This window comes from Orcinus orca, chromosome 6 (assembly GCF_937001465.1).
Source record: "Orcinus orca chromosome 6, mOrcOrc1.1, whole genome shotgun sequence".
Classification (NCBI taxonomy): Eukaryota; Metazoa; Chordata; class Mammalia; order Artiodactyla; family Delphinidae; genus Orcinus; species Orcinus orca.
The window spans coordinates 48,206,738-48,278,826 of record NC_064564.1 but is presented as its reverse complement, the minus strand read 5'-3'; the positions used below and the strand labels follow the sequence as shown (position 1 = coordinate 48,278,826).

The window sequence follows — 72,089 nt, the reverse complement described above, 5'->3', positions numbered from 1 at the left end:
GCCTACAGTTCGGTGGGGAGGAACAGATATTAATAAAATGACATAAAAATACAAACTACAAACTGTGAAAATTGTTGAAAAGTAAATGTGCAGCCTCTGTGAGAGCATAGAGGGATCAGATACCGTCTGGGAGTTGCCAAACAAAGCCTCGTTATGTTGAAATTTTACCTAAGGTAACATATAATTTCTGTCATTACCCTGAATAATCAGCAAGGAATGATTTTCAGTTGGAACTGGAGTTACAGCTTTTTTTCTGAATGTAGCACAAAGTTTCTAATCATCACAAGATCATCACATTAATAAATTCCAGTGTGTAGGAGGTATCCCACAAGCCTATATAACGTGTGGATAGGATGTCCTTTATTTTAAGAATTACTCTATTTAATGGCATAGGTGGGTGGCGTAGGGATAGAGAAGAAGAGAGTTCTTTGTTATATACTACTAAGTAAAATTAGATATTCAGTGCATTATTTTAAAATTTCGTTTATGCTCCAAGTTGGTGCTGATAGATGGAAAGAAGGATGTACTAATATTTTTTCAGGGCAAATCACATTTACTCCTGGTCCTTGAGCATAAACTTCCACGCATATGCAAAAATGATGAAAGTTGACTACCTCGGAAGAGAATACCTGCCGAACACTATTGTCACTTGAAATGCCGCTGATTTCTTGCAGCTTTGCCAAGGGAACACTATGAGCAAAGGAATGGAGACATGAATGTGTGTAGTGTTCTCAGGGAATGGCAAGCACAACCAGGGAGTGCAAGAGAAAGGCAGAATGGAGTGGAAAAAATAGATTGTACCAGATTATGGGTTGAGGGTTATCTTGCTAAGAATTGGTAGGTAGTGGGGGAGCCACTGAAATGGTTTTGTGTGTGTGTCAGGGAAAATATCTGTTATTTGGTAAAATTGCTCTGAGAAACCTGAGATAGTAGATTGAAAGAGGAAAGCTCTGGACTGTGAGAGTGGTGGAAGCCATCATAAGTCTGATAAGGGGTGATGCTCAAGTGTTTCAGAAATATAAGCTATGATTAAAAATAATCTCTTTGTTTTTTGCTTTTGGAGGAAGTCCAACAACAGGGGAATTTTAATGAATCTGATAAGATTGAGAGAAACTGATTTTTAAAAAACCCTCACTTTTTGGAGAATTGATCTGTATTGAATAATTTAGGGTTCTTTAGGTGATTTTCACATTACTTAAAGCATTCTATGTTTGGACCTTTTGCTTTTTGACTCCCTCAAACCATGCCGCCCCAAAATTTAAGAATACATTAATGTAAATATATAAGGAAATCCTCATCTTTATCATTTGCTACTGAGCCCTAGACAGTTCTGATGTAAATCATTTTAGAAGCTTCCCTAATTAAAATGGAAACCCATAGTGTCAGTTTGTCTGACAGTACAGCACATTTGAATGTTTGTTTGAATATAGCTTTTAGCCTATTGACAGAAATTTGAGACTGAGGCCAAGCTTAGCAGCGTGGGCCCAGAGAAAGACCAAAGCCAGGCATGAATATTTACTGACAGGCGGTTAAGCAAAACAGCCACTCTGCTGTTTGTCTTTTCACTGTCCTGGATATTTGCTTCTTATTAATCTTTTAGATGTATGCTTCTTTTGCTGAATCCATTATTAAACAGAGAACAGACTGTGTTCGCATTGTTTGTTCTTGCTCAGGTTGATGGAGAAAAAATGTGTTAGATATAGTTAGAAGAAGTTGTATTACTTTTCTAATTACGTGCATTTACAAATAGAACAAGGTTTCTGTAAGACACTGTATTTTTGGTTGTTTTAGGTGAGAAAAATGTATATCTTAACACTAGATTATGAAGAATGATCTCACAAATTCTCTAAAATTTTTCCCCTGTTCCCTGCGAATTTTAATAGACTTATAAAAGCAATTATGCTGATAGGTTTTTGTGATATACAAAATACACTGGATTTTGTGTTTCACAGGCCGACTGAGGATTGTTATTTAGGATGATTTTGCCATATTTATCTGCAGTTTTAATTATTGCCTTATAATAATGAAAAGTAATATTATATTGTTTTATTAATATTATAGATCTATGTATCTACAATTCTCTTTCTTTTAACAACCTTGCAATTTAGAGATAAAGTGACTGAGGCCCAGAGAGTTTAAGTAACTTGCCTGATATCAACTAACTATAAATAAAGACATTGATATTCAAATTTAAGTCTGTCTCCAAAGAGCCTGTTTTTTTCTAATACACCCTGCTGCTTTTTTATAGAGATGAATGTCACACCAAATTATTTTTCTTCTACTCAGGGGAGTAGGATGAGGCATGGGGGAGTTGTGCCTTGACAACATGAAGCAGTAAGACCTCATTGTAATAAAAAATGGCAGCCAGTCTTCTGGTGGCCTGCTTATTAGTGTCTCAAAATAAAGAATTCAGTTCTGGTGATGGCAAATTTTTGGCAACTAACAGAAAGAAGCAAAATACAAACACTTTGAACTAGGCTTCTAGAACTGTTACTTCTATGTGAGGGAATTATACTTTTGTCTTTTTATTTTCCCGAAGTGTTAGTTTCAGGAAAACCGAATCTCTACTTCAGTTTGACCTGAATGGGATGTGTCAAGCCTTATAACTTACTGCCTGATGGATGATGTCATGGTGAGTGGCATGTACAAGGAGGGAGTCAGTGATCCCAGACTTTCCAAAACTTGATTTGTATTTTAAGAATGTGTATGTCTAGCCGAAAGGAAAGATAACGTTCAGTGGTGAGGAAGCAGATGTTGGTATTTTAAAAGTCCATATTGTTAAATTGTGCAATTGGAATTTTATCAGGGATTAACAAACTACAGCCCTTAGGACCAAATCTCCATCATCTGAGATCTGTTTTTGTATGGTCCCCCCAAATTAAGAATGGTTTTTATATTTTTAAAGGGTTGTAAATAAAACAAACAAACAAAAAAACCCAAAAGCAAAGAAGAATATGTGAGAGACCTTACGCGGCCCTCAAAGCCCCCAAATGTTTGCTATCTGCCTGTTTACAGAAAGTTTGTCTTTTCCTGAACTAAGCAATGGAGGTTAAGATATCTAAACATATACCAGTTCTATTCCATGCAGCTTGCCTTAGAGAAACAATAGATTTGTGCTTGAATCCTATTTACTGCTTGTGTGAACTTGGGCAGAGTACACAATGTTCTTGAGGAACCCTTAGTCATCCTTGAAATAGGTATAATATTACCTATGGCATAGTATAGTCAGGAGGATTCTATATGTAAAGAGAGTTTTAAGTGCGAAAAGCAGATTGCAAAGTAGAAAATAATCTCATCTTTGTAAAAATATGTTTGTTTTTATGATTGTAATCACATGAAAAATGCCTGGGAACATAGCCACTGGATTGTTAACAGTGGCAAATCCTGGAGAATGAGAATAAAATAAAAGACGTTTACTCTTTATTTTATATAGTTCTGTATGAAAACTTTTATAAGGCACTGCTTTGTTAATTGTCAACTAAAAGTAATTTAAAAGTTTTTGGCGTACAATAGGGACAGGCTAAGTATTGATCCCTCCTTGCTCCTTAAAGAAGGGAGAAAGATCCTCCCGATAGCTGATTCTAATTTGTGGATTGGCTTAAGTTTAAATTGTGGAAAGTTTAAATTAAAGTTTAAATTGTGGAAAGGCTTAAGTTTAAACCTGGGAGAACAGAGCACAGACTTTTTAGGAGAATAAACATGCCGTCTTTTAAAATGTATTTTATAGTTAACAATTTTTAACATCTTGACTTCTAAAAGGGAGAGCAGATTCACTACTTCATTTCAGGTTTAGCTTCTAACTATGTGGCAGGATGGGGTGTCCTCACAATAGGATGCCATTTTCTCCATGTCTCACGTGGGGAAGATTCCACCACTTGTATGTCCTTTGTCCCTGAAGTCAAATTCATGGATAGCTCAGCCTAACCTCAGTGGACCCAACACTTCTGTTATTATAGGCAATTTCTGTAATTAATAAGAAATTACAGAAATAATTAGTCACCTACTCCTTACATTATAGATCAACTGGGGCTTCACGGGTCTGTAAAAATTTAGGATTCCCTTAGATCAGTAGGCAGGGTTGTCATGGTTTGGCTGTGGATAAGCTTCATCCAGATATATAATGTAACTTGAAAGAGCCCAGTTTCACTTGAAGTTGAGGAAACAGGTCCATTAGTATTATTTCTAAATTTCATGACTTCTTACTAACGCTGCTGTAACTGCTGGAGTCCCAAGACTTTCAAAATCCCCTCATTAAATATCTCAAAATAACCCAGACTTCCTCTAGGCCCCGCAAGCCGTAGGATCCTCAGTAAGGTCGCTTGAGCAGCTTCTCACCAGGACTGATGGCTACTCTTGTTCTCTGTCATTGCAATGCTCTTTTGTCCTTTGCACAGACCCTGTATATCGTTTCCCATAACTCCCACTCTCTGGGATCAGATTGCCTGCCTCAGATTCCTTTCACACCCGAGATCCTGACTCGCCCTCAAACTCTGTCTTCCTGAGGTGTGTGTCATCCATTTTCACCATCATTTTTGCCTGGCACTCTCTCCACTGTCCCTAGAATCACCATTATTCATCTATCCTTTTGACCTTTATGGAAAAGACTTTCTCTTCCTGGAAATATTTCTTTTATGGGATGTAAGACAATTGATTTAATTTTATTATTCAGCTCTCTTGAATAGGATTATATCAATGGAGTGATTCTCTCCTGTCAAAGGTACATAAGCAGTGTGGAGATGGGGAGGGGAGATAGGTTGGTTATGTAAGTTCAAGTTCAATTTTACTTTGCTTCCATCTAAACCCCCGGTAAGGCCTGGTGAATCTCATTTCTCACCTCTCAGTGATTATCCCTTAGAGTGCTGTCTTGCCTCCCTGAATCTGACTGAGCACCATTGCTGTCCTTTCTCAGCCAGGCCTTCAGCCATGTCTCCATTTGGTCTGCAGTTGTGAACAGGGCTTGGGTCTTTCCTGTAGGAACTGTTTCTCAGGAAAACATTGGGAGATATCTAGTATCTCCCTGTATTCTGTGATTCCTTTTTGTTTTTATTTTTTTATTTTAGAGTAGTTTGAAATTTATTGAAAGTTGCAAAAGATGGTACAGAGTTCTCATATACACCTCACCCAGTTTTCTCTATTGTTAACTTCTTACATCACTATAGTACATTTGTCACAGCTAAGGAACCAGTGTGGGTATGTTACTATTAACAAAATTCAATACTTAGATTTCAATAGTTCTGTGATTCTTAAAGAGATATTTTTGTCAAGAGCACAATGGATATATGGGAGAGTGTTGTCTATTATATTTTGCACTCTCTATTTCTTTGCAGACAACTTGTCACAATTAGTTACTTGGTTGACAATTAATTACACTATTTTGTAGGTGTGTCCTGATCAAATGATTTGAAAGGGTGCCATTAGGGACAAACATTGTTTTTTCATATATCAGCTCTTTGCTTTTTTTTTTTTTGCGATACGCGGGCCTCTCACTGCTGTGGCCTCTCCCGCTGTGGAGCACAGGCTCCAGATGCGCAGGCTCAACGGCCATGGCTCACGGGCCCAGCCGCTCCGGGGCATGTGGTACCTTCCCAGACTGGGGCGCGAACCCGTGTCACCTGCATCGGCAGGCGGACTCTCAACCACTGCGCCACCAGGGAAGCCCTCTTTGCATTTTTGAAACTCCATAGTAAGAGGACAAATTAGGGTAGACAAAACTAAAAAACTGGGCAGTAGAGGTTTAGGTGAGTCTTTCAAATAGGAAAGAAATAAAAATCTTTTTGGATAAGGCAGAATGAAATAAAACAACAAAGATCAACTTAAAAACATGAAAAACCATTAATGTGCCCAAAGAAATTTGGGTTGGTGGTCATAAAGTCTTACATATATACTGTACCTTCTTAAAATATAAAATTCATCTTTATAAATGTTTTGAAGGTGCCGTGTGTGTGTGTGTGTGTGTGTGTGTGTGTGTGTGTTTGAGCTGACAGGATGACATTCATTAAGCAAATAAATAGTGAGCATCTACCTAGGGACCAGACACTGTGTTAATTACTGGGGATACTGAATAAAGAAGACCATGTTCTTGCCTCTAAGAAGCTTATGGCCTGGGTGGTGATGATCTTACATATGTGTAATCCAGCCAGTTTTTCTTAACTGTTTCTCTTCCTCCAATTTATACAGTATTTTATCTGGCATGGCAGGAGATGTCCAGCTATGGGCAATATGACCATCATCATAAATTTGTCATTATCTGCTAAGAAAGAGACACAGACACAAAGTAACTATCACCTTCATTAACAAATATTTAAGTACTTGCTCTCTGTAGCACATTCGCCGGCCATTAGGCAAAGAAAAACAATATAAGACACTACCCCTTTGAAAGCGTGTTATTCAGGGTATTTTCCTGAAAAGAAAAACAATGATACAAGGTAGTCTCTTAGTTCTAAAGAATATTGCAGATCTAAATTCTCTAGGAGATTAGAAACAGAGGCAATCACTCCTAGCTGGGACTGGCAGGTGAGGAGGCTTCATGGAGGAAAGCTTCTGGTTATGCCCAGAAATAAAACCCTACATGTGCACAGCGTTTTCAAGGGTTGAACTAGGCCAGCCACGTTTATTAAATTGCCTTCCCCTCCTTTTTTTGGTGCTGGTCTTTTTCTCTTACTTCTTGCCTTCTGTGTATCAAGGTGACTGCATTGTGGTGACCCATTGTTCATTTCTTGTTAGCTGAATTAGGAGAAATGGTTAAGATGGATTAAGATGGGCAGCAGCAGCAATCATGCCACCCTGAGAATAATTAAATGTAACAGAGCAAGTATGGTAATTATCCTGGTTGCTTCACTTCCCTGAGTTCCAATTCAGGCCTTGGAATCCCCCTATGCCAGTGATTAACTAACTGGTTATTTGGATGTTGTGCCACAATGTAGACTTTTGGCCTGGAGTCCTAGTTCATGGTAGAAACGAACGCTCATTCTGTACTTTGCCTTGATGTCTTCAAATGGTGTTTTACCCATAGGATATAATTGGAGAATTTCTGTCATTCTGTCATAATATTCCAAGTTCAGTTTTCTAATAGTCTTTGTCACATGCATTTTTATTTTAAAAATATAAATGGCACATGGTAAAATAGATAGCTAGTGGGAAGCAGCCACATAGCACAGGTAGATCAGCTCGGTGCTTTGTGACCACCTGGAGGGGTGGGATAGGGAGGGTGGGATAGGGAGAGTGGGAGGGAGACGCAAGAGGGAAGAGATATGGGGATGTACGCATATGTATAGCTGATTCACTTTGTTATAAAGCAGAAACTAACACACCATTGTAAAGCAATTATACGCCAATAAAGATGTTTAAGAAAAAAAACAACTCTAAAAAGCTATTAAAAAAAATGGCACATGGTTTATTGTGCTACGGTCATATGTATGTGTGTGTATATATGTGTGTGTGTGTGTGTGTGTATATGTGAATTCTTTAAAGGAAATGAAAATAAAAATTTCATAGGGTGTAGGGCAGAGCAAATGCTCATCACAGACTTATCTGACAAGTCTCTTTAAAGAACCTGTCCACAGATTGAAGATTCACTCTTTGCTCAATTTGCATCCTTGGCCCAATAAATGTTTTATGACCTCCCTGTATGAGCACTCACAGCCAGAAGGAGGTAATGCAAAATTGATCTGTATATTAAAACTGCTGAGCCAAGCGGGCTTGCTCCTGGAATTACACTGATTATGTCTATGTGTGATCAACAGGCCCTACTGAAACACCATAGTATTTGAAAAGACACCCATCAGCTGCATTTTTTATACATACAGTTTCCTCTTTCCCTTCTCCTCTTAACCGTATGGTCCAACTCCCCTTTGGGCTCATGAATAGAAATAAATGTTTTCAGAAAAGAAGATGCTTCACCATTATGCTCCACAGTCTATTATTTCTAGAATACAAAGAAAGACATGGACCTTGGAATCAAACACACAGGGGTTGGAATCCCAGCTTCACCATTTATTTGCTATGTGGATTTGGGCCAATAGTTATATCTTTCTGGACCTCAGATTGCTGTTTTAAAATGGAGATAATAGCATCCACCTGCTCAAATTATTGCAAGTATAACCAGTATAGTTAGGCTTTCACTGTCTATGAATATAAAATAAGGTCCATTTCCTTTACTATCCTTGTTACAATGGTGTGAGTTAATACTAGCCTAATGCATCTCCTTAAAACATGCCCTAATTATTTCTGGTTCTCTCTTACATGGGTTAAGAACAGGTTCATTCAGGTTCTTCATTCTGGTGGCTTAAAAAAAATTTTTTTTTGATGCACTGCCAAGATATTCATTTATATGACAGTTGTTTTTTATTGAGTTCGTATTTTGTGCCAGGAACTTCTCTAGCCCATGGGTTATGTCATGAACAGGACAGACAAGATCCCTGATTTCATGAAACTTATAGATTATGGCAGTTAGGGGGTGAGGAAATTAGACAAGATAGATAAATAGTTATAGATAAAGACAAATACTCTGAAGTAAATAAAGCAGCTACTCTGTAGAAATTGAGTGGAAATGTGGGATAAGGGAGCAACATTAGAGATGGTGGTCAGGAAAGTTCTTCTCTGATGAACTGACGTTTGACCTAAAACCTTGATGGTGAGATGGATCTCACTACCTGAAGATCAGAGGTGAATGGAGAACATTCTAGACTGAAGGAGCAAAGAGAAAGAACCACCAAAATAGAGCAAGTGAGGGAAGGGGGCTAAGATTCTGGTCACCTATTCCAATGTGTGTTTTGTCCCCACGCCATCAAACAATTCTCCAACACTAGCTGGGTGTTCTACAACAACTCAGTTCGGACACTGTCTACCCAGAGAAAGCATCAGATTCCACAGGTTAAGGGCTTAGTCCCACAAGACTGTTCCCCACTTCAGATGCCAATAGATTGTTACCTGTGCTTCTGACCCACTGGCTGTAAATCAGAGGTTCCTATTACCCTGTCTTTGCATTTGATTAATTTGCTAGAGGGTCTCACAGAACTCAGGAAACTAGTTTATTCGCTAGATTGCCAGTTTATTACAAAGAATATCAAAGGATACATAGGGCAAGTTACAGGGAAAGGATGCAGAGCTTCTATATCTTCTCTGAGCATGTCACTTTCCACAAATCTCCAAGTGTTCACCAACCCAGGAGCTCTCCAAATCCTGTCCTTTTGGGTTTTTATAGAGACTTCATTACATAAGCAAAATTAATTAAATCATCAGCCATTGGCAATTGATTCAGCCTCCAGCCCCTCTTCCCTCCCAGGAGGTCAGGGGAGTGGGACTGAAAGTTACAACCCTCTAATCCTCTGGTTCCTCTGGTGACCAGCCTTTATCCTTAGGTGACCTAGGGACTTTCCAAAAGTCACCTCATTAACATAACAAATGACAGGTTTTATTGCTCTTATTAATTAGGAAATTCCAAGGTTTTTAAGAGCTCTGTGCCAGAAAAAGAAAGGAAGACCAAATATATGTGTTTTATATTATAAATTACAATATCACAGGGAGAAAAAGTGAGAAAGAGGTCTGGTGGTACAAGATGAGCCTGAGAGTTGTGCAGGGACCTGATCATGCATGACAATAGGCAGTTAGAAAGACTGGAAGATATTGACATGTTTTAAGCAGATAAGCCACATGATCTGATTTACTTTTTTAAAAGATAATTCTGGCTCCTGGGTGAGTGAGAATATGGGTACAGTAGTGGAAATAAGGAAAATGTTTGGCTATCATTGTAGTGCAGGTAAGAGAAGATGGTAGCTGGGTTTTTTTAAGGAGGTAGAAGTGGGGAAAGAGAGAGGCAGAGAAGTGAAGGATTTCATATTGTCAGGGAGGAAGAAATTTCCCTCTACTCTTCTAGGTTCTTCTAGCTGGTTTAAGGATTACATTGACATGAGGCAGATTAACAGGAGAAAATCAAGCAGAAGTTTAACGACATGTGTTCATGCAGAGGCCTAGGATAACTGAGTAACCCACTAAAATGGCTGAAACCTTCACCTTAAATACCGTCTTCAGCTAAAGACAAAAGGGATGTTGGGTGTGGTAGTTTAGGACTTCACAGGGGGAGCAAGGCAATTCACATGGAGATTAAAAAGCAAATGTTTGGAAAAAAAAAAGTTTTCTGGGCCATGCAGAGGCAGTGGGACATAGAGTGGACACTGATGCCCCACCACACCTAGCCCATATTCTTTGCAGATATCTCTCTGAGGAACAGGCCCTTCCTCTAAATTTTTTTAGGCAGTTAGGGGAAGGTCTAAGTGTCTTTCCAAGTCTTGTGGGCCTTGATTATTTTTAGCTCAAAATAATCCACATACCAGAGCCATTTTGGGGTGTCAAATTTTGTGCCCCTCCAATACCTACTTCGATATAGAGCCCACGAGACTCGTGGGCTGATTGGATAGAGGATTCAGACGTGATGCCTAGGTTTAGTTATTTAGCAGTATTTACTGACGTGGGGTAAGGATAAAATTTCTTTTTTTTTCTTTTGGTGGTTGGGTGGTACAGTACAGAGCGTGAGTTCTGTTTTTTTATATGCTGTGCTTACACTTACTGTTGAAGATGACAGCTAAACATTGTCACTCACCATCTGCCTCTACAAGGATTAGGTCACTAGCCACTGCAGTCGCTGTCCTCCAGCACACCCTGGAAGTAGCTCAGGGTTGAGATCAGGAATGAGGCACTCTGTGCTCTGGGAAAAACTGGCAGAACATGCCTTTAAATAGTTAGATATTTTCAGGAGAAGATTTTATAAAACCACTTTCTTGAATCTTCTCATAACTAGAAAAGCACTAACATGATAAATGGAGACATCTACTCCTTGTGGCTAGAAGCAACCTTCTGCCAAAATGTGTGCTTGATTGCATGTTTCGCCCTTCACCAAAATCACATATATACTGACCTCCCCCCCTTACCTCTTCAGAGAGTTCCTCAGAGCTATCTGAGAAACTGTCTCCTGGGCTACAGTCCTCATTTTGCCCCAAATAAAACTTACCTCACAGCTCTCATGTTATGCTTTTTTTTCTTTGTTCCAGTCAACAAAGATGTCAAGAGGTTAGATATGCAGTCTGAAATTCAGAGTCAAGAGAGGGGTGGGAGATTTAAATTTAAGAGTTATGAATATATATGGCATTTAAAATGATGTTTTTGGATGAATCATTGGGGAGTATGAATGGGAAATAAAAGAAGAGTTTATAGAATCAATCTTTAGGATAACTCTGTTATTTAGAAGTTGTCTAAAGAGGAGGAGAAAGTAAACATTGAGAGAGAGAGAGGGAATCAATGAAGTTGGGAAAAAAGTGAGAGTGCTTGATGTTCTGGAATTTAAGGAAAAAACCTGTTTCAGAAAGTCAAGAGTGTTTGACTATATAACATACTACTGAGAAGTGAGCAGGAAGAGACGGAAAAGGGATTATAAAATTTGGCACATGGAGGTCATTGACAGGATTTTGACAAATGCTGTTTCATTGGAGTATAGAGAATGTGAAAACCCAATTGAAGTGATTTGAAGATAGGATAGGAGTTACAGAAATGAATTTTGAGAGCTATTTTGAGACATTTGACTGTTGAGGAAAGTAAAGATAGGAGACACTCTTTGGAAGGGCATGACAGGTCCAGGAGGTTGTTTATTTATTTTCCAAATGACAGATATAGAGTCTGTGTATTTGCCAATGTTGATAACACTGGAGAAGAATAAATTCGTGGCTCTGGAGAGAGAAGGAGTCATTGCCAGAGTGAAAAATTTTGAGAGGGCAAGAGATGATGTCTATAAAACACAAGTGCTTTGCATGGAATTTGATGGATAGGGACTTGTCTTCCACTGTAGAAGAAGAGAAAGCAGCGGGTGTAGGTTTGTTTTGGGGGGAAACTGAGGACAGTTCTGTCTGCTTACTTCCATTATCTCAGTGGAGTACAAGGTAAGGTTATTTAAGAGTGAGCAGGGAGGAAGAGGGGTTTTGGAGGGTTTGTGAAATATTGACTGAGGGGAGAGGGAATGTCACCTTATAAGGAAATGTACGAGTCTTGCCAGACAGGCTTGAGTACCCTCTAAGCAGGAAATGAATTTAAAGTGAGGCCTGTTAGTAAGGAGGGGTGCCTCTGCCTCTGTGTCTTGCTCAGTGGCTTGAATGAAGTAATAATATCAGTGCCTTTGGATTATTCTCTCTAAATGACATCATGTGTAGATGGTGTGGTCCGTTTCAGTCACATACTTTTAAAGTCAACTTAACAGTACTTGAGAGGAAAACCATATCTGTATGTCCTTTCTATAGTTCTCTCCATCTCAGCTCCTCTCATCCTATTTCAGTTGCTCAAGAACACACACAATTCCAATGAACGGTAGTATTTTCTTTATCTACACACTGTCCAGGAATACACTTTGCGGAAACACAATTTATGTTGCCAAATAGATCATAGCAGTGAATATTTTACATGTTTCCCTAAAGAAAGTATGTGTGTCCTGGTTTTACACTTGCAGAATTATAGCTCATTCAAGAGGTTGTCCCCCACCCCCCAAACAAATGGTTTCCATCCCTTTCCACAAAGGAGAACTGAGATCTCTTTTCTACAATGACGGATAACCATTGTGACTTTTAAATAGCAGTTTTCATAGGTATCAAAAAAAGTTTAGGGTTGGGTTACAGTCTAAGGACCTTGCTAAATGAATTTTAAAGATTGCATATTTAATGTGCCTGGAACATACCTGCAAAATAATAGAGGCCCAAACTTGTTGATTTTAAATTTATTTCCAAGGAGATCTAGGCTTTCTTTAATAAGTTAATCATATAGTGATATGATATCTAGATCATAACTAGGAACATGTAGATTCTTCTACCTGTGATAATCATTATTATTTTCAAAATACAAAATAAATTACATAATGTATATTACTATTAGTACAAGAGCCTAAATTTGCATTAGACACTGCATTTCTGCTACTCTATTGGCTACTCTTCAGAAGCTTATTACCCCAATTTATTAAAAAAAATTGGCATTTGGTATAAGATGGACTCATCTTGAAACTTTCCCAGTGGATTTATTTATCAAGTTGGCTTGATTTGGCTTCTGGCACGTGTTCAAAATAATTGTAACAGTACATTTTTAATATGCCTCTTTATTAAAAATATATTGTTTGCCACAATGAGAATCTAATTTAATTAAATATTTACAATGTGGGGTGATTACAGTAGAGCCAGGGAAAGAGAGAGTGAGAAAAAAAGAGAAGGAAAGAGATTTACAATAAATGGCAGAAAATAAAATACTAGAGTATGGTCATTTGGGCTAGTGACTATAATCATAGAAATAAAAAAAAGAAGATGTTTTAATGATTGGAAACAAGAAGTACTTGTAAATAATGCACTAAAACTCAAGGCTGCAGTGTAAAGAATGTTGACCATGAAACAGAAAATGTTGGGCTGTTGTAAGAACCATCAGTCTTTTTGATATTCATTTATTCTTCCTTTATTCATTCGTTTAATCATTTATCCATCAATCTTTTCATCATACTTGAATAGTAATTACAACTAATTCTATCACCTTAAAAAAGATGAGGCTTGTAAAACTATAAAACTTCAAGAAGATAACAGAAGAAAATCTAGATCCCTTTTTAGATAAAACACCAAAGACCTAATCCATGAAAGAAATATTCGATAAGTTATATTTCATTGAAATTAAAACTTCTCCTCTGCAAAAGACAATACCAAGATATTTAGAAAACTAGCCACAGATTGGGAGAAAATATTTGCAAAAAGTATCTGATAAAGGACTGTTATCCAAAATACACAAAGAACTTTTAGAATTCAACAATAAGAAACAAACAACACAAATAAAAATGGGCCAAAGACCTTAACAGACACCTCACCAAAGAAGATACACAGATGGCAAATAAGCATATGAAAAGATGCTCAATATCATCTGTCATCAGGGAAATGCAAATTAAAACAACAATGAGATACCACACCTGTTGGAGTGGTCATAATGCAGAACACTGGCAATATCAAACGCTGTTGAGGGTGTGGAGCAACAGGAACTCTCGTTCGTTGTTGGTAATCCAAAATATACAGACACTTTAGAAGACGGTTTGGTGGTTTCTTACAAAGGTAAACATACTCTTAACATAGGGTACAGCAATCACACTCCTTGGTATTTACCCAAAGGAGTTGAGAACTTATGTTTACATATAAACCTGTACACAGGTGTTTATGGCAGTTTTATTTGTAATTGCAAGTCTCAGAAGCAACCAAGATGTCCCTCAGTAAGTCAATGAATGAACTATGGTACATCCAAACAATGGAATATTATTTTAGTGCTAAAAAGCACTGAGCTATCAAGGTATGAAAAGACATAGAGGAAACTTATATACATATTATTAAGCGAAAGAAGCCAATCTGAAAAGGCTACACACTGTATGATTCCAGCTATATGACATGTTGGAAAAGGTGAAACTAAGAAGACAATGAAAAGATCATTGGTTGCCAGGGGTTTGGGGTGGGGGTGGGGGGAAGGGATGAATAGGCAGAGCACAGAGGATTTTCAGGGCAGGGAAAATACTCTATATGATAGTATAGGGATGGATATACGTTGTTATATTTTGTCCAAACTCACAGAATATACAAAGAGAGTGAACCCTAAGGTAAATGGAATTTGGGTGAGTATGATGTGTCAGTGGTTCATCCTTGTTAAAAAATGTTCCATTGAGTGATATTGATAATGGGGTAGGCTATGCATGTTTAGGGGCGGGGTTAATGAGCAGTCTCTATACCTTCCTTTCAATTTTGTTGTAAACCTAAAACTGCTCTAAAAAACAAAGTTAAAAAATAATCAAGCCCTTGACACTTTGTTCTACTTGATATGTTGTTGATAGGCTACTGTGAAATTGAGATGTGCTGACTCTAAGTGAAAAACACATACTGGATTTGAAGTCAATAATAAAATAAAACTATTAAATATCTCATTAACAATTTTTTGCTGATTATATGTTGAAATGGTATTATTTTAGTTATTTGGGGTTAAATAAAATACATTATTAAGTACAATTTCACTGGTTTCTTTTGCTTTCTTTTGATGTAGCTACTAGAAATTTAAAATTACAAATGCAACTTAAATTATATCTCTATTGGACAGTACTGCTCTAGGCCACTCTGCCCCCAAATAAGGATAATCGTTTGAAATAATATAGGAAATATTGATATTAGTGATATAGAAAAAACACACATACATAGCTATTTAAGAGAGATTATATGACTTAAAGGGCAATCCATACGTCTTAGATTAGGTGAATTTATAGATTTATTCTGATTCTGACTTAGAATCTTGTTTCTTACAAATGTTTTCATACTGTTTGTGTTGACATTTTCTTCTCTTTCCTAGTAAACGATTGAGTTTATAGACTTTTTCTTTGATTTTCAGTACATTTCTTCTTCCTTTCATTTTATTATCTACCTCTCTGACCAGTTTCAAGGCTTTGAGAATGACCCATCTATGACACTTCACATGGTAAATTCTGAGGATCCATTGAGAAGCTATCATTCTAGAGTTGGATCTCTATTTCTCCCTGCTGACGTATTTATAGCTTTCCATTCATAGCCATCCCCTGGGCATTGCAATTCTGTCTCTCTCACCACCCACCTCCTCTCCCTCCCTCCCTTCACCCTCTATGTTGTGTGTGCATGTGTGCTTTGGATTCTGAGAATGTATGCTGTTTAAGAATGGAAACTAATCTAATATAAAACTTTAATAAGGAAGAAATTATCAGACAAATACTAGAAGATTTTGTTGAATATCAGTCAGGAACCCTGTTATATTTGAAGTGAAGTAGCATCTAGCACTATTGACATGAATGAAGCTGACATTCAGATACAGAAAATTCATTGAATATAAATTTAAATATTAAAGAATAATGAGGTTATATGTGTCTGAAAAATTGCTTTTGCCCACGCCCAGTAGAAATTTGCATAAGCTTGGAATTATGCAGCTGTTTCTATGTCTCTGAAACCATTACAAAAGTTTAATTAAAAGTTGTATAATTGAGTGGACATTTTTTTTTTTTTGTGGTACGCGGGCCTCTTACTGCTGTGGCCTCTCCCGTTGCGGAGCACAGGCTCCGGACGCGCAGGCTCAGCGGCCATGGCTCACGGGCCCAGCCGCTCCGCGGCATGTGGGATCCTCCCGGACCGGGGCACGAACCCACGTCCCGTGCATCGGCAGGCGGACTCTCAACCACTGCGCCACCAGGGAAGCCCTTGAGTGGACATTTTTTGATGGTTTGTATACTTCTTCTATAGCTTGCAGTCTTACTACAAAATATTTTATATATTTATACAAAAACATACAAAATGAAAATAACCCAATAATTGTAAGATATTAGTTAATGTATGAATGTGGAGGGGTCCTTTAAATGTCCCAGAATGGTAAGATTCTTACTTTCTACTTATGTTCTTTAGACAAAAATATAGTCACAATTTATAATCACTTATATTTAGACGTCTTATCTATATATTATATTTGCTTCTATATGTATATAATGGTCCATAAACTAAATGGCAACATGTTATGTCATTACTGTCAGATCTTCTACATCTTTTTATTATGAAAATAGAAGTTAATTTTGAGGTTTAATGGATGAAATATTTACCTGAAGGTTTACTACATAGGCTTCCCATTTATTAGTGTTCCTGTTTAAGTGAACAACTCTTTGTGAGGTATTATTTTACAGTTGTTATTAGTATAATCACTCATTATACCTAAGCTTGGGGATGGATATATTTACATTTTACCTATTTTTGTTCAGATGAAATTTGGAAATATGAACTGAATGTTTACTGTGTGCGGGTGCTTCTTTCCATTTGCCTAATGTAGCCACTGGTTTTGATGGTTGTATCGTGGTTATGTATAAAAACATTCCTGTTTTAAAGTATTTGGGTGTGGTGGGACATCAGGTCAACAACTCTCAAATCATTCAGGAAGGAAACAGTTCTTTGTACTGTATGTATAATTTTTCAGTAAATTTGAAATTTTTTTTTAATAGAAGAAAAGACTGTCACTTTTAGCTGTTTGAGCTTGGGAAAGTCACTTCAACATTCTGAGTTCAGTTTCCCTTTGTGTAAAATGGAGATACTAATATCTTAAAAAGTTGCTTTAAGGATTAAGATTGCAAGTCACATATAGACTTGTGGTTTCCTTTTTTATTCAGTGGTCTATAATTTGTTTCTCTCATTATTTACTTAGATGTTCAAATTGTCCCATATTTGCTAGTGGGAGAATGAAAGACCCTTCTAAATGAAAGCCCATTTTCTTCACATCTTTGTAATAATACAATACCATTTTATGATTTAAAAAACTTTAGGTTGTTATCAGTATATCACATCAAAGAAAAGTATACATTAGGTAAGGGCATTTTCAGACACCTCAGAATAGAGATCCAGACTGTGGCTTGCAATAACACAAAACTATTATAAAATCCCTGAAGAACCACCTCATTACGTAGGATGCAACAGCTGTGGGAGGTGTCTGTGATAGCAAGCACTGGAGCAATAACCTAAAGTGTTGTTTGCTCTATTCATAGGCGGTAGGCAGGGGTAACCCTCTGATGTTTTTTTTTAAATGAAGTTTTCTTACTTGTTTCAAAAAATATTAACCCCATAATGAAGGAAGAGCATGGTTAAGAAAATAGAACTCTAATATTGTTAAAAATTGAAGTATAGTTGATTTACAATGTTGTGTTAGTTTCTGGTGTACAGCAAAGTGATTCAGCTTTATATGTATATGTGTATATACATATATGTATATATATATATATATATACTTTTTCATATTCTTTTCCATTATGGCTTTATTGCAAGATATTGAATATAGTTCCTTGCGCTATGCAGTAGGACCTTGTTGTTTATCTATTTTATATATAGTAGTTTGTATGTGCTAATCCCAAACTCCTAATTTATCCCTTCCCCACTCCCTTTCCCCTTTGGTAACCATAAGTTTCTTTTCTATGTCTGTGAGTCTGTTTCTGTTTCATAAATAAGTTCATTTGCATCATATTTTAGATTCCACAAATAAATGATATCATATGGTATTTGTCTTTCTTTTTCTGACTTAGTTCACTTAGTTTGATAATCTGTAGGTCCATTCATGTTTCTGCAAATGGCATTGTTTCATTCTTTTTGATGACTGAGTAGTATTCCATTGTATATTTATATACCACATCTTCTTTATCCATTTACCTGTCAGTGGACATTTAGGTTCCTTCCATGTCTTGGCTATTGTGCATAGTGTTGCTGTGAACATTGGCGTGCATGTATTTTTTCTAATTAGAGTTTTCTCTGGGTATATGCCCAGGAGTGGGATTGCTGGGTCATACGGCAACTCTATTTTAGTTTTTTGAGGAACCTCCATACTGTTTTCCATACTGGCTGCACCAATTTACATTCCCATCAACAATGTAGGAGGGTTTCCTTTTCTCCACACCCCCTCCAGCATTTGTAATTTGTAGACTTTAATGATGGCTGTTCTGACTGGTGTGAGGTGGTACCTCATTGTAGTTTTGATTTGCATTTCTCTAATAATTAGTGATGTTGAGCATCTTTTCATGTGCCTATTGGTCATCTATATGTCTTCTTTGGAAAAATGTCCATTTAGGTATTATGCCCATTTTTTGATTGGGTTGTTTGTTTTTGTGCTCTTGAGTTGTATGAGTTGTTTGTATATTTTGGAAGTTAAGCCCTTGTGGGTCGCCTCATTTGCAAATATTCTCTCCCATTCCATAGGTTGTCTTTTTGTTTTGTTTATGGTTTCCTTTGCTGTGCAAAAGCTTATAAGTTTGATTAGGTCCCATTTGTTTATTTTTCCTTTTATTTCTACTGCCTTGGGGGACTGACTTAAGAAAGCATTGATACTATTTATGTCAAAGAATGTTTTGCCTGTGTTCTCTTCTAGGAGTTTTATGGTGTCATGTCTTATATTTAAGTCTTTAAGGCATTTTGGGGTTCATTTTTGTGTATAGTGTGAGGTGTGTTCTAACTTCATTGATTTACCTGTGGCTCTCCAGCTTTCCAAACACCACTTCCTGAAGAGACTGTCTTTTCTCCATTCTATAGAATTCTAATATTTTTGCTCAGATTCTCTGGAAGCTGAAACAATGAAATTATCAGAAGGAAATATGGGGGTGGGTGGGTTGTAATTTACTTCTCTTTCCTACCTTTAGGCAAAATTTGATTCAAGCTATTCCAGACACATGATATTATTTCTTAGTTTAAAGACCTCCTGAAATAGGAGATTCCATAACCTTCTCAGTAATCCATTTCAATATTTCCTGATACTTACAGCCTGAAATTCTGTGTCTCCAAACTAAGTACTATGTGCTACTTTAAGATTAAACCCTCTTTTCTTGTTCTGTACTCAAAGAAAATAAAAACTCTGGTCATCATTCTCTTCAAAGTGTCTGTAAGAGAGTAGTTTTCACATTTATGGTCACCATGTTTATTCTCCACTTCCAAGGGGAAGGGACCTAACATTTCCTGAATTTCTACTCTCTGCTGGAGAGGCAATTTCACTAACATTTATTGAGTACTTACTACATGGAAAGGACTGTTATAGGTACTTGATATGTTTGAACTTATTCAGTTTCCAGAACTACCCTCTGTCTTTAGTCTCCTAATAAACATCACAGAGGCTGGATTATTTCTCTAAGTTTGCACAATTAGCGTGACAGTTAATTTTATGTGTCAACTTGATGGTCATGGGCCAGATATTTGGTTAAATATTATTTCTAGGTGTTTCTGTGAGGGTGTTGCTAGATGAGATTAACATTTGAAACAGTAGACTGAATGCTATGAACTGAATGTTTTTGTCTCCCCCAAAATTCATATGTTAAATTCTAATGCCCAATGTGACGGTATTTAGAGATGGGGCTTTTGCGAAGTGATTATTAGGTCATGAGTGTGGAGCCCTCATGAATGGGATTATTGCCTTTATAAAAGACATCCCAGAGAGCTCCCTTGCCCCTTCCACCATATGAGGGTACAGCAAAAAGATGGCCATCTATTAACTAAGAATTTGGCTTTCACCAGACACCAGAATCTTCTAATACTTTGATCTTGGTCTCCCCAGCCTCCAGAGATAAACTTCTGTGGTTTATAAGCTAACCAGTCCATAGTATTTTTGTTAAAGCAGCCTGAATGGACTAATACACTGAGTAAAGCAGATTGCCTTCTCCATTGTGGATGGGCCTTATCCAATCTGTTGAAGGCCTGAATAGAATAAAGAGCTAAAAAATAAAGAATTCTCTCTCTGCCTGACTGTCTTTGAGCTGGGACATCAGTCCTCTTCTGCTTTCAGACTTGGACTCTGACTGGAAGTTCCACCATCTGCTCTCCTGGATCTGGACTTCTCAGCCTCCATAATTATGTGAGCCAATTCTTTATAACAAATCTCTATCTATCTATCATCTGTCTTATCTATCTAGCTGTCATCTGTCTATCTCCAGTTGATTTTGTTTCTCTGGAGAACCCTGACTAACACAAGAGGCAGAGCTTGGAGTCCAGGCATTCTTATTTCAGCATCCTTGCTCTTAACTAATACACTAAGCTGTCTCTAATTCAATAAACATTGTATAATCTTCACAGTTCAGCAAAGTCGATGGGATTTTTTTTCTCCATGTTACAGATGAGGAACCCAAGACTTAGAGAGGTTAAGCAATTTACCTGTTGATCAAATAGCTAAGCTAGTAAATGGCGCCTATACATTCAAAATTCAGACAAACGTGTCTCCAAAGCCAGTGGTATTTTATTTTCTAGATATGCTTCACTCCTTCCATGTAGTTTATGGAGGGGAGAATGTTACCTACAGCAAGGGACTGCTCAGAAATGACCAGAACTATTAGTTTTTTTGGAGGATAACTGCATTTTTAGGTATATACTATCATAAGGGCCCCAAATTAGATCTATAAAAGGCTGCCAAGGTGAGAAGATTTTCAGCTGCCTTCCTGAAGTAATGATAGTAGTAATAGTAGTAATTTAGGGAGGGCCTGTTATATGCTCAGCACCATTCCTAGGTACAATAATATTTCATTTGCTCTTCAACACAAACCTTTGGGGTAGTTTCTTTTCTTAGCATGGGTTTCTCAGAATCAGAGATGTAAAAATCTGTAATGTAAGAATTCAAATGCAAATGCTTTATTAAGGTAATACTCCCAGGAGAAACAATAAGGGTGTGGGGAAAGCAAGACCGGGCGGGGGAAGAAGTAAAGCAAGGCTGCAAATTTGGGCAAGAACTCACAGAAAGCGACTTCAGCTTGATCCCACAGGGGACCTCTGGGGTATAAGGCATGCCTCAGGGTTTATCCGAGTCTGAGGCATGGAAGCTGCACTTTCCTCCACCGCCCATTCTCCACCCTTGGTAAGGGCTGCCCCAGGGTTTGGAGATGGGGGAATATCAACTTCCAGGCATTTTCTGAAGCCCTGTGCTTGGGGGCCTCCAGTAACCTGAGGGCAGCCTAAGGAAGAAAAGTCAATGTGTGGGCAGGTTGGAGACAAAACCAGCGTCACAGCTGAAGAGTGCAGAGGAACAGTAGAGGGGATCTGGGGGAATTTGGGTGAAGCCATGATGTTCTGAAGGGCAGCTTTTGGAGAGAGACCCCTCTGATGCCAACACCTGGGGACTTTGTCCACCATCCCATTAGGGCTCTCTTTGTCCCCTTACCTTAGTCCTTCCTCTGCTGAATCCTGGCTCAGTTAGCAGCACCAGACCTCGGGGCTGAGGTGCCCTGCAGTTTGGGAGCCAATCACATCTAAGGCACTGAGAGAACTGATAGACTCAATTCCATTTCCTGGAAGGTTTAGTAGATTAGAACCTCAGCACCAGGAGTTTAGGAAAGTGATTTCATATGTTATAAATTGATGAAACTTTTCAACATTGTTGTAACTTTATTAAAAAAATTTTTTAAATAAATGTTTAAAAATAAAACGGAGCCTCTTAGAAGCTGGCCAGATGTCTATCCTTCAGAGCATTGATGCCTTCTGTGTGCACTTTGGGCACCCTCCTTTTTCTGGATTTCATGGCACTGAAGTTCCTCCCTAGGTTACTTGTACTCCCTGGTGGGAGCATGTTCTGGACAAAGATAAGTCACCTACTGCCATATGAACCAGATACCATGTGGATTTCTGACATATGAATGCACAGAAAACAATAGATGGGATCTCTGAATTTGGTTTTTTTTTTCTTAAGTCTCCTTTATTTTTCTCTGACAAATCAGATTTATGTTTCTCTAAGCTTGAATTATGTAAAGCTTTGTGGTCTTGTGTAGGCTGTGACTTGACAGAGAAAATAGCACTAAGTAAAGGTGTGAAGAAGAATTTTACATTTTTTTTTTGCGGTACGCGGGCCTCTCACTGTTGTGGTCTCTCCCGTTGCGGAGCACAGGCTCCGGATGCGCAGGCTCAGCGGCCATGGCTCACGGGTGCAGCCGCTCTGCGGCATGTGGGATCTTCCCGGACCGGGGCACGAACCTGTGTCCCCTGCGTTGGCAGGTGGACTCTCAACCACTGTGCCACCAGGGAAGCCCCAATTTTACATTTTGTAGCATTTTTCACAACTGTTGTATCCTGAGGCACTTAGCAGGAAGTAGCAACCACAACTTCTCCTGTAGATCCTGTTGGGGTGTGAATTCTGAAACCCAATTCTGACCTTCTATGGTTCATTTGATGGTGTGGAAGACTCTAAAAATGGCACTCTCTGGCTTTTTTTTTTTTTTTTTGGTTTCCTTTATTTTTTTATATTCCTTTGAATTTTTTCCTTTGATATTTTTATACATCTCTCCTTTAAACAAATATTTATTCAATATCCAGCAATATACTAAGCAATGGGGATAAAACGGCAAACAAGAGATAATTTTGAATTCCACTTTTGCTACTTATTAACTTTGTGTCTAGGTTTCGTTATCTGTAAAATGGAAATTATCTATCTCCTGTGGGGCATGAAATGAAATGCCTCATATAAAGGCTTTAGAAAAATATGTAGCAGTTAGTCAGTAATTAGACATTGGGAACTGATTGTGTGGGTGTCAGGCACTGCTCTAGGGAGTTTGAAACTAATATAATGCTACTGTCCTCACAGAGCTTACTTCTAGTAGTAGCATATAGACAATGCAGAAACATACAAAAATCTTAAATACTGATAAGTGCAATGAATAAAATACAGTAGAATGATAATCAATTGGAAGTGGGGCAGTTTTAATTAAGGTCACCAAAAAGGGCATCTCTGATGAGGTGACCTTTTGAGTTGGGATCTGAATGATGAAGAGGCAGCCATTCCAAGATCTGGGATTAAGTCCTTCCAAGCCAACAGTGCAAATGATCTGAGGTAAGAATGAGTTTACCCATTTAAGACCCAAAGAAGGCATGTGACTGAAGGAGAATAGTGACTGAGGGTGAGTGCAGGAAGAGAAGTAAGCAGGGACCAGATCATCTATGGCCCCTGTACTCCATGGGAAGGAGTTCGAATTTTATTGTGTTTTCTGTAAAGACAGAATAATTTTAAGCAAGCTGGGGCTGGGGAGTGGGTATTGATTGGATTTATAATGGATTGCACTGACTTGTTCTCATTTCTGAATGGAGGGAAGACCATAATAGGGTCAAGAATGGAGTAAGGGGGCTTCCCTGGTGGCTCAGTGGTTGAGAGTCCGCCTGCCGATGCAGGGGACGCGGGTTCGTACCCCGGTCCAGGAAGATCCCACGTGCCGCGGAGCGGCTAGGCCCGTGAGCCATGGCCGCTGAGCCTGCGCGTCCGGAGCCTGTGCTCCGCAACGGGAGAGGCCACAGCAGTGAGAGGCCCGCGTACCGCAAAAAAAAAAAAATAAAAATAATAGAGTAAGGGAGAACAGCTGAGCATCTGTGATGGTGGTCCAGGTGAGAGAAGATGTTGCTTACAGAGTGGAATTAGGGAGTATTGGTCAAATCTGGGATGCCTTTTTGAAGCAGAACTTATCGAGCTGGTTGTGGGAGGAAAGAATCAAATAAATCAAGGGTGATGGGTTTTGGCTTGAGCATTGGATGTGGGGTAGTGAGGAAGACTAAGATTGAGCTGATAGTTATGCTTAGGTCACGTGAAGCTTAAGATACCTGTCACACATCTAAAAATAAAGCAGCCAAATGAACAGTTGGTTATGTAAGTCTTGAGTTTAGGGAGAGTTCCGGGTTGAATACAGACATTTTGAGATCATCAACAGTTAGGTGACTTTTAAAATCATAAGATTAATTTTAATTCTCTAGAAAATAATGACTACTATTTATTCAATACCTACCAAATACCAAGTATTGTTCTAAGTGATGTACATGCATTTATTCATTTATTTAATACTCATAACAACTTTAAGATAATAAACATTACTGTATTAATTTTACTGATGGGGAGCAGAGGCACAGAGAAGTTAAATAACATGCTCAGTTATATACCTAGTCAATATTGGAATTTGAGCCTAGGTAATCTGGTCGCAGTTTCCAGACACTAGAGTATAGAGAAAACAGAGGGAATAGGACTCAGTTCTAATGCAGTGTAACATTTTGAGGTCAAACGGGACAGCTGGAGTCTGCAAGGGAACTGAGATGCGGTCGCTGAGGAGGGAGGGGGTCTGAGGGTGGGTTGTGGAGCCCTAGATAAGTAAGTGAATAAATAAGCAAGAGGTTAATGCGTCAGATGTTGCAAGAGCACCCACCTTGACACTATATATGTTAAAATTGGAACAATGCAAAGATGATGAGCCCTATGCCTGAGGAAAGATGATATATAGGTTTGTGAAGTGCTCCATGTATTTTTGTGGGCCCATGTCTCATACTTTACGGAACTAAAAAAATTTTTTGTGTTAAAGATTTAAATCTGAAATTCAAACTTTAAATCATCTGGAAGAAAACATAAGAGAATATATTATGATCTGGGAGTAGAAAAGAATTTCTTGAATAAAAATAGCCAGTACTTAAGTGCTTAAAATGTTAAGTGCGGTTCCAGTAAGTTATATAATATATATATATAATATAATATATAATAAATATAATAAATAAATATATATAATATATTAACACATTTAATCCTCACAGCAATCCTGTAAGATTATCCCTCCTTTACAGATGAGGCAACTGAAGCATATAAGGCAAAAGTACCCAAGGTTGTACAGCAGGTAAGACGTGGATCCAGGACCCAACCCCAGTGGCCCAGCTCTATAAACCATGCTCTTAACCAGCATCCCTTCCTTAGTCTAAGCTATAATGCAAATACACATTCCACAAAGCAAAATATTAATTGACTTGAGTACATTTAATTACAAAATTTCATCAAAAGTTATCTAGATAAAAGAAAAGGACAAACCGCATACTAGGAGTAGATATATATAAAACACATGAAACCAATCAAGTGATTAGTATCCAGAATATATAGACAGCTCTTAAAAAGATCAATAAGAAAAACACAAAGAATTGCACAGAAAAAAAAGGGCCAAGGACCTAAACAGGCATATATCACAGAGAGAAAAACACAAGTCATCTATAAACTTACCAAAAGTTACTCAATCTCTTTAATCATTATGGAAATGTCGATTACAATCATAATAAGAAACCATTTGATACTCAGTAAATTGGCAAACATTTAAAAATCTGACAACAGTAAGCTCTGGGGAGAATGTGGAGCTATTTATACTGTTCATAGGATGCGAACTGGTACAATTGCTTAGCAAAATATTTTGGTTTTACCTAGTAAAATTAAAGATGTATACAGTCTAGGCTTCAGTAATATCACTACAAAGTATTTGATCTAGGAAAACTCTGATGCATGTTTACCAGAAGACATATCTGAAATGTTTATAGCAGGTTAAAAAAATGAAAAAAAAAAATCAAAACCAAAAAACCCAAAATCTGGAAATAGCCCAGATATTCACTGATATGGGAAAGATGAAATGAATTGTAATATATTTATACAGTGGAAAGCTTCTCACTGTCACTGCTGTTGTTGCGCTGTTATTGCTTGGTTTTGCCTTGTTTTTTAAGATAAGAGGGTATAAGAAAATGCTAGTATGCCGGCATAAATACTTGAAAAGAAAGTGCTGAATTGATACAGAGTAGAGAGAAAATAAGAGTAGAAATAAAGCAAGAGGAAATGAGATCAAAAGCTCATGTACTCAAGTTGGTCTTAGGAGCAGACAGATGGAATACAGGTGGTTGTGTACCTCTTCAAGTTGTGCATGAGGTGGTGGGAGGGTGAAGTACTTCCTTGTTTGCTTTTACTTTTTTCTATGTTGTTTGAAGTCATTGGCTGGGGACAGAGTGGGGAGACAGATTGCTGGAAAATTGAGGAAGGAGGGAAAAGCATTTAAAAAATTCCCAGAGTATGGGAGAATGGGTAAAACAATTGTCAAGATAGTGACACCCCCACATAGAAAAGAAACACAATGCTCAAAAAGATTAAATAAATTTGATACAGTTCCATAGCTAGGCAGTGACAAAGCTAGGCTTCCCACACAGGACTTCCATCCATCTCAGCTCTAGTAGTTTTTTCCTGTGTCTCAGTTTCTGAGAGGCAAAAATTTGCTTCTCTCTATGGATCTTACTGATGTCTGGAAATTCTGGGTGAATTGGAATTGTTTCAAAGGTCTGCTTGCTCCTCTCAGGCACTATCAAGGTGGTCTGATACCTGTAGCAGCACTCTATTCTTATTTGGCTTATTTTAGGAGTGAAAACACAGGTTACGAATGAGTGCTTGTTACCAAGTCCAAGCTTGTACCACGTGCTGCATGGCAGGCCAGTGAGTCAAGAGACAAGGTGTTGGGACAAGGAAAAGTGACTTTATACAGAAGGCCAGCAAACTGAGAAGATGGTAGATTAATGTCCTAAAGAACCATCGTAATTCAAGGTAGAATTCAAGCTGCTTTTATGTCAGGGAAGGGGGGAAGCAGGAGGGTAGGTTAGGAAGTGACGGACGAACACAGACATCAGGGTGCCATCAAGGGCCCAAGGTGGGTTGTGAAAACTCTTTGTTCTTGGTCAGTTGACCTTGGTTGAGGTGAGTCTGGTCACGATATTCCTGCAGAACTCAATAAGACAAATGTCAGTTTTTCTTGTTCACGTTTCCTTATCGCTGCAGGGGAGGTAGAGTTTCTTTGAAGGAGGGCTATCACGTACACCCCAAGCTGGGGGCAAAATTCCTATAGTGGATAACATGTCTTTGTGCAGGGCTAAGCAGAGGCTTATGACCCAGAGGTTAAAGCAGCAGAAAAGATAGATACAATATGGAGTCAGAGATGCCAAGCTTCTTCTACAAACAAGAGGCCGGTGGGGCGGTGGACATGGTGGTGGTGGTAGGGTCTTAGTTCATGAAGAACAACTCAAAGATATCCAACAGGTTGTTATGTATATTCCTTGAGGAGGAACTGGAACTGTTTTATTGTGGAACTATTGTCATTAGTTTTCTTGTTTAACTGTTTTTCCTTTTTTTCTGCATTCCTTCACTTACTTTCCTCATTAGTAATTGCCTGTGCCTGCTCTTTGGAACCCAGGGAAGGCCTAGGAGACAAAAGCCTTTCCAACAAACAAGAAATGGGGGACAGAGAGGGGCTTTTGTACCCCAAAGGGCCCTGCAGGATCCTGCTCAGATTCATGTTTGTTCAAGGATTTTTATTTTTATTCACTTACTCATTTGAACCATTGAGCACCTACCATGTGCTCTAAAGTAACTATGTGCTCTAATATATTCATGAGCACCTCCATGTACTTTCTATATTTATCCATTTATTCATTGAACACACTGAGCATCAACCACATGTATTAAATTCTAGAGGGGTGGCAAAAAATAAAGGTAAATATGTCAGATGGTGATAATTTATATGGAGATAGATTAAGCACAGTAAGGGGGTTGAGGGAGAGTTTGGCATTTTACTGGTCTGCTGAATGGACAGGCTTCAGAGGAGAAAAACATGGTGGATATGTACAGATCTTCTGAGAAATTTTGCTATCAAAGAGGGTAAGATGGAAAAGTAGTTGGAGAGGATGTGGAAGTCAAGGGAGAGTTGTGTTTTTTGTTTGTTTAGTTTCATGTGGGAGATCACGATGGTTAATTTTATGTGTCAACTTGACTGTGCCATGGGTTCCAGACACTTGATTAAACATTATTCTGGGTGTGTCTGTGAAGGTGTTTCTGGATGAGGTTAACTTTTGAATCTGTAGCCTGAGTAAAGCAGACTGCCATCCCAGTTTGGATGGGCCTCAGCCAATCCACTGAAGGCCTGGGTAGAGCAAAAAGGCTGAGTAAGGGAGAACCATTCTCTTTGTGCCTGACTGTCTTTGAGCCAGGTCATCAGTCTGCTTTTGCCCTCAGACTTGGACTCGGACTGGAACTTATACCACTGGGTCTCCTGGGTCTCATCTTTTTCAGTGCAGGTCTTTTGGACTTCTCAGCCTCCATAATCATGTGAGCCAATTCCCTATAATGAATCTCTTTATATATATTTTATATATATATATATAAATTGGAATGCTCTAGTAGGAAGGAAAATTGATGATTCTGGAAAGGTGCCATATTCTTAACAGAGAGGGAGTGGTAACTAATGCACAAATGGAGAGGCTATATATAGTTTATATAGAAAAAGCAAGTAAGGAAGAACAGGTGCAGGTACAGGTATGTATATATTTGTGGATGTGGTGGTGAGCACTTGTGGAAGTTCTTTTTTGATTGCCTCCATCCTCTCAGTGAAATAGAAGGGAAGTTCTACAGGTGAGAGAGAGTGAGAAGGATATACAGGTGTTAAGAGTTTGATAACAGATATTTAGTTGAAAAGTAAATGATTTTAAAGGAAAAATATACTAGTAAATAATGCTTTGGATGAAATGAATTCCTGTACAACTCTAAAGTCTAATTTTTGTTTCTTAGTTCCAACATCCTCAAACAATGTAATATTCTATCAAAATCTTATAGTAACTGAGAAAATTGTACTTCACCCTCTGTGTAGATTGGATAATAAGCAATAAGTATTGAAAAGGTTAGTGGAGACAGTGAAAAAAAATCAAGGGCCTTGAGTTATCCACAAAGAGATCCCTCTCTCCTGAATACTTCCCTTTCCAATAGAGATTGATTTTGTACTGAAATTGCACTATGGCACTTGACATATGTTCAACTTTTTTTAAAAAGAAGCTCAAACATTTTGCCTTGTGCTTTCCATTTTTCTCTAAAGTAGGAGAACTGTTTAACATTTATCTATGTGCAAACATTACTCTTGTAATCCTAGAGTGTTATGGAGACCTTGACTTATCCATCTCCTCACTTTTATTTGCCCATGGGTGGCATCACCTTGTGTATACTCAAAACTCTTAAGTAGCCCTGCTACTTCTAGACAGATAATAACCCATTTTTATAGATCTCTAATCTTGACCCATGTATCTGTCTCCCTGACAAAAGGCTGTGCCTTTTGTGTACAATAAAGTATTCATGTTGAAGCACATAATTCTGAATTTTGACATGTTAAAACACTACAACTTTAACTTCTGTGGTGCTAAGGTATGGGGAGAGTAGGATGCGGAGTCATAACTAGGTAGAAACAAGTAGGAGTGGGTAAATCTAGGTGGAGAAATCAAACCACCCACGGGAATTGCCAGAAATAGATTGAGGAGTTTTTTTCCCTTCCACTTCTGCCTTTCTCTCAGCTTTGTCTGTAAGATTAAGATTTGAAATTTGAGCATGAAGAGCTGTTACAGTTTTATTGTGAGTTTTGCTCATTCAGGTCAATCTTCTAATCCAAAATAAACTTTCTGGCTTTTATTAATTTCTAGCAGCATCATTCTGAAAGCCAAGCGTGCTGTCTTACTGTTGAAAAACATTAGCTTAATTTGAAAAGTGCTTTGCCATAAGTAGAGTTTGTTCCAATGATGTATTCATTGATTTTTTTTAACTTGTTTCTTTTTCAGCTGTGTGTGTGTGTGTGTGTGTGTGTGCATGATTAGCAATTGTAATGTTATTTTTGGTTTAGTGGAGGCTTCTCTTTGGTTTATGAACTGTTTTGTTTTTTGGTATGTCATTGTGCATGTTTTTGTGGTGCATTTATATAAAAAAGGAGACATATAAATACCACCCAGGAAATCAGTAGCATAGCACCTCAGAATTATTTGTTGTTGTTGTTGATGGTGTTTAATTTTATTTTGCATATATATTATTTATGAAAACTTTATAAATCCTGCCAAAACACATTTCAGCAGAATTGGGAATGGTATCACAAGAAAAATTGCCTGGTGTGGATCAACAGGGTTTGTGGCCCATTTTATAAATATGCCTTTTTGTTGTTTAATTTATAAATTATGTATGTAGAAAGAAGCAAAAGAATGATTGATTAAATGTTTATGAGAAACTCTAGTACGCCCTAGTACTAGAAACTCTCAGGTGGAACTGAATTTTTAAAGTGCAAGGAACAGACAATTAGCTAAGGGATTTGTCATTGAGGTTACTGATCACAATAGGAGTCTAAATGAAGGAAAACTGTGAATTCCTCTTCAAGTCAGCAACAGGTTATTATGAAATAACCCTAATTTTGAATTCCCTTTCCTTCTCAAAAGTTTATTATCACTCAACTTACAGCTCTGAGACCTTTAGCCTTTGACCGAAAGAGATAAGAATCACTGAAGAGGACTATATTTATCCTCTTTTATCAGTTTCTATGAGGAAGGAAGACGTGTTTTTGTCTCTTTTCTTACTTATGAAAAGGCGGGCATAGTGTTATAGACCTTGTTTGCTGTGAAAGAAGAATAACTACATCAATTTGATTGAAGGTGTCAGAAATGTTTTGGGAAACAGCAGAAACGGAGCTCTGAGGTGGGAAAGGTTTGACATATAGCAACGGCAGAGCCTGGTTTGTTTGGGTTTTGATTTAATACACCCACTGTATTTTTAAGCATAAAAAAGCCAACTGCTATTTGCAAAGCTGGCTGGAGTGTGTTTTGTGGACATTTGTCCTTGTTTTACCTGTGCGTTTAAATAAATAAATAAATAAATGTAAGTTTTTGATTTCTGTGAGGGTTCTGGTAGACTTTTTCCCCTTGATTGAAAGTCTTAGGCATTTTATAGGCTTCTCGGTTGGATGGAAAGGAGGGGAAGGGGTGTCCTAGGTAACAGATTGTTTTAATAAAATGTGTCCCTTACCCACAGAGATTCTCTGTCGCACTTATGGCTGCCGCTGGAAGTATTTACGTTTTAATGGAAATAAATAGCTAAAACTCAGGACTGACACTAAGGAAAGTGAATCACACCCATAATTATCCTTATATTCTTGATCTTTTTTCATTTGTTTACTTTTGTGCATTTTGATGAAGCACTTCACTTCCCAGTGCCTTAGTTTTCATATTCACATAGTGGGGTCCATAATGTGGTTTTATAACCCTGCTGAGAGGATCAATGAGGTCTGTGTACATGAAGGGGCTTAATAAATAGTATGTGATTTGAGCTTTCTGGATGAAAGGTGCTACGTGAGTACAAAGTAGAGCAGCCTCCCACAGGTAATGCCTTTGCCTGGATAACTCTGATTATAGGCTTTCTTTATCTCTTCAAAGCAGAGATTTTTCTCCTTGATTCCTTCCTGTATCTTCATTGCAGAAGCTAAAATGCCAATTTACTCAGTACCATTTCCTTTTGAGCATCCATACACCAGTCAAGGAACATACTTGCAAAAAAGATTTGTTAGTGCACACATGGTCAATCTCATAAATGCAAATAGGAAAAAGGAACAGTATGAAAGAAGTGTTCACATCACATCAAACCCCCAGATGGCTCTCAGAACCTCTGCCATCTCAGGTGGAACTGAATTTTAGAATATGTATTTTCAAGTGAAGAGACTGTATCCCAGGAACATTGAACAGTGTTTGTTAGAGTTATTTAAATTTGACTTCATTATGTTCCCATTTCCTGTGCAGCTCCAGATAAAAGTGATAACAAGAAATAATTTTTTTAATAGATCTTTATTGGAGTGTAACTGCTTCACAATACTGTGTTAGTTTCTGTTATATAGCAAAGTGAATCAGCCATATGCATACATATATCCCCATATCCCCTCCCTCTTGAGCCTCCCTCCCCCACCCCACCCCTCTACGTCATCGCAAAGCACCGAGCTGATCTCCCTGTGCTATGCTGTTGCTTCCCACTAGCTATCTATTTTACATTTGGTCGTGTATCTATGTCCAGGCCACTCTCTCACTTCGTCCCAGCTTCCCCCTCCCCACCCCCGTGTCCTCAAGTCCATTCTGTATGTCTACGTCTTTATTTCAGCCCTGCCACTAGGTTCATCAGTACCATTTTCTTTTTTTTTTTTTAGATTCCATATATATGTGTTAGCATACGGTATTTGTTTTTCTCTTTCTGACTTACTTCACTCTGTATGACAGACTCTAGGTCCATCCACCCCACTACAAATAACTCAGTTTTGTTTTTTTTTATGGTTGAGTAATATTCCATTGTATATATGTGCCACATCTTCTTTATCCATTCATCTGTCGATGGACATTTAGGTTGCTTCCACGTCCTGGCTATTGTAAATAGTGCTGCAATGAACATTGTGGTACATGTCTCTTTTTGAATTATGGTTTTCTCAGGGTATATGCCCAGTAGTGGGATTGCTGGGTCATCTGGTAGTTCTATTTTTAGTTTTTTAAGGAACCTCCATACTGTTCTCCATAGTGGTTGTATCAGTTTACATTCCCACCAACAGTGCAGGAGGGTTCCCTTTTCACCACACCCTTTCCAGCATTTATTGTTTGTAGATTTTTTGATGACAGCCATTCTGACTGGTGTGAGGTGATACCTCATTGTAGTTTTGATTTGCATTTCTCTAATAATTAGTGATGTTGAGCATCTTTTCATGTGCCTCTTGGCCATGTGTATGTCTTCTTTGGTGAATTAATCTCCAAAATATACAAACATCTCATGGAGCTCAATATCAGAAAAACAAACAACCCAATTAAAAAATGCGTGGAAGACCTAAATAGACATTTCACCAAAAAAATAATTCTATACAACACTTTAAAGTGTTTAGAAAACATTTTTACAAACATTATTTCATTTGTTCCTCACAACAACCCTGTGAGATAGGAAGGACCTATGTGCTCAGAAAAGTTACGCAACTTGTCAAAAAATACCCCTCTGTTTAGCCGTAATATGTAATTTAGAATAAACGTCTTCAGTACTTTTCCACATTTCCAAGGATGGTGAGTTTTATCACACATTCCATAATATGATTAATAAGTAGTGGCTGTCTGTAGTGCTGTGCTCAGAATTTTCAGGCTATATCCAGTGTCTGAGGGAAAGAGTGCAGTAATTGATTAGCGATGTCTGCTCTTTATGTGGGCAGAGCCCTGGGTTACGAGTAATGCATATCTGCCAACCCAGAAATGCACCATAATGTGGGTGTTATGGACTAAAAGTTTATGTGTGCCCTCTCTCCCCCAATCAAATTTATATGTTAAAATCTAGTCCTTAATATAATGGTATTTAGAGGTGAGGCATTTGGGAGGCAATTAGGTCATGAGGGTAGAGCCCTCATAAATGAGACTAGTGCCCTTAAAAGAAGAGACTAGAGAACTACCTGTTCTTTGCACCATATGAGGACAGAGCAAGAAGATGACCGTCTGTAGAAGGGAAGAGATCACTCACTAGAACCCAAACATGCTGATAACTTGATCTTGGACTTCCAGCTTGCAGAACTGTGAGAAATAAATTTCTGTTGATTATAAGCAACGAAGTCGATGATGCTTTGTTATAGCAGCCTGAATTGACTAAGACAGTGGGTTTTTAAAAAAGTGTTTTTTGAATAATAAATTTGTCTCTGTAGTACTCAAGTAAAATAGGTATCTCTGAACAATTTGTAGCAGGGGTGTGGACTGAGCCTGTTAGTTAGCCATGGTATTTAAACACAGCTTTTTGATCTGGAAGAATTTAATTGAACTACTGGTTACTTTGGATTTATGATTTTGAAATGTGGCAGATGATTATGACATAGGTGTATATTTTGATCTTTCTCTCAGTCTTATTTTTTTGTTTGTTTGTTTGTTTACTTATGGTCACAAAGGCTCCTACTCATCCTTTAGAAACTCATGCAGTGCTTGGATTAGGTAAAATCCATTTAGAAAAGCTGATGCATGAGAATGTAAGGACAGTGATGAACAAACTTCTTTCTAAATATTTGTTGTTAAAATGAAGGAGAAAGTGGGGGAGATATTTTGAAATAGAAGTAATGTAGGAGAGCATCTTAGTTTCCTGGTATTATATCAGGTAGATGACAGTCTATTCTTGGTATTGGCAAAGTTAGCATTGATTGCTGGAGTAAGTTATTTTGGGATGGCATTAATATTATGGTAAATAATTTAGTCCTATCAACCACAGGAAATATCCTATCTTAAAGGACACATCAGAAGACGTGTATTTTGGCCTTTAAGAAAATGATATAAGACTCATACAGTTAAAATTATTTTTGAAGCTGACTATCCCTGGGAGCATAACTGTACTGATATTTTCCTTTCAGTTTGCAGACAATTGGCCCACTTTGGTGATGAGTCATTCAGTTCCACTTTCAATTTTGGCATTGAAAAATACATAGATAACTCTAGTGTGAAAAAAGGTATTTCCATATTCTTGCCTTAAAATTAGATTTAGAACTATATGACCTGTTATTTTGTTTCTTTAACCAGAAGGTTTTAGCAATGAAATTTTTATAAAAATAGCTCTAATACACTTTTATAGTTGGGAAGGACCATTTTAAAATATGAACTGGAATTCATCATTGTATAATCAGCTTTGAAATTTGTATCTTCTGCCAGACATGTCCTTTGAATTCCAGAGCATACAATACTAATACAAAAGGATATTTGAAGTGGAGTAAGCAAGAAAGGTAGACATCATCGCTGATACTTGCTTATCCCTGGCGCTCCTATAACAACCCATCACCACGTTCTATGATTTTACTTCCTAACTGTTGCTAAAATCTGACCATATTTCTCTGGTTTTACTATTAGCAACTTTAGGCTTAAGCTTAGGCCAAGCTACCAATCTCTCCCTAGACTTTTAATGCAGTCATAACTGTTTTTCCTTCACTTAATCTTTCCTTTTTCCTGTTCATTCTTCAGAATGAGCTTTTTCAATGAAGCTGGTGTAGATTCTTCTCCCCAACACCAGAGTATGAGGACTTTTATTTCTATAAACAAATTGAATCTGCTTCAGGACCCAGCTACCTTGGGCCTTGGGACATTCAGCGTCAGACAGTATAGTGGATTTAGATCAGGGAGGCCAGAGTCAGACTGTCTGAGCTCAAATACTGAATTTATAAGACATGTGATGTTGACCAAATTACTTATTCCTTAGAGTCTCATGCTCTTTCCTCATGTGTAAAATAGGGATAACAATAGTCTTTAACTTGCAGGTAGTTATGAGGTAATCCCAATAAAGCTTTTAACACAGTGCTGCCATGAGGTAAGTGAGGATGTCAAGGCTGCCATGGGCAGCCCTCATTTTCTGCCCCCAACCTCCGTACCCTCAGTGTTTGGCCACACCCACAGGAACTCTCACTGTGGTTCTCCTGGTCCTGGTTCATACTGTCTACCTCCTGTAGACAAAGACAGCCTACAGTGAAAAATCGAGACCTGGGACTCTGCTATCATCCAAGGCCCTCAACCTCCACCCCTAACTTCATGCATTCTCTAGTCTAACACCACATAATGGACCTGATGGTGGCGTGGAGAAGTAGGGAAAGGGCAAGGAGGTGGAGATAAAATGACTACCTAGCCCTTTAGATAAATAATTCTGGCCCCTCTTTCCTTATGTCAGGATGGGAAAGGAGAAGCTGTTTTAATTTTTTCCTTAATAACCTCTCTTGTTATCCCAAACTCAATTCTAACTATGTCACTTACCTTGATGGAGCGTCTGTTAAGGATGAGTTCCATCCAGGCACAAAGCCTGTGCCTGTACTGTTCCCATGCTTTTCCTCTCTTTCTTTGCCTGGTGAATTTCTATTGGTCTTTTATGTCTCAGATCAAAGTTACTCAGAGAAGCCTTTTCTGAGGTACCAGGTGAGGACAATCCACCTGTAACATATTTTATTTTTCTGTGTATCCCTCCACCCAGTACCCATCACAGTTTGTAATGATTTTTAATGTATATATCGTACCTGTCTCCCATCAGACTGAAAGTTCTAGGTGGGTAGGGATCACATCTGTAAAGACAGAAATTTGTGGAATTAACAGAGTGCTTGGCAGGAACTCTGTTAAATATTTGTTAGCTGATGGAATAGGTAATTTTTCATAAGCACTGAGAATTCATATTGTCTGTAGTACTTCATGCCTTTTAACATTTGATTTTACTTTTAAGGTTTTTAAATCTGCAAAGGACAGCAAATATGCAGTAATCTATTCTTAATTATGTTATAGCTGAACAACAATTTTCAAGTTTGGATTTCCTGTTGCCTTCATTGACCAAGCATAGGAATTAGTCATTACTGCTTTCTGTTTCTGCATTGTTTATTGCAAACTACTGGTATTTAGAATTAATCCTTTGATAAAACATTATAAGGTTACATATTTATTTACAACTGTGCACGCATGTGCACACGCACACACACACACACACACAAAGATAGGTAAGAAATTCCTTTATTTCTTTAGGAGGATATTAACCATGGATGCTACAAATCTTCCTTCTCCTTTTTCCTTCTTTCTCTATCGTTCCTCTTTCCCTCCTCTCTTTCCCCTTCTCCCCTCTCCTTCTCTCTCTCTCTCTGTCTCTTGTCTCTGTCTCTGTGTGCCTCTCTCTCTCTCTCTCTCTCTCACACACACACACACACACACACACACACACTTCCTGGTCTGAACTTATAACTGTAAGAAGTCATGGAAACATTCATCCATAGATGACCTGGTTAGCTTCCAGATACACGTAATATTGAAACATTCTCTTCAAACTTAGAGCTCTCCATTGTGATTTAAAAATTTGCATTATCATTTTAAAGGATTAATTTTATTTGGCAGTCCTTCCAGGATTCTGCTCTTAAAATCACTTTGGGAATTAACAAATGCATTTGGTTTCCAAATCTGCTCAGCTCTGCACCTTCAGCTCCAAAGTACTCTTAGCTCAATTCCCCCACTCTCTTCTTGCCGCCCCAGTTAACTCAGAGGAAGAATACATCTTCAATAGACTGTAAAAGAGGCTGTTCAGAGATCTCTCCTTTTCTCTTTTGGGGGGAGAATTTTATTTGACAAATTTGGCACGCATGTCATCGGTCAATTAATAGTTAATAGAATGTGGACCAGAATAAAATTAATCTTCAGAATACTGGCAGATCAGTTGCACTTCTGCTAATAAGGATTCAGTGTGCATGAGAATCTTATTGGAGACTGAATACATCTGTTCCTTGTGTAGTTAACCTGATTGTTAACTACAGCCTACCCTGCTCACTGGCATCAGTTTAACCTACAGAGCCAAGTCTGGGTAATGGATTGGTCTTATCTTCCATAGATGCTAAAAGAAGATCACAATAACTATAGATGAGGTGATGTTGGAGATAAATTCCATCCTCCTCAGCCTCTCAAATGTCCAGAAGAGTCCTTAGCCCTCTTAGAGGTTGCCAAATTTTAATGTTAGGACAATAATGTGCAGGTGCTACTTGTTAAATATCAATTTTATTGCCTTAAGTGTAGAAGTACCTGAGAGACATTATGGAATGGCAAAAAAAAGAGGAAAAATGAAATTACTGTTACACTGCTGTTCTAACACATCTGGTATTGTTTTGATGTGAACTCTTCTAAATTATTTTTTATATGTATTTTTAATTAGTTGCATTCATAATTTCATGTACTGATTTTTCTTTGATACTATTTCATAAATACTTCTGCAATTTAGAGTTTTCAAAGTATCAATATTATATTATCTAGCTAATAGGTATGGAATAATTTCCCTAAACATGTCCTGTTGTTGGGCATTTGGGCTGCTTGCAACTCCTCGACATTCTAAATAACATTGTAATGAATAGTTTTGTGCATAGATGTTTTGATTTATTTTTCTTAAAAGAGATCCACAAAGTGGTATTATTACTGCTTGACTTTTGGAAAGTTGAGCTTAATAACATTATTATTCTTCTTGAATTGCCATAGAGTCTCAATAGGAGAGAACTGTGCATTTACATAATAATTCTGTAAGAGCTTTATTCAGTTGGATAGTTTCAAATGCCCTTTCAATGGTCTTTCTTAGTTTCCCTTTCTTGGAATAAGGTGAATCAACTTCATTTGTAGAAATACCAACAACAGCAGCAACTCCATACTGAGTACGTATGCCAAGGTGCCAAGCCATTCATTTACATTATGCTGATTGATAATCACAGCAATCCCAGGAAGTAGATATTATTATTGCACCAACTTTTTAGGTGAAGAAAGGTACCTTGCCTAAGGTCACACAAGGTAAATGGTAGAAACTGGGATTTGAGCTCTACTCTGGTGACATACTTCATGGCTTCATTATATGGATGCTTCAAACCATGGACACAGTTTTTCAAAGTGTCCCAAAGAAGAAGCAAAGCTTCATGCTATGCACATTTTAATGCCACTCCCACTGTTTGTTCAAGTTAATAAATACTATTTTATCAGGTGAATAAGAACTCTGCAGAAGTGGTAGTCACTTAAGGAGAAACATTGGATGCAATTAAGCAATAAGTCATATAGTTCTGGGTATCTGAATGGATAGATTGAAAACTTCATAACCAAAACTCCATGTCTCAGTGTTCACTGCTACATTTCTAATCTTAAGCCCAGTATTCAGAATGTACACTCACTGTATGTTGAATGATAAGTACTAAACTCCAAATGCTAACCAATTCTTTCAAAGCCATTTACTACCCACTGCATCTGAGCCGGTCACTGGGCCTTGACCAAGTGTATCTGTAAGTTGCTCAGAGTCCTTTTTTATACATTAAATCCCTCTCCTCATATAAAACTAAAATACATCTTTGGGGATTGCAAAAGTCTGCCACTTAGAAAAGCAAAACAAATCAAAAAAACAAACAGCGTCACCAGGCCTAGGGCATACACTGGTACTTGCAATGAGGGGAAAAATACACAGCTGAAAATAATTGTAAACCTACAGAATCAAAATTAATGAATATTTAAATAGATATATAAAATGTAACAGTGCTATGTAGTCAAATGCAATTCCACTCATTTCTTAAAGTGTTATAAATTTTATTTTTGGTGATAAATGGATGTGTTTTATCATGTTTAAAATGATGTGGGGTAGAGCCTCCAATATTAAGAGTTCCCAGAGCTGCTAAAGTTACAACACTGTATACCACTGCTACTTGGTTTGAATAAAAAACAGCTGGTTAGTCCCATACTCATTCTGCAGGCTGCTGATGGCCAGATTCCCAAAGAGCAGGTGTAAGTCTTTCTTGCTGCTAGTGGTTGGAGGTCAGGAGTTGGTGAGCCTCATTGAATAACAGACCTTCCCTCTTCAGTCAAAACCTAATATAGCCTAGTATACTCTTTTCCTTTTTTATTTTATTTGGTCAAATATATGCATGCATTTATATTTCATGAAGTTGTTTTCTGCTTAGGGATTATCTTTTAGATACTATATCAGATACTTCATGAACTTCGTGGAGACTATCCTGTTGCATTTTGATCCTTACCCTTGCCTTTGGGAAAAATTTACCCTAGTGTGGAAACTGTTACTTTCTGGATCCAGAAGCCATAGATTCAGCCTTGAGTCAATTCTGCTTCAGTGTTTGGTCCCGGATCTCTTAGCTGGGCTTTGCTACTCATCTTTGGTTGCTGTGGTTGGGTTTCCACCCTGAGTGGCTAGATTCCCCAGATGCTGTCTATCTGATTGATTGAATCTCTGCTTATCACCGGCCATCAGAGTCCGCTAATGATAAACTCTTTTCACCTGCAGCTGTTGTTTACTTCTCGACCTCTTTAATGCTTAACAGCTGCCTGCCTGAACTTCCTTTCCTGTCCCGGCAGTCTTCCTGTTAGTTTGCTTCTAGGCTTTTCCCAACAACCTTTCCATTTGTCGGGTTTGGCCCTGGTGGGACAGCCTAGCGTCTTTGTCCAGACTCCTCCAGACTGGCCATTTGTGCCGCTGACAAAGTCCCTGGTCCTGAAGCAAGAAAGAATGATATACAGTTGAAATACGTAAGAAGCAGAAAACAGTGAGTAATAATATTTAAGTAAAAGCAAATGCCTTTTTCTATTTTATGTTATTTAAAGCCATCTGAAACAGAGAAGTTTTTTTCAAGACAATCCTCACCTCAACTTTTTCATTTATGTTCTATATAGAAATTTTTGGTTTTAGGCAAATGGAGTCATAATGAAAGTGAATTCTTTTTCCTTTTTGGACTGTGGGCGGGAATGTACTGCCTTATTATTACCAAAATATATAACTTACGATTGGAAGAGAATCATACAGATTTCAACATGGGAACTTTTTTTTCAGAAATATTTTCTATCTTAGCTTGAACGTAAACAAAGTTCCTTCAGTGCTTTTTTCCCTCTGTATTGCTACTCTTGACCACAGTGCTTGTCTTGCTTCCTCTCTCTTGTAAGAGAAGTTGCTTCCTCCTTTGCTCAACATCTAGTTAGCCAGTTACTAACGTTGGTTATGGCAGTTTGCTTTCTTTTCTGGAACTGAGGACTTCTGTCTTGACCCTGGCCAGTCATCCTATAAATATGTGTAGTGTATTTCAACGGGAACAGGCTAGAGAGTAGGGCTGGATTTGAATGAAATACACACGTGAATAGTGCTTCTGATGGAAGGTCAGTAATATCACCTTGGTATCAAGGAAAGCTTTATTAATGAATGAAACCACTTTCATGGCTTTTTTTCCTCCTTTATTTATTTTTTGACATCCACTCATGGTAGATTTATCAGTTGGTTGATACGTTTGTGGGAGTGGAATTTTCTTTGCTCCTGTTCTTATTTGGTTGTTTGGCTTCATCTGAAAAGAGATAATGATTTTTCTCTTGGATTCATACGTGCATCTTCCTCATTTCCAGTGCTCATATGAAGGAAGAAAGCACAACCATGGTACTGTACAATATATGGTGAGCTAGTTAGCTACTTGTGGAGCCTTTTCTGCTCTCTAATAACCTTCAGTATACTGTTGAGAATAGAGCCGACGTTGTGGGTCTAACTAGCTACCTCTTTTTTTTTTTTTTTTTTTTTTTTGCGGTACGCGGGCCCCTCAGTGCTGTGGCCTCTCCCGCTGCGGAGCACAGGCTCCGGACGCGCAGGCTCAGCGGCCATGGCTCACGGGCCTAGCCGCTCCACGGCACGCGGGATCCTCCCGGACCGGGGCATGGACCCGCGCCCCCTGCATCGGCAGGCAGCCTCTCAACCACTGCGCCACCAGGGAAGCCCTAGCTACCTCTTTAAAGAAAAGATTGGGAATGGAATGAGGCCAAGTAAGCTGAAGCAGAAAAATTATGCCTTTTAATCATAATCGCCTAAAACTATGGTTGCCCTTACCTTCTGGTGTCCAGGTGGTTACCTGGCGTTCTGTTATCCAAACATCAATTACGCAGCCCGAAGTGATTTAGATTTAAAGCCGAAGTCGTACCCTTCTGTAATTATGGCTATTTGATCAATGATCTTGACATTTTTACATTTTCAGTATTGTGAGGGAGAAAGTCCAGTTTTAAGATTTCCCTTTAAGAAATTAGAAAATTAAAAATTAATCAGATTGAATGTTGCATGTCTGCAAAAAGAATTCCAGATGTCATTCCAGCCATTAAAGGACAGGTGTTTCCTTTTTAAGACCTGACATATGCAGTGAGTACCAGCTTTAATATTTTGATAACACCTTGGATTGAAAAGTTAAATTTTTTGTCAAGTATTTCCAAATAATCTCACATAGCTAATGGGGTTGAAAAATAAAACAACCTTTGATGAATGGGTATTGCCAATTAAAAAGCTTTCCCCAAAGTGCTCTATGCTTCATGAAACTTTCATTGAAAGTTATATATTAGACAGTGAATCCTAATTTTCTAATACTGTATTTGAATTATAATTTTTACATATGGAATGGTATGTAATTTATAGTCTTTTTTTTTTTTTGCGGTACGCGGGCCTCTCACTGTTGTGGCCTCTCCCGTTGCAGAGCACAGGCTCCGGATGCGCAGGCTCAGCGGCCATGGCTCACGGGCCCAGCCGCTCCGCCGCTTGTGGGATCTTCCCAGACCGGGGCACGAACCCGTGTCTCCTGCATGGGCAGGCGGACTCTCAACCACTGCGCCACCAGGGAAGCCCTATAGTCTATTTTATAAATGGAATTCAAGCTCAGATTTAGAACAAAACAATCTTCTAATTAAATGGTAATTTAGGACTCATTTGTGGACTCCTGTGATCTCATTTTCCTATTCATTATTTTGGTTCCCATCCCCCCCTCCAAAGACATTACAGTCATTCCTCTACATTGAGAGGTGAAACATAGAATGTTAGAAATGGACAGACTTTGGAATTATAAAGATATGAGATTGAATTTTATCTTTGATTCTTACTAGGAACGTGACTGTGGGCAATTTAACAACTCTTTCAGAATAAAATTTTTCTCACAATAGTACTCTAATTTAATAGCAATAGATAATATTGCAATTAGCAGTAGCTAGATAGTATATGCTAATTCCTTTAAGGCAAGTTATAAACATTATCTAGTTTAATTTTCACAGTACCACCACAGGATAGCTATTATTATCTACATATTACATATGAGAAAATCAAGTCTTAGGCTAAGTAAATTCTTCTAATTTCATACAGTAAGTGCCAAAGTCAATATTCAAACTCAGACCTCTATTTCCCTTTGTGAGAAATGGTATTATATTCTCTTGCAAGGTTGTTGTGAGAATTTAATGAGATAATGTAGTACATTTCCAGGCACTATGCAAATGCTCTGTAAATTTTGGAATCATATTTGGCCTTCTTTATTTTCTGCTTCTAGTCATTTTCTAATTCTTGCTTTTTATATCTCTTTTAGCTTTCTTTTCCTCAGTGTTACTGTCCCTAATTTATGATATGATTTTTTCTTTGCATTGTTTTCCCTGGCCCTGCTTTTTAGCATTTCATCTCCTTTCCCTTAACAACATATCCTAAGAAATATCCTAGGATAGAGTTTTGGTCATATGACAACCTCTATACCCTTCTTCTTGTAAACATTTTCAGAAACCTAGATTAACTCCTCATGACTTACAAAGCACGTTTAATTTCTTGGCATGACTTTTAGGGCCCTCCCCAAAGTGGGCATGTGCTACTTCTCCAAGCTTTCTTACACTTCACAGTTGCAAACTTAACTAGTCTCACTTTCCCCGAGTAGGGCGTGTGTGTGTGTGTATGTCTACTTTTTTGCCTCTCTAGTATTGCACACAGTATGATTTCCATCTGAAAGGTCTTCCCTTCCTTCCCCTCCCTGCTCCCACTGCTGCCTGCCATTTCTACCCACAAGTCTTACACAGCCAGTTGGAAAACCACCTCTTGCATAATGCCTTTCCTGCCCTTAACCAGAATCTTCTTTCATTCCTAGAACCTCAAAATTCTGTATTACTTATAATATTTCCCTTTTACTAAAATTGTATCCACATCTTCCTCCAGTGTTAACTTTATCCTCTTTGAAAAGAGACCCCATGTGTAGTTCGTCTTTTTATGTTGTAAGTAGCACCACATACTACTTAGATCCAGTAGAACTTGGATAAATTGCATTGAATTAAACAGAAGCTCGAAAGGGAGACACTGGAGTAGGGCAAAGAGCAAAAAGCTTTGGAAACAGGCAGAACCAATTTAAATAATACATCTGCCAATTGAGAGCTTAATTAGGCCTCAGCTTTCATATCTGTAAAGTGGGCTAATAGTACCTATCTCAGATGATTGTTGGAAAGATTGAAGTAGCATGTACTAATAACTAACACTTCAGCATGTGCTATGTGTCAGGCCTTGTTCTTAGCAGTTTACGTATATTGATTCATTTAATCCTTATAATAGCCCTATGAAGTGAGTGCTATTATTATCTTGTTTTTAGAATGAGCAAACTGAGGCACAGAGGTATTAAGTATCTTGCCCACGGTTCCCCAGCTAGTAAGTGGAGGAGGTGGGATTTGAATCCAGGCAGTCAGGCTATAGAAAGCACGTGTTGCACTCTACCTTAGTTTATTTTCCTTCTCTATGAGTTGAAAGAGGGATTATTATATTCAGTGTTCCAGCAAGTGCTTGTACTAGATGTCAGTGTTCCCAGGCAGGATGTGGTCTCTGCTCTTAAGGCACTCCCAGTGTCACAGGGGAGGTGGACAGCAGGTAAACAGTTTGACAAGTCCTGTGGTAGCAGTATTCACAGCATGCTGTGGGAGAACAAACACATTTCCTCTTCGCTCAGGATATTCTTTTATAAGAGTGTTCTTTTCAAGGGAAATTTCTCTTTTCTATTTATGATGTCATAATAATTAAGTGGCTTAGAGAAACCCTAATACGAGGTTTAGAGTTCTAGGCCCCAAATAGCCTATGATTCCCCAAGCCTCATATTTATACCCTTTTCTCTGTTACTTAGCTCTTTGGCTTTTGAAAATCAGATGGACTGCTTCATGGGCTGTGGTCTGTAAATCAAACAAAACCTTAGGAAAGATGGTTTTGATACTCTTCCATTCAGACCCTAGTAAATAAGTTTATGCTTGAAGCAAAATGTGGGTGAGTAAAACTTTTTGTTCTTGTGTTCTAAGTTGAATATTCTCAAACAAGGTGAGAGAAATAGCTATATAGCTATGAGACTCTGTGCCACAGAACTTAATGTCTTCAATGGTTCATATTAAGATTTTTTCACCACTCTATCCCCAATACCTATCCCCAAAGTAACAAGAAGTGAATACCCACAAAAAGAAATATATTCTAATAGCACTTATCCAGTCTAATTTAAAGTAAAATCTTCCATACACACACATATACACACGTGCACAATATTTCCTGGCAACTAGCCAGCTACCAAGTACCTGTTTGGCAGTATAGCTCATTTCCTTTCAGAATATGATATGTACAGAAATAAACTTTGAAGGAGGAGGTGAGAGATGGGAAAAAGACTAAAGAAAACAGGTCTCATTTAGTGTAGCTACATCCCTCAATGCTTGTCATATGTGCTTTTCCTTTTTATACCATTAGCTTGCATACTTATCATGGCTATAGGTATATTGATTTACAATTTTCACACTCGGTCTTTTACTTTTTTCCTGTCCATAGATATTCTTGTCAGAGAGAGGGGAATTCTACCTGTTGTTTAATAGGTTTCTGAGAAATGGCAACAGACTGAGCACTTGGTGATATCCTAGGAGTAGAATTTAGACTACCCAGAATTACTGAGAAGTCAGAATTACTCCAAAAGCTACCCCAGGAAGGATGGAAATCCTTCCCAAGCAAGTAGGACCTATGTTTAAAAATGTGGTCATCATATCTAAGACATAAAAAGAATATCAAGTAACAAAAAGGAAAAGAAAAACACATCTTTTTTTCCCTCTTAGTATGATGGCTTTTGCTCCTCATTTCCCTAACTCCAAGTTCAAGTGTTAGATATGATTAGATGAGGTGAGATGAAGGGCAGCATCACGTGTCTCAGTAGAATGGTGGTATCTAAACTAAGGTGAATATTAGAATTATTTTAGGTGCTTCTGAAAAAACATTTCCAGGGACCCACCCCAAATACACTGATTTTGTTGGTCAGTGTGGAATATGTAGTTTTGAAGGACTTACCTGGTGACTTTAATGATCAGCCATTTTTAAAAACGATTATAATCATGAATTTGGTATTTTTGAAGTTTCACATGATTCTACTGTGCAGTCAGGAAGGAGAACTACTGTTACATCAATTGGGAAGTTAGATATAGGCGTAAAGTTTAGATGAGTATAGAGTATTGAAATAAACTAGAGATACTTAAAGACAGTAGAAAGAAGGTAATATATTTGGAATCAGCGATGTCTAAAGCCCTTTCCGTCTTTAAAATTCTAAGGCACTAAGCACTGAGATCAGTAACCCTACAATACTTTATTTATCACCTGTCTCCAATCTATGATGTACATTTGCATTCTGGTATAACTAGTGTGGTTATCAGAGATGAGAAATGTGCCAGGCACTGTGCAGCTGGAAGAGAAGGCCAAGGGGTGACCATATTTGTCTAAAAATGAGGGAGAGAGGTGATGAGAAAGAAGGATGGAACTCCCTTTTACTGAGTAACTACTATGTGACAAATATTTTGCTGCCTTATATAGTGCTACTATTAGTAAAAATCATAGTAGTAGCTAACACTTTTATGGTCTTTTTTATGTGCCAGGCACTGTTCTTAAGTATTTTACATGTATTAACCCTTTGAGTCCTTAAAAAAAACTTAAAAGTTGAGACTATTATGTTCCCCATTTATAGATGAAGGAACTGAGGCCCAGATAGGCTGTGCAACTTGCTCCACCTCCACAGAATTAGATAGTGGCCAAGTTTAGATTCAGCCTAGAAATGTACTTTTCCTGAGTCCCTGCTTTCAGCAGCTTTCCCTCGTAAGTTGACTGAAGTAAAGGCTCTAGAATTTGTGTATAGATGGATGAAAGAAAGATTGAACTGCTTTCTGAGGAAAACATGGAGTTCTGGACATTGATGATCACGTGACTCCTTAGTGTGCCTCTCAACTAAGTATTTTAAAGCAAGGGCGTGGGCAAAGACAATATTTGTAGTGGATAGAATTGCAAGAATCTTATTTAATTGTGATGTCAGTGCTTTAAATTTATTAGCTGCTGAATTTATTTTCCTGTAGCCTTCATTCTTACTCTATATACAAATCTCCTTTTAGACATTTGACTTTCTTGTTGAACTTCCCCCTTCCACGGGTTATTTTTCTACCTATCACCTCTGGCAAAAAATACAAAAAGGTCAAACAAACAAAAATTAAACAAGCACTCTGTGACATCCAGTCAGAAAAATGTAACAGATGAGATCCATCTTTATTTATTCGTTTGTGGCACATAATATATTCACTTTTAGTATCTCTAATTTGCTTATCAGTCTTATGTCATTGTGAGCTTGCTGTGATCATCAGAGTAAGGGATAAACCTGTTTTATGTGCATTACCCAAGTATCTGCTGGCTAGATATCCTATGCCCTTTAATATTATAAACAAGCAAGCAAACCAAACCAACAAACAGAAATCCTGCCACCACCATCACACACTGACTGACGTGCCATTTTTGGTGGAAATCCCATCCTTCACTCTACCCCTGAGAATTCCTGGATAGGTTAAGTTTTTCCTAGTCACCTTTGCCTTGATTTCTTATTTTCCTCTGAATTTAAAAATCTGTCCTGTGTATCTCATTTCCTGCAACTTTTCTTTTTATCTGGATCAAGCCTATCTTTGCACTTTTGCCAAAATAACATCGGCAAAGGCATTTCTATACTTTAAGATTCTGTTGAGGGTTTGGGGGCATCAGAAGTTTGTTGTGTTGCTCCCAGCACTGCCAACAAACTACATGTGCATTTTAGATGTCCCTGTTTCTAAAATCCCCAGGCATTACTGCCACAGGTATTTCTCAACGATTAACTTTATCTCAGGGTCTTCAACCTTGTGCTTGACGGACAGGCAATGTCCATTCTTAGATTACGCCACAGCTACCTAAATTCTCAGTTCTTCCTCCAATTTTTTCCATGTCCTATTTGTGGATTTTGAAAAACAGACTGTGAGTTTACAATATGGCAACGTTTCTTTCATTTACAAACAGATAGACTTGATCTACTATCATTAATGCTCCTAGAACTAGGATGGTTCCATTTCCAAAAGATAAGCTTGAGTAAGTTCCAACTGAGGAGAGAGTGAAAGCACGAAGTGTCCTGGAAAATGTTTACATCTTCCTCTAGGTTATGAGAAATTATGTAGGCTTGCTGTTTTGGATTACTTTTTTAGGAAATAGAGGACGCAAGTCTCCAAGTGGCCCACATGAGAAATGAAAAGCTATAATTCAAAGATACTCCAAATAATTATCCTGGTTATAAAACAAAGTATTGAATCACTTCACCACCAGGGAAGGTTATTGTTCATGGACCTTGACTATGGAGGACCTCTGTTTGCTCATCTTAATTCAGAAGGCAGGGGTTGTCTCTATTCGGACTTTTGTAAAGAAAAGGAAGAAATATTCCTAGTGTATTACTGGGACAGCTGTATAGGTAATACATGATTATTCTTTTTTTTTTTTTTTTTTTTTTTTTTTTGCTGTACGCGGGCCTCTCACTGCTGTGGCCTCTCCTGCCACGGAGCACAGGCTCCGGACGCGCAGGCCCAGCGGCCATGGCCCACGGGCCCAGTCGCTCCGCGGCATGTGGGATCCTCCTGGACCGGGGCACGAACCTGCGTCCCCTGCATCGGCAGGAGGACTCCCAACCACTGTGCCACCAGGGAAGCCCCATGATTATTCTTTAATATTCCTCTGAGTAGAAGATTAAAAATATTTTAATGAAAAATGTTTTTGACTGGTATCTGTGTCTTAGAATTCTAAATCTCTTAATGTCTTACAAGAGGAACCAACTAATTATATACGGTATTGGCAAGGAGAAATATCTGATATTTGGCTAAGAATCCCTGAAACTTCCCCTTAAGCCTCAAACTCCAAGTCCAGCTTATTTTTATCTGCAAAGTAATTCAGATCTCCCTCATTTCTTCTTTACGTCCCAGTCCTTTCCCTGGGCTAATTTTTCCACATCAAAACCACCCGTCAAGATGTTTTGTGAAACTAAAATAAATTCTCACCATTTGATTCATTATGTGGCTTTCTGTAAATAACAGATTTACCCCTCAATGCTACAAGATCATGCTACACTGCAATGCATGCTTACATTGGAAATGGCAGTCTGCTGTGGCCCACTTTTTGTTACATTGGTTGTATACCTCCTCTTCCTTCTCCTCCTCATTCTCCTTTTGATTATTCACTTTTTAGCACTTTCCTACCCTGTTTAAGTATTCTCATCTGTAAGGTCTGAAGTCCTCATTAAAAAACATTTGCTGAACCACCTTCCCTCCCTACAAAATGCAAACATAGGAAATGTAGCTTCAATACTTGGGCTTCCAAAATGGAGTTGAGGAGAATAGCAATGCTGCCTATTCAGTGTTTCTTGGCCAACATAGTTCATTTTGTGAAATGCATTAAGTGACTTGATCTCATAACGTTGTTGGGAGGAGGAGTCTTAAATAATGAAACATTCGCATTATAAATTTTGTTGAGGTGCATGAGGCTTATGATTTTGAAAAGCACTTTATTTTAATCATAGTAGGTGAAAAGCATACTCTTGATATAACCATTGTGTGAACATTTCTCTTAGAATTTGGTTAAAAGGAAGTATTCCTTCAAATGAAAGGAGAAGTTTTATTATTTCTTTATTTTACCATAAAAAAGACAAACAGAATGCTCTGAAACCTCTGTATCCTCCTGGCTCTTTGTCATAAAAGTATTAAACTTGTTTATATTTATCAGAATCATAACTGCAATACATTTTTCTCCACACTGCCTTGTTGATTACACACAGTACGTACATACCCAAAACCCATACTCAAAGCCATCCAACTTGTTGCTGGACTGTTGGCATTGGCCTGGTTAAAAAAATTTTTTTTTTCTATTTAGGGATTTATATCTTTTTTTTTTTCCACTCTTTTTTTCCACCAGCCGGTTCTAAGTGGGAAAAAAAATACAAAGAAGTGTATAAGTAGAAAATAGTGGGGGAAGATTCCTTAAGGCCAATACACCAATCTTAATCCTAAATCTGTCCTAAAGAAATGCTAAAGATTTTACTGAATCTCCAAAATAAAGTGACAGTAGAGGAAAAGAGAGGTTTAAAATAACAGAAGGATTTGTGAAAGACACGGAAACCTGGAGAAAGGAAAGGAAATTGTGGTTAGTGAGAAGAAATAATAGCTCTATTAAGTAGGGATAAATAACTTTAGCAATTACTCATTACACATATAGGATATATATATATATATATATATATATATATATATATGCACACACACACACAGACACACATAAAATCAGTGCATTCCATTTGCCACTTCTCTAAAGTACTCTGGAAAATAGCTTTCCAAGGTATCACTCAATGAATTATAGTTTCCGTCCTTTAAATATTTGCTTAATAGTATAAAAAAAGTAATGATCATAATGGTGGTTTTAATGATGAGAATTACTGCTGGAACTCATTTAACAAATCTTTTCTCCAAATTGATGCCAGTTAAAGGTCCAGATTAAAAAAAAAATTTAAGGGTTAACACAAATCTCTTCAAAGGAATCGCTTGTCTTGTTGCAAATAAAAGCAAGTTTAAAATTCTCTGTGTTCAAAAGTCAGTTATTGACAGTTCCATGGGCTCCTCAAACATGGGATTTTCATTTAGCAGATCCAACTTTACCTGCCAAAAGCCCATAAAATGGCCCCTTTCCATCTGGTAAATATTCCACAGTGAAATTAGAACTGTTGGAAAATAATGGAAATCTATGGACATAGGTATACTGTGACTGAAATGTGAAAATTTGTTAGTAGTATCTGGTGTAAATTACTTAGTTAAGGACCAGTGTTAACTCTTGTAGACCAGGAAAGCTTGAGTTTCTGTGTTACAGCTGATGTAATTTCCTACCTCCAGGCAGAGGTAATTCAAACCCTTCTAGAGAAATAAGAGCTCCCAAGCTGCCAAACAGTGGTTCTTAAATATTTTTTGTGAGTGTCATGACCCTTTGGAAGATCCAATGAAAACTATAGACACTCAACTCAGAAAAAAGATGCTATGCAAAAATTTGGAAGTAATTTGAGCAGTTAAAAAAAACAAACCAACCCTATTCCAACTAGTTTTTGAAAGAGGAGTTCTTCAGGGTCCCTTAATACATTTAGCATTTCTCAGAAGGAAGCTTTCTTTTCTTTTTTATAAATTTATTTAATTTATTTTTTTTATTTCTGGCTGTGTTGGGTCTTCGTTACTGCACGTGGGCTTTCTCTGGTTGCAGCGAGCGGGGGCTACTCTTCGTTGCGGTGCACGAGCTTCTCATTGTGGTGGCTTCTCTTGTTGTGGAGCATGGGCTCTAGGTGCGCAGGCTTCAGTAGCTGTGGCACATGGGCTCAGTAGCTGTGGCACATGGGCTCAGTAGTTGTGGCACACGGGCTCAGTAGTTGTGGCTCGAGGGCTCTAGAGCGCAGGCTCAGTAGTTGTGGTGCACGGGCTTAGTTGCTCCGTGGCATGTAGGATCTTCCCGGACCAGGGCTCGAACCCCCATCCCCTGCATTGGCAGGCGGATTCTTAACCACTGCGCCACCAGGGAAGCCCCAGAAGGAAGCTTTCTTAAGTCCAATGTATAAATTTAAATAATTTCCCATAAGTTTATTTACCCAGCTCTGTTTATATTACTGACTTTTCCCCCTTTGAAGATTTAAATGAATTTCTCATATAATTTTCTTTTACTCTGTGAATGGGCCACAAAGGTGATAGCTCAACTAGTGGAAAACAGTTTGTCTTGTCCAATGTACCAAGAAAAGAATATATATAACTTAATCTTTGTATGTGCCCCTGTGCACACCTAGGTGTAATTCAGAGAAGGTGACCTGGTATATGCATTAAGTATGTAGATAAGACCCCAAAAAGACTGTGTGAATTGTTCATTTATGTGATGTAACATGTATGGGTATGCCAGCTCCCTGCCTCCTACCTCCTTCTGAAAACAATAACAACAAAGCTCTTTAACCTCTGACTCATGACAACTTTTATTATTTTATCAAATGTTCTTAATAGAAGTAAAATGACCTCCGAGGGCAGAAAGAACTTTCTGAGGCTCACAGAGGAGGAAAAAATTCTGATAGGGAAGAAAGGGGCCAAGAGGATGATCCTTGGCAGAATTAAGTTGTACTATTGTAAAACGATTAGTAACTCTTCCTAGAACAGGAAATAGGCTTTTCCAGAAGATGCTTCCAGAGATTTCAATTTAGTTTATGTTTAGTTTCTCAATTCATTCCTAAGATCAGTGAATCATTTCTTAAATGACTCTGTAGTATGTTATTTTCTAACCATATGGAGGGCATTGTCAACCAAGTGGTTTCTTTTCCTCTTCGAGGCACTTTTTTTACATGGTGACAGCAGAAGTCCTTTCAGACTCAGGGAAACCACAAGTTTATCTGCGCTGGCAGTTGCGCACGAGATCGTGCTTAGCAGTAGATGGCCAACATCATTTCTCTTGATCCACAGCATAGGGAATTCCAGCTCACTTTGAAGCCTGTTCAAAATATTCTTGTCCATCTATGTTACCCCCAAGCCAACTCATTTTTTAGACCTGCCCTTGGTTAGCTTTGATTGACAGAAAGGCTTTGGAAGCCATTAACATCTTATTTTAGAAAGGATTGAAATCTTACCTCTCTGAGGTCTTCAATCTCTGTTTGGAGACCAAAGGCACTATGTCAAAAGACTTGTAGAAACCTGTACTTGCAACTGGGGCTTCTGTGGCAGATTTACGACCCTTGGATTATTTGAGGTTTCCAAGTTAAGACCTGATGGAGCGAGGGATGTGGAGAGGCAGCTATCATATGGACAATGCACCTATAAATTTTTTCCTAGAAATAAGAATAGCCTCTTGATCTGTCATAGTTAATACAAAAATAGAGTAATATAAATGAAGACTTAAATTGATGAGGCACATGTGTAAATTGATAAAGGAAGTTTGATGCATCATAACATTGAAATTTATCTAAATTCAATATTGTTAAACATTCTTAAAGATCAGATGAATTATACATGAAGTATATGGATTATTTGTCCCTGGCAAACAATGGTGACATTTCTGTCTGTCACTTAGTATGACAAGGTTAGCATGTTTTATTCAAAACTTTTAAACAGTAAAATGATTTGTATGCATTACTCTTTCTTTGGACTGTCAGGGAAAGCAGAAAGCAACACAGTTATTCTATGACATTGAGTCAGCATGTGCATAAAAAAACGACAGAACAGAATTGCCTCTGACATCTATAAAGCTCCTACTTTTGCTTTCTAATCATTTGGTAGAAAAACAATAAAACCATAAAGACAGAAGTATTTCCCTTTCACCCCCAAAAGAAACAAGCTATTCTATATTGAAATATAAATACAATATTTGTGATATAATAAATATAGAATATTCATGAGTGGGAATAGGTTCCTGGAAATAGAATGATTTGGGTTTTAAGGAAATTTAATGACAGAATATTTATTTTTTTCAATGAAGAAGAGTCAGGCTATGTTGTTCCTTTCAACGTTAAAATGCTCTGCAGTGATGGGATGGGACAGTAATTTATGAGATGTTTGGATTTTGTGCTCTCTGTGTATGTAGGATGGGCATATAGAAAGAAATGAATAGCAGAATAGAAGGTGTTATTCGACACCTGGGTAGAGACAGAGGACTTTAGTGACTTGTCTCTGGTTTCTGTCACAGCAGTCTGACACTGGAGGGTATGGAAGTTAAGTCCTGATAGAGTAGGTCATAGAGGAGAGGCAACTCCTGAGGCAGCTCTAAGATTGCCCCCCACCCCAGTGCCCCTAATCCAGGACACTAGAGGAACTTGCACTTCACTGTTGCTGTGCTCTTCCTCTCATGAGGTTCTAAAGCAGAAATGAGTTTTCGGGAGATTATGCTAGGTTGGAATAAGGTAGGACCTAGGGATCTGGTGCAGTATAAAAACCCAGGGACAGAGAATACTTGAGGCTTTTAATTAAGCCCTTTCCATTCACAGGTGGCTTAGGGACCTTGATGGTGCTGCAGTCATTCCACAAAGAACATTCCACTGACACCTCCTGAGAAGATACTATGAACCAGTGACTCTCTTAGGAATAAAATGATGACTGAGCTCCTGTCTTTCAAGTGTTTACAATAAAGGAAGAAAGACACATTAGCAAAAAAGCACAATGGTGATACAGGTGCTGTTGCAGCTAATTGCACTGGGTGAGTGGATAGGGAAGAAGATGGGTGCAAACAGGGGAAGGGGTCAGTACACCATACCAGTTTCCTGTTCCTCTACTCCATACCCTGATATTTTCTTTCATTGCATTCGGCAGTATGTTCACTACATCTTCAAAACCACTAAATTCCCTGCATCATGCATGCATTTTGTGTTTCCTCCATACCTGCCCAGGGCCTGGAGAAAAGTTGGCTCTTTAGAGTATGTATTAAGCTTTTTTGATTATTGTGACAGCTGCTAATGGCTATAATTGATTATAACCTGTCTAAGGCAAAAGATTGAAGTATGCATTTTGGTGGGGGTGATTCTTTCAAAGAGACTGTTGAATGAAAGAAAAAAGAAATTTTACTGTATACTCTATTTTTCTGGATATAACACTTAACTCACGTTGACCCTGAAACTCATCAGTGTTAATACATACCACATCAGCTACAAGGTAGATACTCGTTGCAAAGGTAATTATCACTATTTCACTTTAGTTAATGCACAAAAATTATACCCAACCTTTTTTAATCCTTTACCTCAATCCACCTGCCTCCTGCCAACCTCCAGGACATTTAGCATCAATCTAAATTGTTAGATTGTATTGTATTGTTTTCGGAAAGGTTTATCCTGACTCAGTAAGCAATTTATAGAGATAGTTCACAAGCAAATTATAACAACCTATTGCCGAAAAGAGACTTCCAGGTGCCACCAGACTTTTGGGATGCTATGCAGCCTTTCTGGGCTGTCATTTTTAAGAAATGTTGTCTCCATAGAGGAAAATGTTTTCAGAAATACTCTGACCTTTCCATTTTTTAGCATGAAAGTGAGGTGATCTAAGAGGAGCCATCTTCCAAGTAAACGTGGTGAGCTGTTAGTTTGAAGTATTCATTGTGTTTCTGTTGTGAATAGCCAAACCAGTGCTAAAATTCAGTTTGCTGGTCTATTCAGCTTATTCATTTCATGCAAATCCCAATGTGCATGAACTGAACAAAGGAGATCCTTTCTCTTCATAATGCATTGTTAGTTTTCTATTCCATTTTTATTCCCAAACTTGTTTTTCTCTCTTTCAGTATTAGTACTTTATTCATTCTTTCAACAAATGTTTGTAGCATCCTTAGGCATGATGAGACCCCAAAATGAATGGTATTGTCCCAGCATGGTAGTCAGCATGACCCACAGGTTTCATTTTTTTATGCCTTTTTAGTTACACCATTAGACGTTGCTTGGAGATTTTCTTAAGACCACATCTGTGATGAAGGGAAAGAATGGTATGCTCAATTATGTGTCTGCTCTGAGCAGGGTTTGGGGGCTCATTTCCTTAGTGACTCGGATTTGGAAGAGTGTGTACTTGGGAGTCTGACTGATAGGGATTGCCTTTGTTGCTCTGCTCCTTGTAATCTCTAACCTGGGATGTTAGCTCTCACTCTGAGGGAGTTTCCTTATCTGTAAAAGGAGAATACCTGCCTTATACTGTTGTTAAATGAGTTACCAGAGTGTCTGCACCTAATAGGACTCCCTCAATAAATGATCATTCTCAGTGCCTTTCCTAAAATCTATAATCTAGTGCATATGTAAATGAGTAAAAACTTTAATAATAATGTAAGAGAGGCTCAAATAAGTCCTATTAACACAGATACAAACGCAATGTGTTCTGGTATTTCTTGGAGGATTTGGTAAATTGTAGACTGTCTGATTCCTCTTCTCTTTCCGGTTTTTATCTTAGATGTAATGGGTTCCTATCATGGGAATTTTTAACTTAAATAAATTCAACTATAAATATACAATAGGGAGTGAGAGAGAAAGGGAATGAATATGAGTTTAAAAAGTTGAAATTGCATAGCTGACTACACATGCCTTTCCATTCCAGGAGTACTTCTATCTGACTCATCTTGGGAGCATCTCCCCACACTGAGTTTGCTCCTAGTGTTTTGAAGATACATGTTTTTTATATTATATGATCCCAAATTCAAGCTCACTCAAATAAATATTGATTGGTTCCAATGCTGGAGGAAAAAACTGATTTTGTAAGACTTCTTGAGAGATGGCTTGTTTCTCTCTGATATGGTACCTTTCTAAGGCATTAGCCAGGGCATTTTTGATTATTCATGATTATTAACTTATTGGCAGCATAACTTTTAACCTCATTGTACTTCTTGGCTTTTATTCTTTGTAATTCCTTTCATCTTTTACTTGCATGTCTAGATTTTCTTTCTCTTTTTTTCCCACATAATCTCTGTTGGAAAATTGACCTGTTTCTTGTGTGGGTTACTTACTGGCTATTTTATTATTTAATTTTTCAAAAAACGTTGTAGGGCTGTGTCTAGTACTCAAATCCCTGTGTGTAATGTCTTCAGTGGGTCATGGAGCTTAAGGCATTGTTTCCTTAGGAACACCTGATAAACTTTTTATGTTCCTAGAGTGGTAGGTGACAGTTTTGCAGGTTAGAGTGAGCTGAGCAGTGTTTTTATAATGTTATCATAATATTATCATAATGTACTCTTTGCTGCCTGATGCTTGTCTGATTTTATTCTGCCAACACAAAGGATCTTTAGACTGTTAGCACAGGGATCCAAAGCTCTGATCCACAATAAAATGCAAAGACCACAGGGCAGGTAGATCCTTTATCAATTATTTACATCTCTGTGTGAATCCAGTGTGATAGGGATAGAAGAAAAGGACTAAGGGCTCTAAGCAGGTTAGGAAGAAACAGGTCTATCTAAAAAGGCCTGGGATGGGCTATAAGGCCAGCTTTCCTACATTACACCTTTGCTACGTGCTACTATTAACACTGTCAGGCATTCTTCCTCCACCTCTGCCCCCATTTTTATGTCTGCCCTTCTCCTTTCTTTTATTCTGTCATACATGATTTCAGTTTTTAGTTACCTTTCTTTCAGGGGAGTTGTTTTAGGCTCTTCACGCAAGTAAACATTAATACTGAATATTCTTTATTAAGGATAATAACACCAATGTTTAAGTACATAAGATTCATTAAGTATGAGGATAGAAACTTTGTAAGCGTCTCTAATTTTCACAATAATTCTGTAAGGAAAATACTTTCATGGTAAAATTGGGAAAAAAAAAACAACCCTGAAAGACAGAGAGAAAGTAACTTACCATGTTTAAATGATAGAGGCGGATGAGAATCCATAAGTCTTTATTGCCTGTGCCCTCTCCACTATCAAGTTCTGAGTAAGAGAGAGAAAGAGAGACAGAGGGTGGGCTTACCATCTTTCTATGTGTACATGCATTTTTTAAAACCATGGCTGCCTTCTAGAGACTTTTGCAGTAGAAAACCAGTGTTGCCCAGACTTTGAATCCAAATATGCCTCCCCACCTCTACCAAAGTGAGCTGAAATTTTACAAGTTGCAATTTATGCAATTGATGAATTGTTTTCTCTGATACAGTTTCTGCAAATGAAACAGAACTTTATACAATTTTATGTTTCAAATAAAGCATTTCCTGGGCTGGCAATTGCTTTACTTCTCACCGGCATAACACTATTTTCTTTAACATTATTTGCTCCTTCCTATAAGGAGCAACACCCCTTTCATATTGTGTCCAGTGAAGCAGTTTCTCATTTCTGAAATTTTAATGCCTATAAGATGGGAAATAAAAGTGGGAAGGAAAGACCCTGGGGTGATTTAAGATGATGATTCTGGATTGAAGCATCTTGCTACTTAGAGGAACACCATATTTCATAGTGTATTTGCAGAAATGCTTCATGGCACAAACTCCTATTTCATGTCCTTGAAGGCCAATGGAGTAACAGAGTTTCTGTTTCAGTGCCTATCTGATCAATAATCCTGTGACTTTTTGGAATTGCCATCTGTCTTGTGATACAGTTTTACTGTGTTGATGTGCAGTGACTAACACCTACATGCATATATTTTTGTCTCTTGCAGCTGTAAATTATTTAAAAAATATTTCTACAAGTTCTTAAAATTATTTATATAGAACATCTTTTCCTTAATTTCATTGGAGACATACATAAATCAATTTTATTTGAAAATATATTTGGAATTTAGTATAACTTCCCTTGGGCTTGGCCTTTAATTCAACATACAGTAATAGGGCATTAACTACGTGGCAGGAAATATGCTAGGCCTTGATGAGTAGGACATGGACCCTGCCTTTCCAGAGTTCACAGGCTTTAGGCTTGAAATGGTAGTTAAGAGCATGGATTTTATCACCACTCTGCCTTAGTTTGAATTTTTTCCTTACAACTTGTTAGATGTTAGACAAATTATTTCACTTTCTATGTCTTAATGATCTCATCTGTAAAATGGTAGTGATAAATGTTACCTTAAGACTTATGTGAGCATTAAATGAGCTAATACCTGTAAGGTGCTTAGAGTGGTGCCAGGCACATACATCTCAGAAAATTATGGGTATTTTTGTCAGTTACTATTGACATTACTGCTATTATTACATGAGTTACAAACAGTTAAATATTATCCTATTCTACAATAAGTATAAAATAGAAATACATTTAAGAGGAGGGAATACAGAATTCCGTCATGAGCTGCCAAGAAGTTTTCATGGGAGAAATGAGACTTCCATGTATATATTTTTTGTCTCTTGCAACTTGAGACTTGAACAAGGTCTTGAGGAAGATGTAGTATTTCACTAGACATATAAGGAAAGTCATAACACCTCAGGCAGCAGAAATAGCATTTGAAAAGGTAGGAAGGCTTGAGAAAGTATGCCCCACTCAGCAAACTATTGGTTGGGCCATGTATGTAATTAGGAGTGGAGTGTAAGGTAAAGGGTAAGGTCACAAAGAGCCCTGGGTGATACACTTAGTATTTAGACTTAATCATGTTGGTGTTGGAAACCATGAAAGGATTTTAAAAAAGAAAACTAATGTGATTAGATTTATATTTTAGAAATATTATCCTACTCAATGTAGAGGATAGATTAGAATGCTAGCTAGAGGAAGGTAAGATGCAAGGCTAGGTTTGTAATTGTTAAGATGAGAACTTGATCAGATCCTTAAGACTGTGGCTACGGAAATGGAAAAGAAGGAACACATTTGAGATGATACATTTAAGAGAGTGACTTGCTGGTGCTGTAGGATCATCTGTCTGGAAAGGAGAACTAGAGGGGTCCAGGGTGATGCTCAAGTTGAAGTTTTGGACATTTGGGTGGATGACAGTGCTATCAGTAGAGATAAGGAGCAGATCTGAAGGGCAGAACAGAGGCAGTCTGGTGGGTGGGGATGAAATTTGGGGCAGTCATCACCTTCTCATGGGCTGGAGAAAGAAAAACTGGAAAAGAAGATATAAGAAATATACAAGAAGTAGGAGAGGAACCAGATATTACAGAATCTAGGGAAGAAATAAATGTCAAGAAAGAGGTTTGTTAATTACAATTAGTAATTTATTTATGATCTTAATGAATATATTCCAAAGTTATGAAGAATGAAATGAAGGGAAGTGACGACAAGTAAAGATTATTGTTAAGTAGCTCAGCTAAGAAGAGACGTGGTAAATGAAGAGGATTTTTTCCCCCTTAGGCAATTAGACTCGAGAATTTTTGTATACAATGGGGGAAGAGTCACCAGAAGAAGACAGAGATAAAATAAATGGGGAAATAATTAAAGAATTCCTTTGAGATGAAAATTATTTGGAACCAGAACATAAAAGGATTAATTTTCAACAAGAGGAGGAAGTCTGATTCATATATATGGGAGGCAAGAATGGAGTGCATGAGGATAGGTTGTTTGTGTCTGTAATAGGAATTTAAGGTGATTCATTTCTATTTGTAAAATAGAAGGTGAGGTTATCTTTATGAGTAGTCAGAGTTAGCTCTCTTCTTTCCCTCATGATTATTTTCTTTTGTCTAACTCCTTCCAGAAACCAAGTAGTAAAATGAATAACATGTATTATAAGGAATCTCTAAGTTCTGTGGGCTTCTTGGTATTTCCTAGACTTAATGTATGTGGCTCTTTTCTAATGAAGCTTTATCAAATGAAATTTCACAGTAAGACAGTTTTCACTGTTTTGACCCTATGCCTCTTTGATCACTTTTTTTTTTTAATTGAGGGGGCTTTATAGATCTCTGTAAGGGCTAAACATCATGTCATTGTTTTGGTTAAGGTCACCTGTGTGCTCTCTGAGCATATTAGTGCAGAAAAAAATGACCTTTGATATTTGGGATTAGCAGAATCTCCAATCTAGATGCTTTATTTAGAGTCCTGGGAGGGCAAGTCTGGTACACATCACTAAGCACTCTTCATACCTACTGGATGTTTGCTAAAGGACCACCCAAGGAACATCTCTACTTATATAAAGTTCATGTAAAAGAATTGTGTTATATCAGACAAATCCACTGAAGATTAAAGATATGGATGTTTCTCAGCGTTATGTGGGGCTGTATTTCAAACTGGATTTTTCTTACTCTAAAGTCCAAGTTTTAAACCCTATGGTATTAACCTAACTCCCCTGACCAGTCCCAAGCTTTATGCTATTTGACTCTACTTCTGTCTTTGGCAATAAAACGAAAATAATTCTACTTTTTCTTCCACAGAACATCACTACAAATCACTTAATATTACTGTAATTGTCTTTCTACCATCTTTAACTCATTTAATTTTTCCTCACAGGTAATGTTTTGAAAACCCTTCCAATATCCAAGTAGTCTCTGTAAATAAGCTTTAGTTCCCACTTTATGAGGGAACTGCTCATATAGTGGAAGTAGCATTAGACTTGAACACAGAGGTTGAGGTCTGTTTTAGCAAATTCTAGAATTTGAAATTTGGACAATTATCTTGTCTCCATTTTACTAATTTGTAAATGAGAATGGCACCTTAGTTAGCAACAAGGTTTCTTCTTTTTAAACAGTTTTACCTATGTATATTTTACATACATACCCCAAAGTTCACCCATTTAAAGTACACAAGTGAATGGTTTTTAGTATATCTATAGTACTGGGCAAGGATGACTCTAATTTTAGGACATTTTCATTACCCCAAAGAAACACCTAGCTATTAGCAGTCGCTACTCACCAGCCCCATCTTTTCTCTCCTCACCCCCAACCATAGGTAAACACTAATCTGCTATCTTTCAACACAGATTTGCCTATTATGTAAATTTCATATAAATGGAATCATAGAACTTGTGGTCTTTTGTGACTGGTTTCTTTTACTTAGCCTGATGTTTTCAAGGCTCATCTTTGTTGTAACATCACCAATACTTCATAACTTTTTATAGCCAAATAATATTCCGCTCTACGGATAAACTACATTTTGTTTATACATTCATCGGTTGATGGACATTTGTATTGTTTCTACTTTATAACTGTTATGAATAATTCTGTGAACATTTGTGTACCAGTTTTTATGTGGACATATGTTTTCATTTCTCTTGAGTAGAATCCTAGGAGTGGAATTGCTTCCTATGGAAATTTTGCACTCATATGGTAACTCCATTTAACATTTTGAGAAAGTGCCAAACTGTGTTCCAAAGTGGCTGTACTATTTTAAATTCCCACTTCATTTTGATGATGACTAAAAGATTAAGTTAATAGGGGAAAAAGTAAATGCTAAAGTACTACCCATGACTACTTTTATTATTCTGTTTTGTCTAACTCCTCCCCAAAACCAAGCAGTAAAGAAGTATTTAGCACATATTTAAAAAATTCCCTGGTCATCTGCAGGTTTCCTTAGGTATTTCCTACGCTTAAGGTTCGTGACTTATGAGCTCACATTTTGCTAGTAAGGCCCTAGTGAGGCCAAGAACAGGTGTGAGTCTGGCATATTCAAGTTAACTCTGTAGTTAGCTATTTGTCCCTTTTTTTTTTTAACCACAGTTATTATTTACATTTTATTTAAAGGTTTTAGAGGATGAGCTCACAAGAATTACCTGAATCATTAAAAACCACAAAGTGGGAGAATTTTAAAAAATAAGAGTAGATACCAAAATAGCTTTTAGGAAGATGATACCTTATTAGTTTCTAAAATTGTTGAAGAGAGCAAAAGAAAGCTTAAAATCTTAAAGATAAGAGATATATTTATAATCATGCTAAAGAATACATTAAATCAAACAAGAATGAGGAAAACTACATTGTGTCCTATAGGTTATATCCTATTTCTATGGGACTCTTTTTTTTAAACCTAGTAATGTGGTTATTCTAAAATTTGAGGGGACATTTGAGTTTCCCTCTGAAGATATGGAAAAAAGTGTTGGGTGTCTCATCCCCACTTCCTCTTCCCCCCAGGCCAAATAAGTCTGTGCTGCAAGGGCATTTCTGTTGTATCTGTAGTTTTGAAATAAATATCAAAAGAAACGGCATCAAGTGTTTACGCTGAACGATGGCACAGACTGGCCTGGAGAAACCTGTCAGGCGGAGCATCACAGCGTCTGCACAGTCACACGAGGTGTCGGGAGGGGAACACGGGGGCTCGGGGCTGTGGTCAGTCACCGGCTGGATGCCGGTGCTGCGGAAGGCCGCTTGCTTTCTGACCTGAAAGTTGTCCTGGGCTGGGATGCTGGCCTTCAGACCTTTGCGTTTGCGCATTGCCGCCAAGACGCGGCTGCGGCTGTAGAAGGGGTCTGCAGGCAGGGCCCGCCAGTGGTCAGACACGCACCGGGCGGGGGAAGGCCTAGCTCCCCGCGTGGCTCTTGGGTTGGCGGTGAAGCCAAAGACTCGTTGATGTGTCTTCATGACGAACATATGGCCACTTGGGAGTCCTCTAAGACGTGGCCCGCTTCCTGTTCAGGGCTCTGTAGATGCCGCCAACCTCTTGTTGCGGGGCCCTGGATCTAGGAGCCGGGCTCTGGGAGAGGGGCGGGCGGTCAGCAGCGGCGTGGAGGCAGTGCCAGGAGTGGGGACGCTCTGCATGATGTCCGCGTGCAGCGTCACATCTGAACGTCGAAGCGAACGCGGCCCGTAGTCCCCTCGTGCGGTGCCCCCTCTTTGGTGGTGCACTGGAAGCCAGCCACCTCGCTGTCCTTGATCTCGTTAAGGTACTTCACGCCCTTGGTGACTTGGGATGATGGGGTCGGTGCTGGCGGGCCCAAAGCACCACATCTTGCGGGCCTCGGCCATGTCCCCCTCGTACTTCTCTTGGCCAGGGAGTGGGCCCGCTGCTCGAGCTCCTGGTGGGCAGACACCTCACCCTTGCCGGTGTCCACCACCCGGCCATCTGGAAAGCGCTGCGCCCTCAGGTACAGCCGATTATGCTTGTTAGGGAACTTGGACAGGTAGAGCATGTTTGCCTCCTTCCTGATGGTCTCACCTTGCAAGACCACTGTTGGATTTCTTGATGGAATGTGGGCATGGTCCCCACTCCTCGAGGATGCAGGGTGCTGTGGGGTGTGACTTGGCCGGTGCTTCAGCCCTATCTCCACCAGCTTGGTTGCGCAGGTAGGCCAGGTTGTTGGCCTCTACGACAATCCTGACAACCCGACCCACCTCATGCGGAATTCCATCACCTTCATGTTGTGGACGTGCTCCAAGGAGGTGATGGTTCCCGTCTTCGTGAGAAAGCAGTGAATGCCCACCAGGCCCACGATGATCTTTCAGTGAGTCACATCCTCCTTAGGCTTCACATAACAACCCATTAAAACGGTTGTTTTCTGAATTGGCTTCAGGTACCTGGTCTCCTTCCTGGACCTGTGGTTGGGGGTGTGTATTGTGGTGATCATTTTGCAATCTTGGACAGATGTCTGTCTTGGACAGACATCTCCGAGGGTCACACCAATGTTTCATAGATGTGTGGATCAGACAGCAGTGTTGGTCAGTCTCACCCTAAAAATGACTGGGAAAGTAAATTGTTATGGTTGTTCCAGTGATGGAAGGTGATTAGTGCTGTTTTACAGGTAGTATTAATTAAAATGTCAAAATTGAGGACTTCTGAGGAGTTTGTGAGAACATGACTCAGAAGGGGACAGTCTTAATATAGTATTTCATTTTACATGAGACTGCATTCTTTGGGGACAAGAATCACATCATAGCCATTTTTGTTTCTACAACGGCTGTTACTTAATATATGATCATAGTATTAAGTAACCAAAACAGGAAATTCTATATCTGCTAGAAACTTATATTTCAACCATATTTCTATAACTAAATTGTGAGAAGTGTTTTTTTTTTTTTTTTTTTTTACAGATTAATAAACTGAGACTCAAATCACTTGTCTAGTACAGATAGGCAGTCAGTTTTTGAACAGTTAAAACCAAAGAACCAATCAAGAATACATAGTTACTTCAATAACAAAAATAGTTCCACTTTAATACTTTATCTAGTAGGAAATTATTCTCAGTGACAAATTTTGTTAATTATCCAAGATGCTAGTGTTATTTAGAATCATTTGACTGGATAGAATTTGAGTTTCTCTTAGGTTATTAGGGTAAAGCGTTTTTGAGATTAGATATGGAAAAGTGGTTTTCTGTAAAGGGTGACTTGAGATGCTGCTCTAAATTAAGCTGGGGGAGCAGTAAGTATTTTGGATGATAGAGATGAAAAAAAAAAAGACCTCCGTAAAATGATCGAGGCTAAGCATGAACATTTTTGCAGATAAACTGTAATCTAACACCTGAGCTTAAAGAGTCAACTATCTAAGCAATGTTGGATAAAACCTAGTCAGTAGCAATTCATATGAAAAAATCAGATCCTATTGTTCACTGAACAGGAATTTACAGTGTGGCATGGTTGTCACCATATCTGTGATAGGAATATAGTGGCCTGAACAAATGAAGTAATAGTTCTATTGAGATTTATTTATCACTGCTTGTTTTAGTTCTGTTGCTGCACTAGTTTAGCAATACTCAGAGCACCTCCTTGTCAGAGGTGTGTGTCCTAGTCTCATAAGTTCTCTCTTTCAAGCTCCTGAGGCATCAGTACCAGCAAAGACCATAGTGTTCCCTTTCGCCTTTTCAGTTTTCTAATGCCTGGGTAACCATTCTTTTAATTAAATTCTATTAAAATACCTTGTGTAGTTTTTATCTTCTGACTGGACCCTGATGATTACAACCAGAGATGAGTAGATGATGAAGTATGGGTGATTAATAGAACTTTTCAAATACGAAAAACTTGTATGTGAAAAGAAAATATATTAGCTGTACTTCACAGTGCTGGTTTCTTTATATTTCCTTCTTGGAGATTGTCTCACCCTATACTCTACCACCATAAATAGTCGTGTTCTGGAGCACATGACCTAATTGCATGGCCACAGCTGATTGGACCAGGGTGGGTCCTTAGGGACAACAGATTCTAGGCTGGTCAGTTGGCTATGACAAGATTTGGCTTTAAGTGTTCTGCCCAAAGATAGATGAACTGAGACAAACGGATTCTTTATGATTTTTAATCAAAAGTCTCAGTTCAAAGCTGCACCAAAAGAAGCATGTGACACAGTTGAATCGATTAATAGAAGAGCCTAAGTGGCTCATGAACTCCTGCCATGGAGTTTTCCAGAGACATTTAACCTATGAATCACTTTCTTCTGCCCTCAGCAAAAACATTTCCATAATTAAGACTGGGTTTACTTTGTGAGGTAGCTATATCCCTATCAAGTGAATGTTCAAGCAGAGAATAGATAACTGTCATATTTGTTTTAGAGGGGATTTCTTCAAAGAAAGCCTTTTTGTGTTAGACTAAGATGTGCTTGTATTTCTAGACTCTGTTCTAGACCCATTGAATAAGAATATCTGAAGAATGGAGGCAAATCATACACATTAAAAATAGCAGCAGTAACAATGGGAACAACTCCCTCTGCCATGTTATGCTGAAGTAGCTGGTCTGTAGTTCAGTCAGATATGGGAAGAAAAGGGCTGTATGGTTGTTCTGGCTGTCTATTGCTGAATGACAAACTATCCCAACAGTTACTGGCTGACCATTTTTATTACCTCTCATGACTTTGTGGGTCAAGAATTCAAGCAGTCTCTGCTGGGCATTCTTTTGCACCATCTAGATTGATGAGGGCTACCTAGTGATACTTAACTGGAGACTAGTTTCATCTGTAGTATACAAGATGGCTTCATTCATGCCTGGCATCTTGGTGGGGACAACTAAACCCCTCTCTTTCTTCGTATAGTTTCAGGACTTTTCCCTGTAGTCTTTCCAGCAAGGCAGTTGAATATCTCACGTGGTGGCTCATTGTCATGTGGAGGCTCAGGGCTCTCACACTCAAGGCAGAAACTGACAGTCCTTTTAAATGGTAGGCCTGGATCTGGCATATGCTACTTCCACTGTTCTCTATTGGTTAAAGTAGACACAAGGCAGCACAAATTCCAGGGGAGGGAAAATAAACCTTCTCTGTACGTGAGAGAAGAGCTAAAGGATTTGTGGCCATATTTTTGGATTGGAAATACATAATATTTGCTGAATTCTCATGAGAAGTATGCCGGTAAATGCTATCAATTACCAGTAATAATGATAGTAACTATTATTTTACTGAATTCAATTTGCTTTTTAAGCTAATATGAATATATGCATTCTTTCCATTGAAACAATCTTTGTCTTTTTACTGAGAGGGAGAGAGAGAGGAGAAATGTTTAGTTAGGATTCCTTTAGATTTTTAGAAGATATCATGAAACATAATAAATAGGATCACTATTATTTTTCTTGGAGAGCTGAACTGATTTCATAAGCTGTTGGTGTTATTTACACTTGAGAGCAGATTAACATTTTTTTATATTAATTATGAAACAGGAATTTGGGATTACTATTTGGTTTTGTTTTTCTTTCTTTTTATTTAACTTTTCCTCTTGGTAGGGGTTGGTTATTACTTTGCTCAAGCTGCTGGGTGACTCAGAAATGAAATTGACATAGACTGTTCAATATCAAGTATGTTGATTTAAATTAAGAGCACAAAAGAGAGTTTCAATGAAAATGCAATGTCATTTAATAAATTAACATGTGGGACCAACTCAGGCTGGAGGTTGGTTTAATAAAGTTGCTTAAAGTTTTCTTTTGTTGAGTTAAAGACTAGGGAACTAAATTTATTTTACTGATGTTCTCCCAAAATGGTAATGCTAAAATTCCAAGAGCTAAGGGTTATGTCTTAACATGCACCCCTGACCCCCAGACAACCTCCTCAGTTACAGAACTCTCCAAACATAACACTCTTTCTGACTTGACAGATTGAAAAAGTAATTCTCTTATGGGAAAGTCATGTATTTCCTCTATGGAAGATGATTAATATGGATGCCTTTCATGCATCATTGTAAATCCTCTGGCCATACTTTCCATTCCACCCACTGCTGTAGCAATCAGTTTGTAGGCTTTTAACGTCTTCATGCAGGTGAACCTAATAGCACCTTGCCAGGGTATCTCAGAGCCTGTGACCTGAACTGAGTGTCTCTAACTTCCTGGTGCAGATCTTCTTGATACCACATCATTGGAGACCTATGGGAACTCCTTTGTACTCATGTGTGCACAACCTAGAAGTAGGAGGGGTAGAAGCAGATAGATAAATGCATCCTTTCCCCCACCCCCCCCACTGGACAGGTGGCTCCTAGGCACACTTCTTCATCTTCTCAGATGACCATTGAGGGGTGGAGTTGTTTTCCAAAGTAGTGAACAACTATATACTTGTATCGTCTCTCTTTCTTTTCTTCCCTGTTTCATTCCCCCTTTCCCTTACTCTTGTTACTTGTGATCACATTCCCAAATAAATTGCTCACACATAAACATTTGTGGTAGATCTGCTTTTCTGGGGGAAACCAGAGCTAAGACAGGCCCTATAAAATGTGTTTCTTCCACTTAAATGATCCGTAATGTGTTGGGATTTAATTAGGGTACGTTTCCTCAAAATTGAAAGCAAGAATATCCCAGTTTATGAGACTCTGTGTTCAGCACACTGTACTATCCATCTTTATCTTGTTTCAGTATTCTCTCTGCTGTTACATCTATGACCTTTGTTCTCTTGGCACACAGACAAGAACTTTGGGACAAGCACTGTCTGCTTATGAAGTTAAATGTTAGAAAAGGATATTTTGAATTTCAGAGGTCTGGAAGTTTTCATGAATATTTTAATTAATTTTAATTTCTTCTCCCAAACAGTATAATGGCATCAAGTTTGGTAAAAGTCATACCATGATTTCTCCTGTTTAATCCTAAATATTATATAGAGGGGAAATAAACTTTAATTGAGCCACAGTTTAAGTTGGAGATTGCCCAGTTCCCAACTTTGTAAATCACCACAAATTCCTTCTCAGACCCAGTCTTTGATTTGTTGAGATTAGATCTATGTTTTATAATTTCATTTTTTTCTCAAGTGTTATATAGAAGGTATCATTCTAAGATTAAAAATAGTTCTGGGTGTATAAACTAGAAGACGTACATGCATTTCACTGAAATAAACTTTTTAGCCTCCTAAACTATACTATTTAAAAACTATATAGTCTTTTGAAACTATGTAGTGGTCACTGTAATGAAATCTGAGTAGTATAGCATTTTATTTTACTTATTCATTTTTGCAATATCATATTCATGTTGGTGGATATATTTTAGAAGACTTGAAAGATGGTTTAAGGTAATTATACATTTTCTAATTAAAAGATATAAAGGATTTCAAAGTTTAGGGCTAAAATCCAACATTTCATTTACCTAGAACATCTCAGTTTATTGGTTGGAAGTTTTGTGGCTGTTTTAGAAACTTAAAGCATTATAGAATCCATAAAAAAATAGCGTAGTTGGTAGTTTATGTTTGAAGTTAAGTATTAAAATTATTGGGAATATTAGACATTTTATGAACTAGGCACTGAGATAACTGTCTTACATGTATTTGACTCAGTCTTAAAAATAGCCTTATGGGACATGTGTTATTATTAATCCCTTTTTTAAACATGAAGAAAAATGAAACATTAAAGAAGTTAATCAATTTGATTAATTTTATCTAGCTATTAAGTTACAGAACTGAAGTGACCATTTCTTTTCTAATTCCAATTCTGGTGTTCTGAATGGTTGCTTCCCTTTTCGGGAAGACTGAAACCTGATAACCACTCCCAGAAAAACCTGATTGGTTTCCTGACCAAATTGACTATTGCTGGCTGTGAAATCACTCACTTGAAACAAAAGTATGGGACTATAAGAGAAAATTTAGAGAATGAAAAGGTGTTATAGGAACTAGGGTTCAAAAGGGGAAGAAATTTAGAAGAAAAGTAGAAAGAAAATGGAAGAAAGAATAGTAGAAAGAAGATAAGTGTCTGGCCAATAGTATAAATGGTAGCAGAGTGACCACGGCATTGGTGATTGAAAAATGATCATCACATCTGTGGGACGGAGGAAGAGTTGTACTGAACAGTGGTAAATGGACCTATTATTATCTTACTGACTAATAGATGCAAATTAGTAATGGGTTCTAAATTCTATACATTGCCCTCTATTTAAGAAAGCAGAGAGTAATATAGTATGTATTAGTCGTAATCCAATGCCTGTTATCATTAAAACAGAAAATTTTGTTATGTGGAGAGTTATCTTTCAGGTATCTGGAAATTTGTATCACAAAGAAGAGCACTTCAGTGATTCTGATCTTTGAGTGTCATGATTATTTATAGTTCTTGGCATAGAAAAGATCAGGAAAAGTTTGATTCGTGTCATACTTCAAGACATCATATATTTCCTGTTTATTATCATTTACTTCTTAAATGACTGTGACTCCTAGATGTAATTTGACTTTCCATTAAAGTTTTTTTTTTAAATAGGAAGCTTTATATTTTAGACACAGTAAATGTTGCCTGAATACTGAAATTTTATTTATTTATTTTTCTATTCCGTGAATTGATCAATAGATTTCAGATGATTATTTCAAGGCACAGAATCATAATTGGTCTAGGCAAGAATACTCTATACAGTTTTACCATTGTTTCCTTTCATATTTTGTCACCACGCCTATTCCTCTTGTCTTTCTTCTGTATATCTTATCCCTCATTTATTTAATGTATGCTCTTTTAGTTTTCCATTCCATATATGTATATATGTCTATCTGTGAAATATGGATAAAACTGTTCCTTGTATATGTTTAATCTTCATAATGATTAAACTTCATTCTCTCAAAAAGATATTCCTAAAATATTAGTTACTATATGCAGATCTAGTTCATTTCCTTTGATTATTTCATTGCTTTCTATTTTATGCATATTGCACATATTATTTATTAATACCTTCACATTATTTCCTTCCTCCTTGGGCATCTGTGTGTTTCTCTGGTACATAACCCAAAGACCAGATTGCTGTGTAATAGGTTATATGCATGCTCTATTTTACTAAGTACTAATAGATTATGTGTACTGCAACATGTCTGCACACATGTGTACTCCCATTGACAAGGTTTCATAGATACTCACAAAATTAAGATGCTATTTTATGTGCTATTTCTACCTATTTAGGGATGTAAAATTATACCACAATGTTATCTTTAATTTACATTGCTCTTAATAGTGAGATGGAATATTGCTTTATGTAATTATTGTTGGCCACTAGCCTGTACTTCTGTTTCCTTGAATGCCTCCTTAGCATCTCCCTGAATTGTAAATATTGGTGTGTCAGAAGGCTGAGTATTTGAACATCTTCTCTTCTCACTCTTTTGGTTTTTAAAACCATCAGTCTGGATGAGATCACCATCTATGTCCTGATGACTTCCAAATTTAAACCTTCAGACAGGACTTCCTTATATCTAACTGTCTCCTTAATGTGTCCTCTTGGATATTCAGTAAGTATCTTAAAATTTACATATCCAAAAGTGCACTTTTGATCGCTACCCTTTCTCTCCAAAAACGCCCTACTCCTGACTAGTCTTCCCTCATTTCACTAAATGCACTAAAAAATCTTGGAGTTTTCCTCGAATAGTAGCATTCTCTGACATCTTATCACCTACCCATCAGACAGTCTTCTGGGCTTTATTGTCATGTATATCCAGAATCTGGATGCCTTCTTTATACTTCAACCATTATTCCTCTGGTCCAAGCCACCATCATCTCTAGCTTGGATTACTGCAGTAGCCTCTTAACACACCCATCTGCTTTGACACTGTTTTTTTCATCAGGCTTAAAAGATTCATGTCTTTTCATCTCATTCACAGTTAAAACCCCAGTTCTTGTAATGACAAAAAAACGTCCTATATGGTTGTTCTAATCTCACTTAACCATCTGTACTTGCCAGTTGCATTCCAGCCACACTGACCTATTTGATGGTGCTGAATATGTGTCACTCTTCCATCCCAGGGTCTTTGTAATTACCATCTCTTCTCTGGAATCCTACTCCCTTGGATAGCTTCATGTTTGTTTACCTCTCTTCCTCTGGGTCCTGCTCAAATGCCACCTTGCTTAAAAATTCCTAGTATCTCAATTTACTTTTCTTGCGATATCATGTGGTAATGAGTATTTTATCTGTTTTCTTTTATAGTGTGTGATTTTCCTTAATTTGTATCCTTTTAGAATGTAAACTGCATGAGGGCAAGAAAAATTTTGATTTGTCCCTTGCTCTAGCCCCACTGTTTAGAATAGTGCTTGATATTGAATAAATATTAGTAGAATGAATAAATGATTTTGCTTTTATCTAAAGTTATATTTTGGCTTATATTAAAATTAATTTCTAGCTTTCTTTTGGTTCATATTCTTTTGGTTCAAAAGGTATATGTATATTCTTTTAAATCTTGCTTTTCCCCCAATAATTCTATGCCCTTGCCCTTTTAAAAAAATGTGTCACTTCTGGAGAACATTGTGTGTGTGTGTGTGTGTGTGTGTGTGTGTGTGTGTGTGTGTTAAGGGCAGTTTTAGGTTCACAGCAAAGTTGAGAGGAAGGTATAGAGATTTCCTGTGTACCCCCTACCCCTACACATGCATAGCCTCCCCCAAAATCAACATCACTCAACAGAAGGGTACTGTTTTTTTATGAAGAATGAATCTACATTGACACATAATAATCAACCAAAGTCCTTAATTTACCTTAGAGTTCACTTTTGGTGTTGCACAGTCTATGGGTTTGGACAAATGTGTAATGACATGTATCCACCATTATAGTATCATCCAGAGTATTTTCACTACCCTAAAAATCCTGTGTTCTGCCTATTCATCCCTCTCCCCAGTCTAACCCCTGGAAATATAACTGATCTTTTTTTACCCTCCATAGTGAGTTTTGCCTTTTCCAGAATGTCATATATTTGTCATA

General features: G+C 37.9%; 1 pseudogene; it reads right to left on the bottom strand.

The window, feature by feature from the left end:
- Positions 1 to 21,290: 21,290 nt before the first annotated feature.
- LOC101275942 (elongation factor 2-like) lies at positions 21,291 to 63,418 on the bottom strand (annotated as a pseudogene).
- Between the last annotated feature and the right edge of the window lie 8,671 nt (positions 63,419 to 72,089).